Here is a 57,786-nt window from a genome sequence, read left to right on the forward strand (position 1 = left end):
TCACATAGGAACATCCTGTAAATACAGACACTCACACAGGAACATCCTGTAAATACTGACACTCACACAGGAACATCCTGTAAATACTGACACTCACTCAGGAACATCCTGTAAATACTGACACTGAAACAGGGGACATCCTGTAAATACAGACACTCACACAGGAACATCCTGTAAATACTGACACTCACAAAGGAACATCCTGTAAATACAGACACTCACACAGGAACATCCTGTAAATACTGACACTCACACAGAAACATACTGTAAATACTGACACTGAAACAGGGGACATCCTGTAAATACAGACACTCACACAGGAACATCCTGTAAATACAGACACTCACTCAGGAACATCCTGTAAATAGAGACACTCACACAGGAACATCCTGTAAAAACAGACACTCACTCAGGAACATCCTGTAAATACAGACACTCACACAGGAACATCCTGTAAATACAGACACTCACACAGGAACATCCTGTAAACACAGACACTCACACAGGAACATCCTGTAAATACAGACACTCACACAGGAACATCCTGTAAACACAGACACTCACTCAGGAACATCCTGTAAATACAAACACTCACACAGGAACATCCTGTAAATACAGACACTCACACAGGAACATCCTGTAAATGCAGACACTCACTCAGGAACATCCTGTAAATACTGACACTCACTCAGGAACATCCTGTAAATACTGACACTCACAAGGAACATCCTGTAAATACAGACACTCACACAGGAACATCCTGTAAATACTGACACTGAACCAGGGGACATCCTGTAAATACAGACACTCACACAGGAACATCCTGTAAATACAGACACTCACACAGGAACATCCTGTAAATACAGACACTCACACAGGAACATCCTGTAAATACAGACACTCACACAGGAACATCCTGCAAATAAAGACACTCACACAGGAACATCCTGTAAATACAGACACTCACACATGAACATCCTGAAAATACTGACACTCACACAGGAACATCCTGTAGATGCAGAAACTCACACAGGAACATCCTGTAAATACAGACATTCACTCAGGAACATCCTGTAAATAAAGACACTCACACAGGAACATCCTGTAAATAAAGACACTCACATATGAACATCCTGTAAATACTGACACTCACACAGGAACATCCTGTAAATACTGACACTCACACAGGAAAATTCTGTAAATCCTGACACTGAACCAGGGGACATCCTGTAAATACAAACACTCACACAGGAACATCCTGTAAATACAGACACTCACTCAGGAACATCCTGTAAATACAGACATTCACTCAGGAACATCCTGTAAATACAGATACTCACACAGGAACATCCTGTAAATAAAGACACTCACATAGGAACATCCTGTAAATACAGACACTCACACAGGAACATCCTGTAAATACAGACACTCACTCAGGAACATCCTGTAAATACAGTCATTCACTCAGGAACATCCTGTAAATACAGACACTCACACAGGAACATCCTGTAAATAAAGACACTCACATAGGAACATCCTGTAAATACAGACACTCACACAGGAACATCCTGTAAATAAAGACACTCACATCGGAACATCCTGTAAATACTGACACTCACACAGGAACATCCTGTAAATACAGACACTCATACAGGAACATCCTGTAAATACAGACACTCACACAGGAACATCCTGTAAATACAGACACTCACACAGGAACATCCTGTAAATACAGACACTCATACAGGAACATCCTGTAAATACAGACACTCACACAGGAACATCCTGTAAATACAGACACTCACATAGGAACATCCTGTAAATACAGACACTCACACAGGAACATCCTGTAAATAAAGACACTCACATCGGAACATCCTGTAAATACTGACACTCACACAGGAACATCCTGTAAATACAGACACTCATACAGGAACATCCTGTAAATACAGACACTCACACAGGAACATCCTGTAAATACAGACACTCACATAGGAACATCCTGTAAATACAGACACTCACACAGGAACATCCTGTAAATAAAGACACTCACATAGGAACATCCTGTAAATACTAACACTCACACAGGAACATCCTGTAAATACTAACACTCACACAGGAACATCCTGTAAATACTGACACTCACAAAGGAACATCCTGTAAATACAGACACTCACACAGGAACATACTGTAAATACTGACACTGAACCAGGGGACATCCTGTAAATACAGACACTCACACAGGAACATCCTGCAAATAAAGACACTCACACAGGAACATCCTGTAAATACTGACACTGAACCAGGGGACATCCTGTAAATACCGACACTCACAAAGGAACATCCTGTAAATACAGACACTCACACAGGAACATCCTGTAAATACAGACACTCACACAGTAACATCCTGTAAATACTGACACTCACACAGGAACATCCTGTAAATACAGACACTGAACCAGGGGACATCCTGTAAATACAGATACTCACACAGGAACATCCTGTAAATACTGACCCTCACTCAGGAACATCCTGTAAATACAGACACTGAACCAGGGGACATCCTTTAAATAAAGACAATCACACAGGAACATCGTGTAAATACTGACACTCACTCAGGAACACCCTGTAAATACAGACACTGAACCAAGGGGCATCCTGTAAATACTAATACTCACACAGGAACATCCCGTAAATACAGACACTCACACAGGAACATCCTGTAAATACAGACACTCACACAGGAACATCCTGTAAATACAGACACTCAAACAGGAACATCTTGTAAATGCAGACACTGAACCAGGGGACATCCTGTAAATACAGACACTCACACAGGAACATCCTGTAAATACAGACACTCACACAGGAACATCCAGTAAATAAAGACACTCACACAGGAACATCCTGTAAATACAGACACTCACTGAGGAACATCCTGTAAATACAGACACTCAATCAGGAACATCCTGTAAATACAGACACTCACACAGGAACATCCTGTAAATACAGACACTCACTCAGGGACATACTGTAAATACAGACACTCACACAGGAACATCCTGTAAATACAGACATTCACTCAGGAACATCCTGTAAATAAAGACAATCACACAGGAACATCCTGTAAATACAGACACTCACTCAGGAACATCCTGTAAATACAGACACTCACTCAGGAACATCCTGTAAATACAGACACTCACACAGGAACATCCTGTAAATACAGACATTCACTCAGGAACATCCTGTAAATAAAGACACTCACACAGGAACATCCTGTAAATACAGACACTCACACAGGAACATCCTGTAAATACAGACACTCACACAGGAACATCCTGTAAATACAGACACTCACACAGGAACATCCTGTAAATACAGACACTGAACCAGGGGACATCCTGTAAATACAGACACTCACACAGGAACATCCTGTAAATACAGACATTCACTCAGGAACATCCTGTAAATAAAGACACTCACACAGGAACATCCTGTAAATACAGACACTCACACAGGAACATCCTGTAAATACAGACACTCACACAGGAACATCCTGTAAATACAGACACTCACACAGGAACATCCTGTAAATGCAGACACTGAACCAGGGGACATCCTGTAAATACAGACACTCACACAGGAACATCCTGTAAATACAGACACTGAACAAGTGGACATCCTTTAAATCCAGACACTCACTCAGGAACATCCTGTAAATACAGACATTCACTCAGGAACATCCTGTAAATAAAGACACTCACACAGGAACATCCTGTAAATACAGACACTCACTCAGGAACATCCTGTAAATACAGACACTCACTCAGGAACATCCTGTAAATACAGACACTCACACAGGAACATCCTGTAAATACAGACATTCACTCAGGAACATCCTGTAAATAAAGACACTCACACAGGAACATCCTGTAAATACTGACACTCACACAGGAACATTCTGTAAATACAGACACTCACACAGGAACATCCTGTAAATACAGACACTCACTCAGGAACATCCTGTAAATACAGACACTCACACAGGAACATCCTGTAAATACAGACAATCACACAGGAACATCCTGTAAATACAGACACTCACACAGGAACATCCTGTAAATACTGACACTCACACAGGAACATCCTGTAAGTACAGACACTCACACAGGAACATCCTGTAAATACAGACACTCACACAGGAACATCCTGTAAATAAAGACACTCACACAGGAACATCCTGTAAATATAGACATTCACACAGGAACAACCTGTAAATACATACACTCACTCAGGAACATCCTGTAAATACAGACACTCACTCAGGAACATCCTGTAAATACAGACACTCACACAGGAACATCCTGTAAATACAGACATTCACACAGGAACATCCTGTAAATACATACACTCACTCAGGAACATCCTGTAAATACAGACACTCACTCAGGAACATCCTGTAAATACAGACACTCACACAGGAACATCCTGGAAATACAGACATTCACTCAGGAACATCCTGTAAATATAGACACTCACTCAGGAACATCCTGTAAATAAAGACACTCACACAGGAACATCCTGCAAATACAGACACTCATTCAGGAACATCCTGTAAATACAGCCACTCACTCAGGAACATCCTGTAAATACAGACATTCACTCAGGAACATCCTGTAAATAAAGACACTCACACAGGAACATCCTGTAAATACTGACACTCACACAGGAACATCCTGTAAGTACAGACACTCACACAGGAACATCCTGTAAATACAGACACTCACACAGGAACATCCTGTAAATACAGACACTCACACAGGAACATCCTGTAAATACAGACATTCACACAGGAACAACCTGTAAATACATACACTCACTCAGGAACATCCTGTAAATACAGACACTCACTCAGGAACATCCTGTAAATACAGACACTCACACAGGAACATCCTGTAAATACAGACATTCACACAGGAACATCCTGTAAATACATACACTCACTCAGGAACATCCTGTAAATACAGACACTCACTCAGGAACATCCTGTAAATACAGACACTCACACAGGAACATCCTGTAAATACAGACATTCACTCAGGAACATCCTGTAAATATAGACACTCACTCAGGAACATCCTGTAAATAAAGACACTCACACAGGAACGTCCTGTAAATACAGACACTCATTCAGGAACATTCTGTAAATACAGACACTCACTCAGGAACATCCTGTAAATACAGACATTCACTCAGGAACATCCTGTAAATAAAGACACTCACACAGGAACATCCTGTAAATACAGACACTCACAGAGGAACATCCTGTAAATACTGACACTCACACAGGAACATTCTGTAAATACAGACACTCGCACAGGAACATCCTGTAAATACAGACACTCACTCAGGAACATCCTGTAAATACAGACACTCACACAGGAACATCCTGTAAATACAGACAATCACACAGGAACATCCTGTAAATACAGACACTCACACAGGAACATCCTGTAAATACTGACACTCACACAGGAACATCCTGTAAGTACAGACACTCACACAGGAACATCCTGTAAATACAGACACTCACACAGGAACATCCTGTAAATACAGACACTCACACAGGAACATCCTGTAAATACAGACATTCACACAGGAACAACCTGTAAATACATACACTCACTCAGGAACATCCTGTAAATACAGACACTCACTCAGGAACATCCTGTAAATACAGACACTCACACAGGAACATCCTGTAAATACAGACATTCACACAGGAACATGCTGTAAATATAGACACTCACTCAGGAACATCCTGTAAATAAAGACACTCACACAGGAACATCCTGTAAATACAGACACTCATTCAGGACCAGAACTGAATGCAGTATCCAGATGGGGTCGAACCAGATCGAACTGAAGCACAACTTCCACCCTTTTTATTCCATCCCCCTCGCCATTAGCCTTTTTGATTGCTTTTTGTACCTGGGCTCCCAAACCTACAGTTTCTAGCTTCTGACCATTGAGAAAATACGCCGATGTATCTTTCTTGGGTCCAGAGTGGACGATCTCAGACTTGCCCACGTTAAACTCCATTTGCCATAGTTTTCCCCACTCCCTGAATCCGTCAATGTCTTTTGCAAATTACTGCTCCAATCTACTCAGTGCGCCTCCTAAATTAGTGTCATATCTGAATCCATTTTAACTGAAACTGGTTGATTGGAAATATTCCGTTGGCCCAACAACAACAACTTGCGTTTAACAGCGGAACAGGAGGAGACCATTCAGGTCCACGAGCCTATTCCGCCATTCAATGAAATCATGGCTGATATGCATGCTAACTCCATTCTCCCGCCTTGGCTCCATATCGCATAATACCCTTGGCTAGGAAATATCTATCGAACTCAGGTTTAAAATAATTAATTGAGCTAGCATCTATTGCTTTTTGTGTAAGAGAGTTCGAAACTTCAACCACCCTTTAACTGATGAAGTGTTTCGTAACTTCTTTCCTGAATGGCCTGGCTCTGATTTTAAAAGTTAACTCCCCCTGTCCTGGACTCCCTCACCAGTGGAAACAGTTCCTCTCTATCTACCCTATTAATTACTTTCACCATCCTAAAAACCTCAATCAAATCATCCCTTGACCTTCTATATTCCAGGGAATACAAGTCTAGTGCATGTAATCTCTCCTCATCACATAACACTGGTAACATTCTCGTTAATCTGCGTTGCATTCCTTCCAACATTCTATCTAAGGTGCAGTGCCCAGAACTGTACACAGTAATCTGGATGTGGGCTAACCAGGGCTTTGTATATCTGTAGATAAACTTCCTCCCCTTTCTATTCTAGCCCTTTGATATAAAGGCTAAACAATCTCCGAAATCAAAACCAACATACTGAGGATGCTGGAAATCTGAAATAAAAACAGAAAATGCTGGAGAAGCTCAGGAAGTGAGGCAGCGTCTGTGGAGAAAGAAACAGAGTTAACGTTTCATTTCGAAGATCTTTTATCAGAACTGGAAGATGTTAAAGATTTAAAGTTTTTAAGCAAGTACAGTGTCAGGGACAGTGGGGGTGGGGTGGGGGGGGAGCTCTATGGCAGAGTAGAAGGCACGACTGATTAAATGACTAAAGGGATGATGGTGCAAAGCAAGGAAGGCGGTAATGGGACAGGTTAAGAAAAAAAAGATTGGTCAGTCGTAGCTGTAAATAGCGGCAGCAGAACCATTACCAGCACCATCTGAGCGAAAAAAAATGGGAGCAGTGGTTATGATCTGAAGTTATTGAAATCAATGTTGAGTTCTGAAGGTTTTCAAGTGCCTAAACGACAGATGAGGTGCTGTTCCTCGAGCTTCCATTGATTGCAACAGTGTAAGAGGCCGAGGACAGAGAGGACATAGTAGGAGTGGGAGGGGGAATTATAACGGCAAGCGACCGGCCTTGAGGATTGAAAGGAGGTGTTCAGCAAAGTAATCAGCCAATCTGCGTTTGGACTCCCGAATGTAGAGGAGACCACATTGTGAGCAGTTAATACACTATAGTAAATAGAAAGAAGTACAAGTGAATCGCTGTTTCACCTGGAAAGAGTGTTTGGGGCCCTGGACGGTGGGAAGGGACGGGGTGAAGGGGCAGGTGTTGCTTCTCCTGCACTCGCACGGGAAGGTGCCGGGTGAAGAGGGGCTGGTGTTGGGGGTGATGGAAATGTGGACAGCTTGTCGCAGAGGGAATGACCCCTTCGGAATGCTGAAAGGGGAGGGGAGGGGAGGATGTGTTTGGTGGTGGGATCGCGCTGGAGGTGGCGGAAATGGTGGAGGATGACACATTGAATGTGGAGGCTGGTGGGGTGGAAGGTGAGGACAAGGGAAACCCTATCATGGTTCTGAGAGGGAAGGTGGTTGTGAGGGTAGATTTGCGGGAAAAAAGGACGGATACGAGGGCCCTGTCAACGACAGTGGAGGGGAATCCTCGGTTGAGGAAAAAGGTTCGTCAGAGATGTCCTCCCCTTTACAGATCCATGTGGGCTCTCTCTGATCAGCTCAAATTTATCTCAGTGCTCAGTCACTCTGTCCTTAATTATAGATTCCAATAACATCCCCACAACAGATGTTAGACTAACTGGTCTATAATTCCCTGGTTTCTCTCTCTCATCTTTCTTACCATAGTAAACCACCCCAAGTCCCGTCACAGGAACGATTATCAAACAAAATTTGACACCGAGCCACATGAAGATATACTGGGACAGGTGAGCGAAAGCTTAGTCAAGGAGGTAAATTTTAAGGAGAGTGTTAAGGGGCGGAGGGATACAAAGTGGCGGAGAGGTTTAAGGAGGGAATTCCAGAGCTTAGGTCCTAGGCAGCTGAAAACACGGATGAGAATTTTAAAATTGAGGTGTTGCCGGACCGGGAGCCAATGTAGTTCAGCGAGCACAGGGGAAATGGGTGAATGAGACTTAGTACGAGTTAGGGTACGGCCAGAAGAGTTTTGGGTGAGCTCAAGTTTATGGGGGGTGGAAGAAGGGAGGCCGGCCAGGAAAGCATTGGAATAGTCCAGTCTGCAGGTAGCAAAGGCGTGGATGAGGGTTTCAGCCGCAGATGGGCTGAGGCAGGGGCGGAGAAGGGCGATGTGATGGAGGTAGAGGACCCAGATCGAAGAAAGAGTTAAAAATATGGAAAACAAGGGTCGTGGAAACCCTACAGCCACACACAGTGATTTCCATTTGTTCAGTGCTGCACCCATCATTCTTTGTCATTGTACATGGTCTAAGTGTAGCGCACGGAACGTGAGCCTGACAATGCGCGGCAAGCGATAGCCTGGTAGATCTAAGTTCACCAGCTGGGATCATGCCATGCAAACGGGACTAAATTGAAACCTAGGTTAACACGACCAGGCCACAAGGATTATCAAAGTTGTTGGTTGGCCGCTTGATATTGATACAGATGTCACCTCGTTACCTTCTGTCCAATCACAGATGCAGATGTTGCAAATCAGTTAAATGCAGCACTTTGGAATGGAAAATAAGTGGGAATCTGTTGGAGGAGGCTGGGAATGGGAACACGTTGGAGAGAGACGTTGGTTTGAACAATGGGAGAGGGGGATTTCTGAGGTGAGAGAAAGTTGATAAAAGGGAATGCTTCCTTCATTAGGACTCCATTTTGGTGATTGGCACCCCATTCACCACCCTATACATTCACTCCCTTCACCATTGGCGCACCATGGCTGCAGTGTGTACCATCCACAGGATACACTGCAGCAACTCACCAACGCTTCTTCGACAGCACCTCCCAAACCCGCGACCTCTACCACCTAGAAGGACAAGGGCAACAGGCACATGCGCACAACATCACCTGCAAGTTCCCCTCCAAGTCACACACCAGCCCGACTTGGAAATTTATCGCCGTTCCTGGGTCAAAATCGTGGAACTGCGTCCCTCACAGCACTGGGGCATAACCTTCACCACACGGACTGCAGCGGTTCAAGAAGGCGGCTCACCACCACCTTCTCAAAGGCATTTAGGGATGGTCAATAAATGCCAGCCTCGCCAGCGACGCCCACATCCCATGAACAAATAAATCATAAAAAATGCCCATTGCTCAAGGCCTTGAGGAAGGAAGGGAAGGAGGAAAGGTCCGGGGGGTCGGAGGAAAAAAGAAAGATATACGACCATTCACGACCCCAGGACGTCACAAAGCAACTTACAGCCTATGAAGTATTTATCAAGTGTTGTCACAGTGGTAATGTAGAAAACGCGGCAGCAATTTCGCACAGCAAGCTCCCATAAACAGCGATGTGATAAATGATCAGATAATTTGTTTTTGAGTGATTTTGGTTTCGGGTTAAATACAGGCCCCAGCTTACCAGGAGAGAACTCCCCTACTGTTTTTTGAAATAATGTCCATGGGAACGTTGACGTCCACCTGAGAGGGTAGACGGGCCGTCGTTTTAACGTCCCATCCGAAAGACCGCACTTCCGACAGTGCAGCACATCCTCAGACTTGCCCCTCAGAAAAGGAAGCACTCCCTCAGTACTGCCCTGCGACAGTGCAGCTCTCCCATAGTACTGTCCCTCCGACAGTGCCGCGCTCCCTCAGTACTGACCCTCCGACAGTGCAGTACTCCCTCAGTACTGACTCTCCGACAGTGCAGTGATTCCTCAATACTGACCCGCCGACAGTGCAGCACTCCTTCAGTATTGCCCCTTTGACAGTGCAGCACTCCCTCTGTACTGCCCCTCTGACACGACAGCGCTGTGTCAATTCTGCCCCTCGGACAGTGCTGCGATCCCTCAATACTGGCACCAGATGTGTCAGCCTGGATTTTCTGCTCAAGTCTCTGGAGTGGGACACAACCTTTTGACTCAGAGGCGAGTTCTTTATAAATGCAACGTGATTCAGAATATTTTGACAGTTCATTCAACAGATAGATTGAATTTGAGATCACATGACAAGAATTATCATAATATCATGGTATCATGTTAGGTAAGGGAGGAGAACATTCGGCCCATCTTGCCTGCGGCACTTGGAAAGAGCTATCCAAAAAGTGCCATTCCGCTGTTCTTTCACCGTAGCCCTGTAAATGTTATCCCTTCAAGTATTTATCCAATTCCCTTTTTAAATTTACGTTTGAATCTGCTTCCAACGCCGATTCAGGCAGCTCATTTCAGATCATAATAACTCGCTGCGGAAAAAAATGTTTCCTCATTTCGCCTAAGGTTCATTTGCCAATCACCATAAATCTGTGTCCTCTGGTTAACGACTCTGCCATTGGAAACAGTTTCTCCTTATTTACTCGGCCAAAACCGTTCATGATTTTCAATACCTTTATCAAATCTCCTCTTAAATTTCTCTGCTCCATGGAGAACAATCCCAGCTTCTCCAGTCTCTCCACACAACCGAAGTCCCTCATCCTTGGCACCATTCCAATAAATATCCTCTGCACCCTCTCTAAGGCGTTGACATCCTGCCTAAAATGTGGTGCCCAGAATTGGACACAATTCTCCAGCTGAGGCCTAACCAGTGTTTTTTTAAAGGTTTAGCATAACTTCCTTGCTTTTGTAATCTATGCCGCTGTTAATAAAGCCCAGGATCCCGTATGATTTTTTAACAGCCTTCTCAACTTGTCCTGCCACATTTAAAGATTCGTGTACATGCACCCCCAAGTCTATCTCTTCCTGCACCCCCTTTAAAATTGTTCCATTTAGTTTATATTGCCTCTCCTCGTCCTTCCTACTAAACGCATCACCTCACAGTTTTCTGCGTTAAATTTCATCTGCCATGTGTCTGCACATTTCACCAGTCTGTCTACGTCCTGCTGAAGTCTGTTACTATCCTCCACATTGTTTACTACATTTCCGAGTTTAGTGTCACCTGTAAACTTTAAAATTATACCCTCTATACCCAAGCCCATGTAATTATTTTATATCGAATAGTCTAATACTGACCTCTGGGGAAAACAACTGCATCCTTCCCTCCAGTCTGAAAAACAACCGTTCACCACTACTCTGCTTTCTATCCCTTAGCCTATTTTGTATCCATACTGCCACTGTTCCTTTAACCTCATCAGCTTTAATTTTGACAACAAGTCTATTATGTGGCACTTTTCAAACGCCTTTTGAAAGTCAATATACACAGCATCAACCGCACTGCCCTCATCCACCTTCTCCGTTACTTCATCAAATAACTCAATGAAGTTAATCAAACACGATTGTCCTTTAACAAATCCGTGCTGACTTTCATTCATTGGTCCATACTTTTCCGAATGCCAATTTAATTTGGCTCGTATTATTGTCACTAAAAGTTTCCCCACCACCGACGTCAGGCTGTATGCATCAACTCAAAGTATAATTTTCTTTGTGTCGGATGATGCATAATAGGAACAATGGCTTCGTTGTAAAGATATTGGGATTAATATCATTATATTATGAGAATGTATCCGTGAGATAAAGGCTAATGCATGATTTAGATTAGGTGGTTATGGTACGGCAGGAGAATGCTGAGTAGAATCATAGAATCAATGCCAGAGTAGCACGGAGGTTTCAGGTTGATGCAATTTAAGGAGCATCAGAGGGATAGTGTAATGAATTATAGCCTCGTCTGGTGCCAAAATATTTCAACCGTTTTTGTTTTGTGCGATGTTTATAACCGTGCACAATTACCTTATCTTCGACACAAACGCCACCCACATTCCAGTGAGAATGGAATGTGTGTAATTGTGACATGCAAATAATTGCTCGGTTCAGCGTAAGTCACGTGGCGGTGTCCATCTCGATGTATAAAGAGGCTCACTTTTAGTAATTCTTGGGTAGCCCGTGTTTAGAACTCGCCTGGATTTTTTAGCATTTGGCATACCCCGATGGATATCCAACTTGTAACTATATGGATGCATAAAGTTGTTTGCACTTTGTGTCGATTTTAATACAAACAACCAGTTGATTCATCTCTGGGGCAAGAAAATATCTAATTTTCGTTAACCTACCCCGTTGATCTAATTCACTACTGAAAAGTTTCAGTGAAAATTACCCGGAACCAAAAATGAGATTTGAAACCTGTGTTATTAATATTGTGGATTTATTACACTGGATAATTGCAACTGTTACACCCTTGTTCAAAAAAGGGTGTAAAGATAAACACAGCAACTGCAACTACAGGCCAGTCCGTTTAACCTTGGTGGTGGGGAAACTTTTGGAAACGATAATCGGGGACATAATTAACAGTCATTTGGACGAGGATTGATTAGGGAAATCCAGCACCGATTTGTTCAAGGCAAATCGTGTTTAACTAACCTAATAGAGTTTTTTGATGAGGTAACAGAGAGGGTGGATGAGGGCAATGCAGTTGATGTGGTGTATATGGACTTTCAAAAACCGTTTGATAAAGTGCCACATGGTAGGCTTGTTATGAAGATTGCGAACCACGGAATAAAGGGGGCAGTAGCAACATGAATACAGTATTGGCTAAATGACACGCAACAGAGAGGAGTGGTGAGCGGTTGTTTTTCGGAGTGGAAGGAGGTGTACAGTGGTGTTCCCCAGGGGTCATTGCTGGAACCACTGCTTTTATTGATATATATTAATGATATGGGAGTACAGAACACGATTTCAAAATTTGCAGATGACACGAAACTTGGAAAGGTAGTGAACAGTGAGGAGGATGGTGATAGACTTCAAGAGGATATAGATAAATTGGTGGTATGGGTGGACAAGTGGCAGATGAAGTTTAACGTGGCAAAATGCGACGTGATGCATTTTGGTAGGAAAATTGAGGAAAGGCAATATAAACCACAGGGTACAATTATACAAGGGGTTGAGGAACAGAATTATCTGGGGGTATAAGTGCACAAATCGTTGAAGTTGGCAGGGCAGGTTGAGAAAGCGGTTAACAAAGCATGCGGGGTCCTGGGCTTTATCAATAGAGGCAAAGAGAACAATTGCAAGGAAGTTATGATAAAGCATTGGTTCAGCAACAACTGGAGTACTGTGTCCAGTTCTGGGCAACGCACTTCAGGAAAGATGCAAAGGCCTTAGAGAGGGTGCAGGAGAGATTTACTAGAATGATTCCAGGGATGAGATACTTTACTGACGTGGATAGAGTGGAGAAGCTGGGATTGTTCTCCTTGGAGCGGAGACAGTTGCGAGGAGATTTGATGGAGGTATTCAAAATCATGAAGGGTCTAGACAGAGAAGATAGAGAGAAACTGTTCCCATTGGTGGAAGGGTCAAGCACCAATGGGCATAGATTTAAGGTGATTGGCAATAGGACCATTGGTGATATGAGGATAAACTTTTTTCAAACAGCGAGTTGTTAGGATCTGGAATGCCACTCCCGAGGGGGTGGTGGAGGCAGATTCAATCATGGCCTTCAAAAGGGAACTGAATATATACTTGAAACGAAAGAAAATGTGCAGAGCTGCGGGGTTAGAGCGGGTCATTGAGTCCAGCTGGATTGCCCAAGCAGAGAGCCGGCATATACTCGATGGTCCGAATGGCTTACTTATGTGCTGTAACCTTCTATGATTATATGGTTCTATGATTAAATCGAGTTAATGGGATCTTGTAAACTTAACTTAGAGTTGAGTTCAGTCACTTTATCTCTGCAATAAAATTAACAATTAGATTGTTGCCATATCTCACTGCCCTCTTCAGCTCTCCCCTGAACTTGGACTGTGTTAGAGCGTACATACAGGTGCTCGGACAGCAGTTCAGAACCCTCAGCATGCGGGCAGTTTCATTAACGATAGCGAACGTGTGATTGAAGCCCCGGTAAAAGTACGAGTTTGTGATCCGTGAGAACAGGAAGAGCCCGATTGTCGCCATCCACAGCGATATGATACTACCCGAGACGGCGAAGAGCAAGACCATGGCTCTTCTCCGACTCTGCATCTCGGGATCCCCCTCTGTCCCGCCATCTCACCGGAATCCCCGGCGGATCGGACTGGCTGCCAGGATGTGTCTGACGATCAAAACGTTAAGCAGAGCCACGGAGATATAGGGAACCAAAGGCGTTAAAATGGTGTGCAGACAGTTAAAAGCTCTCCAGGCTGGTGCTGAGTAGATGTTGGGATTGGTCTTGCAACCTATCTGCAGGTTGTTATGTACAAAGCAGGGTCGGATTGCGAAATAGTAGGAGAGGTTCCTGGAGTAAGTCAGCAGGTAAACCCAACCAAATACCAGGGCAGCCGTTCTTGGGTACAGTACCTCCTTCTGAACCCCTGGAAACAGATGGCCACGAGACGGTCGAAGGTGAAAGAACCCGTTGACCAGACAGAGCAGTCGATCACGGTGGCGCTGATGATGGATTTGAGTCGACACACTAAGGTGTAAACGGCGAACACCTGAGGGAAACGAGGGGCAACAATGCGGTTGACCAAGACGTAGAAGAGGAGGACCAGGAGGTCGGGTGTGGCCATGGCAACCAGGTAGATGGAGGTGCTCTTGGATAGACCGCAGTCCCTGCAGTGGAGGGTCAGGAGTGTGACTAAGTTGGCTGCAACAAAGGGAAGGCAAGAGAGATTAGAAATAAGAGTCACAGGAATGAAACCTGAGCTCAGACCAGGTAAGATTCCCGCTCCACCAACACCTCGATTTTAAAATTAAAAACTTGTTCTCAAACCCCTCCATGGCCCTCGCCCCCCTCCATATCTCTAACCTCCTCCAGCTCTACAACCCTCCGGGATCTTTGCATGGCCCTCTCCCCACCCCCATCTCGAAACTCCTCCAGCCCTACAACCCTCCGGGATCTCTGAATGGCCCTCTCCCCACCCCCCATCTCGAACCTCCTCCAGCCCTACAACCCTCCTGGATCTTTGCATGGCCCTCTCTCCACCCCCCATCTCGAACCTCCTCCAGCCCTACAACCCTCCGGGATCTCTGAATGGCCCTCTCCCCACCCCCCATCTCGAACCTCCTCCAGCCCTACAACCCTCCGGGATCTCTGAATGGCCCTCTCCCCACCCCCCATCTCGAACCTCCTCCAGCCCTACAACCCTCCGGGATCTCTGAATGGCCCTCTCCCCACCCCCCATCTCGAAGCTCCTCCAGCCCTACAACCCTCCGGGATCTCTGAATGGCTCTCGCCCCACCGCATATCTCTAACCTCCTCCAGACCTACAACCTTTCGAGATCTCGGTATGGTCCTCGTCCTCGCCCCCTCCCTATCTCTGGAACCTCCTCCAGCCTCTACAACCCTTCGAGATCTCTGCACTCATCCAATTCTGGCCTCTTGCACATTCCCAATTTCCTTCGCTCCACCATTGGCGGCCGTGCCTTCGGCTGCCGAGGCCCCAAGCTCTGGAATTCCCTCCCTCGATCTCTCCGCCTGTCTCTCCTGCTTTAAGACGCTGCTTAAAACGGACCACTTTGTCCGAGCTTTTGTTCACCCATCTTAATTGCTCGTTATTTGGCTCGGCGTCGATTTTATGGTTGATTTACGCTCCTGTGAAGCGCCTTAGGGAGTTTTACTACGTTAATGGCGCGATATGAATGCAACTTCTTCTTCTTCTTCTTCTTCTTCTTCTTGTTGTTGTGGCTGAGGTTTTCCCTGTTGGAAGAACAGTCAGGGGCAGAGGGACCTTCTGCGTGATGTAAAGTTTCTCTCTCTCTCAAGTTCTGGGCAGTGGAACTTGGTGCAGTAACATTTGAGGAGCCTTTCAGTTTCACACGAGAAACAGCATCATTTTCTGGGACAAGCGCCAGTTGTATTGGGTGGAACCAGAAGCAGGTTCCTGAGGGAGTCCCCTGTTCCCAGTCATGTCAGATATTTAATCTGGTCTCTGAAGGGAACTTTGAAATGACTTTCATTCTTGTAGGAACAAGCTCGATAGTTCCATTTCGGACAATGGGCCTTCTGAGCATTTGTTTTATTCATTGCCGGGATGTGGGCATCGCTGGCAAGGCAGACATTTATTGCCCCTCTTTAGGTGCCCGCGCAGAAGCAGCTGGTTTGACTTCTTCTTGAGACGTTGTAGATCGTGGTTTTGAAACAACGGAATGGCTTGCTCGGCCGCTTCAGAAGGCGAGTTAAGGAATCAGCCAAGCCGGTGTGGGACTGGAGACATTTTTAGGCCCAGACCGGGTAAACACGGCAGGTTTACTTTCCTGAAGTGACATCAGTGAACCAGTGGACTTTATATCACATGGTCACATTTACTGATTTCCTTCAACTGAATTCTAATTTTCAAACTGCTCTGGTAGGATTTGATTTCACGTTCTCTGGGTTACTCGTCCAGTAACAGAACCACTGAACTACCGTATCCACCAGCTGAAGTCTGTTTGAAATAGCTCGGGAGCGAATCTTTGGGCTAGCTGTCACCTTACCTCCCTACCCCCAATCCCTGCTAGCATTTCTTCCTTTCGGGATCTTCAGTTCGACTTGTCAGTGGCAGGGGGTGACAGGGAGTGAGGGGAGGTTGAGAAGGCGAGGTTAGATGAGATAGAAAGAGAGGGGAGATGTGGGTGAGAGGGGGTAGAGAGGGAGGCGGTTATTTGGAGAGAAGGGATGGGAAGGAGGAGGAGAGGAGGGAAGGAGCGAGTCGAGGGAGAGCGCACGTAAGAATGGAAGAGAGGGAGGAGGGAAGGAGAGAGAAGCAGAGGAGAGACAGCCAGCGGGATAGCGAGAGAAGGAGAGGAGGGAGGGAAACGAGTGGGAGGAAAAGGAGGGTGGAAAGGAGGAGGGGAAGAAGAGGGACATAGGAGGTGAGAGAGGAAGTGGTTGGAGAGGGCGTAACAGATACAGATTAATGGATATTGAGTAAAGCTCACCATCAATACCATAACCGAGTTTAAAGATAGTCTCACCATCAGCATCATGACCCTGTTTGGAGATAGAGTCTCACCATCAGCATCATGACCCTGTTTACAGAGAGAGTCTCACCATCAGCATCATGACCCTGTTTACAGAGAGAGTCTCACCATCAGCATCATGGCCCTGTTTACAGAGAGAGTCTCACCATCAGCATAATGACCCTGTTTACAGAGAGAGTCTCACCATCAGCATCATGGCCCTGTTTACAGAGAGAGTCTCACCATCAGCATCATGACCCTGTTTACAGAGAGAGTCTCACCATCAGCATCATGACCCTGTTTACAGAGAGAGTTTCACCATCAGCATCATGACCCTGTTTAGAGAGAGAGTCTCACCATCAACATCTTGACCCTGTTTAGAGAGAGAGTCTCACCATCAGCATCATGACTCTGTTTAGAGAGAGAGTCTCACCATCAACATCATGACTCTGTTTAGAGCGAGAGTCTCACCATCAGCATCATGACCCTGTTTAGAGCGAGAGTCTCACCATAAGCATGATGACAATGTTTAAAGAGAGTCTCATCATCGGCATCATGACCCAGTTTCAAGAGAGTATCACCATCAGTATAATGATCATGTTTATAGAGAGTCTCACCATCAGTATCATGATCCTGTTTATAGAGAGTCTCACCATCAGCATCATGACCCTGTTTACAGAGAGAGTCTCACCATCAGCATCATGGCCCTGTTTACAGAGAGAGTCTCACCATCAGCATCATGACCCTGTTCAGAGAGAGAGTCTCACCATCAGCATCATGACCCTGTTTACAGAGAGAGTCTCACCATCAGCATCATGATCCTGTTTATAGAGAAAGTCTCACCATCAGTACCATGGCCCTATTTAAAGCGATTATCAAGAACATCATCATAGCTCTGTTCGCAGAGAGAGTCTCACCATCAGCTTCGTTGCACTGATAACAGAGAGAGTCTCACCATTAGCATCATTGCCCTTTTTGAAGAGAGTCTCACCAGCAACGTGATGACGCTGTTTCCAGAGCTTGTCTCACCATCAGCATCATGACCCTGTTTAAAGAAATTCTCACCATCAGCATCATGGCCCTGTTTATAGAGAGTCTCACTATCAGCTTCATGACCCTGTTTACAGATAGTGTCTCACCATCAGCATCATGACCCTGTTAACAGATATTGTCTCACCATCTACATCATGACCCTGTTTACAGCTAGTGTCTCACCATCAGCATCATGACCCTGTTTATAGTGAGAGTCTCACCATCAGTATCATGGCACTGTTTAAAGCGATTGTCAAGAACATCATCATGGCTCTGTTCGCAGAGAGAGTCTTACCGTCAGCATCGTTGCCCCGATTACAGAGAGAGTCTCACCATCAGCTTCATGACCCTGTTTATAGAGAGAGTCTCACCATTAGCATCATTGCTCTTTTTAAAGAGAGTCTCACCAGCAACGTCGTGACGCTGTGTAAAGAGCGAATCTAACCATCAGCATCACGACCATGTTTAAAGAGATTCTCACCAACAGCATCATGGCCCTGTTGAAAGAGAGAGTCTCTCCATCAATATTATGACCCTGTTCATATAAAGTCTCAGCATCAGCATCATAGCCCTGTTCATATAGAGAGGCTCTCCATGAACATCATTACCCTGTTTATAGAGAGTCTCACCATTTCCATCATGACCCTGTTTATAGAGAATCTCATCATCAGCATCATGACCCTATTTTTAAAAAAAAGTCTCACCATTAGCATCATTGCCCACTTTAAAAAGCGTGTCTCACCATCAGCATCATGACGCTGTTTAAAGAGAGATTCTCAACATCTTCATTATGACACTGTTTAAATGGTGCCTCACCATCAACATCATGACACGTTTTATAGAGTATCTCACCATCAACAGCATGGCAATGTTTATAGAGAGTCTCACTGTCAGCCTCATCGCCCTGTTCATATTGAGTCTCACTATTAGCATCATGGACTGTTTAAAGAGCGTGTTTCACCATCAACATCATGACCCTGCTTAATGAGCGTATCTCTCCAACAACATCACGGACAGCTATAAAGAGAACGTGGTACATATCGGTACCTACGACATAGGTCAAAAGAGGAACGATGTCCTGCAAGCACAATATAAGGAGATAGGAAATAAGTTAAAAAGCAGGACCTCACGGGTAATTATCTCAGAATTACTCCCAGTGACACGTGCTCGTGTGTATAGGAGTGGGAGAATAGACCAGATGAATGCGTGGCTGGAGGGTTGGTGCAGGAGGGAGGATTTTAAATTCCTGAGGAATTGGGATCGATTGTTTGGAAGGTGGGACCTGTACAAGCCGGATGGATTGCTTTTCAACAGATCCGGGGCTCAAATCCTCGCAGGGTTTTGCGACTGCTTTTGGCGAGGGTTTAAACTAGAGTGGCAGGGAGATGGGAACTTGAGCGGGGAGTCATATAGAGTAAAGTTGAAAGCAACGCGGTCGAGGAGGACCAAGAGAAATTTACAACACAAACAGCACAAATAGTTGTTCAAGAACAAGCGAAAGGGAAAAGCGTAGAGCAGCAGAAAGAAAGTGTACTTCTGGCACTACAGATAAAGTGAAAACTAGAAGGTGTAAAGCGATTAATCCAGCATCAAAGCTGAAGGTCAGGCAAGGGTGTGTGGCCCAACTAAGAGTTCAATACACAAATACACGGAGTAGAAGGAATAAATTAAATGATTAAATGAACTACAGGTACAAATTCAAATTGGAGGTATGTTATGACATGATAGCTATTACGGAGACATGGCTGCAGGAGATGACGAAAGTAGTGGTCAGGGGAATGTCAGTGGATGTTAATTATATGGACTTCCAGAAGGCATTTGATAAGGTCCCACATAAGAGACTGTTAGCTAAGATAGAAGCCCATGGAATCGAGAGAAAAGTACGGACTTGGTTAGGAAGTTGGCTGAGCGAAAGGCGACAGAGAGTGGGGATAATGGGTAGGTACTCACATTGGCAGGATGTGACTATTGGAGTCCCGCAGGGATCGGTCTTGGGGCTCAATTATTCACAATATTTATTAACGACTTAGATGAAGGCATAGAAAGTCTCATATCTAAGTTTGGCGATGAGAGAAAGATTGGTGGCTTTGCAAGCAGTGCAGAAGAAAACACAGAAATTACTAAGCGATATTGATAGATTAGATGAATGGGCAAAATTGTGGCAAATGGAATTCAATGTAAACAAATGTGAGGTCATCAAGTTTGGATCAAAAAAGGATAGAACAGGGTAATTTGTAATTGGTAAAAGGTTAAAAACAGTGGATGTCGAAAGGGACTTAGGGGTTCAGGTACATTGTTCATTGAAGTGTCATGAACAGGTGCAGAAAATAATCAATAAGGCAAATGGAATGTTGGCCTTTATATCTAGAGGACTAGAGTACAAGGCGGCAGAAGTTACGCTGCAGCTATACAAAACCCTGGTTAGACCGCACCTGGAGTACTGTGAGCAGTGCTGGGCACCGCACCTTCGGAAGGACATATTGGCCTTGGAGGGAGTGCAGCGTAGGTTTACTAGAATGATACTCGGACTTCAAGGGTTAAGTTACGAGGAGAGATTACACAAATTGGGGTTGTATTCTCTGGAGTTTTGAAGGTTAAGGGGTGATCTGAGAGAAGTTTATAAGATATTAAGGGGACCAGATAGGGTGGATAGAGAGAAACTATTTCCGATGGTTGGGGATTTTAGGAGTAAGGGGCACAGTCTAAAAAATAGAGCCAGACCTTTCAGGAGCGAGATTAGAAAACATTTCTACACACAAAGGGTTGTAGAAGGTTGGAACTCTCTTCCGCAAACGGCAATTGATAGGAGCTCAATTGCTAAAATTAAATCTGAGATAGATAGATTTTTGGCAACCAAAGATATTAAGGGATATGGGCAGGCATATAGAGTTAGATCGCAGATCAGCCATGATCTTATCAAATGGTGAAGCAGGCCCGAGGGTCTGAATGGCCTACTCCTGTTCCAATGTTCCGATGTTCCTATGGATGTTCAGGATTGTTAACTAAATATACCGGGTTATAAGTTTTACAGGAGAGACAGGGAAAATGGAAGAGAGGGAGGAATATCCTTGTTAATTAGAGATGAAATCACTTCAATGATAAAGGATGATGTAACGAGAGGTAAGCACCAATAGAGACCTTATGGGTTGAATTGAGAAATAGGAAAGGATCTGAGGCTGTGGTGGGAGTTGTGTATACGACTCCTGGCATCAGCTCTGAAGTTCGAGATTGTATAAATACAGAGATCAGAAAAGCGTGCAACAAAGGCATAGCGGTCTTAATGGTAAAAGCAGACAAGCAACTGACAGAAAGGCAGTGAATTTTTTGATTGTGCCCAGGATAATTTTCTACAGCAGTTTGTCCGAGAGGCAACAAGGGGGCAAACCATACTGGAATTAGTAATGAGGAATGAATCAGATATGGTTAACAGCTTAACAGTACGTGGACATCTATCCAATAGCGATCATAACGTGATCGAGTTCAAGGTAGTGTTTGAAAGAGAAAAAAGTGAATCAGCTGCTAAGATTCTTGTCTGGGTCAGGCGGACTTCAATGGGATGAGACAGAGACTGTCCACAGTAAACTAAATCTTTTAATGGGTAAAACGACTGACGATCAGTGGGAAATATTTAAAGAAACATTTAACGTGATACAGAACCGGTTTATACCTCTGAGGGGCAAGAACTGTACATGCCAAAAAAAACAGCCATGGATATCTGATGAGGAAAGGGACAGTATAAGACATAAGGGAAGGACATAAAAAAGGCAAAAAATCGCACAGATCCTGCGAATGGGAAAGATACAAAGATCAACAAAGAGTCACAAAACAGATAGTAACAGCTACAAAACGAGAGTATGAAAAGAAACTCGCAAGGGATATCAAAACCAATACGAAGAACGTTTATAGTTACATTAGGAAAAAGAGCGTGGTCAGGAACAGTTTTGGCCCCTTAAAAACTGAACGTGGGGATATTATCATTGACAATGGGGAAACGGCGGAAATGTTGAATAATTACTTTGCGTCAGTATTTACAGTTGAAAAAGAGGATAGAATGCCAAAAATCCCAAGAAAACTAATATTGAATCAATAAAATTAACTACAGTAATGTAGAAAATAATAACACTAAAGAGTGACTAATCCCGAGGACCAGATGAATTTCATCCCAGGCCTTTAAAGTGAGCAAATTGCAGATGCCCTAAATAAAATCTTTCAAAGTTCACCATATTCAGGAAACGTCCCTGTAGATTGGAAAATTGCATATGCTACTCCGCTTTTTAAGAAAGGAGAGAGAGGAAAACCAGGGAATTATAGACCAGTTAGCCTAACAACTGTTGTGGGGAAATTGCTGGTGTCTATAATTAAGGATAGGGTGACAGAACACCTCGAGAATTTTCAGTTAAACAGGGAGAGCCAGCATGCATTTGTGAAAGGTAGGTCGTACCTGACATACCTGATTGTTTTTTTTTTGAAGAGGTGGCTGAAGTTGTGGATAGTGGAATGTCAATAGATGTTATTTATATGGACTTCCAGACTTCATTTGATAAAGTCCCACGTAAGAGACTCTTTGCCCATGGAATCGAGGGAAGAGTACGGACTTTCTTAGGAAGTTGGCCGAGCGAAAGGCGACAGAGAGGAGGGATAATGGGAAGGTACTCACATTGGCAGGATTTGAAGAGTGGAGTCCCGCAGGGATCAGTCTTGGGGCCTCAATTATTCACAATATTTATTCACGACTTAGATGAAGGCATAGACAGTCTCATATCTAAGCTTTCTGATGACACAAAGATTGGTGGCATTGTAAGCAGTGCAGATGAAAACTCACAATTACAAAGGGTATTGATCGATTAGGTGAATGGGCAAATCTCTGGCGAATGGAATTGAATGTAAGCAAATGTGAGGTCATCCACTTTGGACCAAACTAGGATAGAACAGGATACTTTATGAATGGTAAAAAGTTAAAAACGGTGGCTGTCCAAACGAACTTTAGGGTTCAGGTACATAGCTCATTGAAGTTTCATGAACAGGTGCAGAAAATAATCGATAAGGCGAATGGAATGCTGGCCTTCATATCCAGAGGACTAAAATACAAGGGAGCAGAAGTTATGCTGCAGCAATCAAAAACCCTGGTTAGACCGCACCTGGAGTACTGTGAGCAGTTCTGGTCACCGCACCTTCGGAAGGACATATTGGACTTGGAGGGAGTGCAGCGTAGGTTTACTGGAATGATCCCCTGACTTCAATGTTTAAGTTACGCGGAAATATTACACAAATTGGGGTTGTATTCTCTAGAGTTTGAAAGGTAACGGGGCGATCTGATCGAAGTTTATAAGATATTAAGGGGAACAGGAAGGGTGGAGAGATACAAATTATTTCCGGTGTTTGGCGATTCTCGGAGTGGGGGCACAGTCTAAAAATTAGAGCCAGACCTTTCAGGAGTGAGATTAGGAAACACTTCTACACAAAAATGGTGGTAGAAGTTTGGAATTCTCTTATGCTAACGGCAATTGGTGCTAGCTCAATTGCTAATTTTAAATCTGAGATAGATAGTTTTTTGCCAACCAAAGGCATTATTGGATATGGGCCAATGACAGGTATATGGAGTTAGGTCACAGATCATCCATGATTTTATCAAATGGCGGAGCGGGCTCGAGGGGCTGAATGGCTGACTCCTGTTCCTATGTTCCTTTGTTCAAAATAAGCATCATGACCCTGTTTAAAAAGACAATCTCACAACCAGAATCATGACCGTGTTTAAAGAGAGTCCAACCATCAACATCGTGACCCTGTATAAAGAGCGAGACTCACCATCAATATTATGGCTAGGTATAAAGAGAGAGTCAAACCATTATCACCGTGATTCGTTTTTAAGGAGCGAGTCTGACTATCAGCATCATGAACATATTTAGAGAGAGAGTATCACCACCAGAATCATGATCCTGTTTAAATAACGTATCTCACCATCAACATCATGACCCTGTTTAAAGAGAGTCTCACAATCAGCATCATGACCCTCTTATTAGACAGTTTCACCATCAGCATCATGATCCTGTTTAAGGAGAGTCACACCATTAGCATCATGACCGTGTTTAAAGAGAGTCTCTCCATCAACATCCTGAACCTGTTTATAGAGAGTCTCACCATTAGCATCATGACCCTGTTTAAAGACAGTCTCACCATCAGCACATGAACCTCTTTGTAGAAAGTATCACCATGAGCATCAAGACTCTGTTCAAAGTGAGAATCTCACCACCAGAATCATGACCATGTTTAAAGAGAGAGTCTCACCACCAGAAACATGACCATAATTAAGGAGAGAGTCTCACCATCAGCATCACGACCCTTTTTAAGGAGAGAGTATCAGCAGCAACAGCGTGGCCTTGATTAAAGAGAGAGTCTCACCATGAGCATCATGGCTCCCTTTGAAGAGCGAATCACACCATCAACATCATGACCACATTTAAAGAGATAATCTCACCACCAGAATCATGACACTTTTTAAAGAGAGAATCTCATCAGCAACATCATTACCCTGTTTAAAGAGAGGCTCACCGTCAACATTATGACCCTGTTTAAAGAGCGTCTCACCATCAGCATCATTGCCCTGTTTGAAGAGCGAGTCTCACCATCAGCATCATGACCCTATTAAATAGCGTGTGTCATGATCAACATCGTGGCCAGGCATAAAGAGAGAGTCTCACCATTAGCACCGTGACCCATTTTAAAGAGTGAGTCTCACCATTAACATCATGGCCAGCTATAAAGAGAGAGAGTCTCACCATGAAAGTCATGACCCTGTTTAAAGAACGTGTCACACCATCAGCACATGACACTGTTTATAGAGAGCCTTACCATCTATATCATGACCTTGATTGAAGAGAATCTCACCATCAGCATCATGACACTTTTAATAGAGAGTCTCACCATCAGCATCATGGCCAGCTGTAATGAGAGAGAGTCTCACCACCAGAGTCATGACCCTGTTTAAAGAACGTGTCTCACCATCAGCACATGAAACTGTTTATAGAGAGCCTTACCATCTACATCATGACCTGATGGAAGAGAATCGCACATCAGCATCATGACACTTTTTATAGAGTCTCACCATCAGCATAATGTCCCTGTTTAAAGAACGTTTCTCACCATCAACATCATGGCCAGCCTTAAGGAGAGAGTCTCACCAGCAGTATCATGACCCTGTTTAGAGAGAGAGTCTCACCATCAGCATCATGACCCTATTAAAGTGCGTGTGTCATGATCAACATCGTGGCCAGGCATAAAGAGAGAGTCTCACCATTAGCACCGTGAACCCCTTTAATGATCGAGTCTCACCATTCGCATCATGACCTTGTTTAAAGAGAGTCTCACCATCAATATCGTGAACCTGTTTATAGACAGTCTCACCATCAGCAATCTGACGCTGTTTATAGAGATTATCACCATCAGCATTACGACCCTGTTTAAAAAGAGGCTCAAAATCAACAACATAACCCTGTTTAAAGAGAGTATCACCATCAACATCATAACCCTGGTTAAAGAAAGTATCACCATCAGCATCATGGCCCTGTTTATAGAGAGTCTCACCATTGGCATCATGAACCTGTTTATAGAGAGTCTCAACATCAGCATCATGACCCTGTTTATAGAGAGTCTCAACATCAGCATCATGACCCTGTTTATAGAGAGTCTCAACATCAGCATCGTGACCCTGTTTAAAGAGAAAATCTCACCACCAGAATGATGACCGTGTTTAAGGAGAGAGTCTCAGCAGCAGCATCATGACCCTGTTTAAAGGTAGACTCACCGTCAACATCGTGACCCTTTTTAAAGAGAGTGTCTCACCATCAGCATCATGGCCAGGTATAGAGAGAGAGTCTCACCATTGCCACCGTGAACCATTTTAAAGAGCAAATCTCACCATTCGCATCATCACCCTGTTTAAAGAGAGTCTCACCATCAAAATCATGACCCTTTTAATAGAGAGTCTCACCATCAATATCATGACCCTGTTTAAAGAGAGAATCTCAGCAGCAACATCATGACCCTGTTTAAAGAGAGTCTCACCATCAATATCATGACCCTTTTAATAGAGAGTCTCACCATCAATATCATGAACCTGTTTAAAGAGAGAGTCTCACCATCATCATCATGAGCCTGTTGAAAGATAGTCTCAAAAGCAACATCATAAAGAACGATTCTCACCATTAGCATCATGGCCCTGTTTAAAGAGTGAGTCTCAGCAGCAACGTCATAATCATATTTGAAGAGAGAGTCTCACCACCAGAATCATGACCATCTTTAAAGAACGTGTCTCACCATCAACACCATTACCCTATTTATAGAGAATCACACCATCAACACCATGATCCTGTTTATAGAGAGTCTCACAATCAGCATCATGAACCTGTTTGATGAGATTCTCACCATAAGAACCGTGACCCTGTTTAAAGAGCTAATCACAACGCCAGATCCCATTTACCAAGGGCCTTATAATTGAGGGTCCACTGCAAGTGTTAGCCTTTAACTATTCAAAACATCTTTTAAAATATAACCGCATCATCAGAACATATTTATAAAAAGGGAGTTTCATGGCTGTTTAAAAACATTACAAACAAAGTAATGTTTGAAAATTCCCTTTCACCATTGGCCCTGTGTTCAGTGCAGCCAGAGAGCGACTAGATGTAAGAGTCATAGAGTTATACAGCACGGATAGAGGCCCTTCGGCCCATCGTGTCCGCACCGGCCATCAAGCCCAGTCTAATCTAATCCCATGTTCCAGCATTTGGTCCGTAGCCTTGTATGCTATGGCATTTCAAGTGCTCATCCAAATGCTTCTTGAATGTTGTGAGGGTTCCTGCCTCCACAACCCTTTCAGGCATTGAGTTCCAGACTCCAACCACCCTCTGGGTGAAAAAGTTCTTTCTCAAATCCCCTCTAAACCTCCCGCCTTTTACCTTGAATCTATGCCCCCTTGTTATAGAACCCTCAACGAAGGGAAAAAGCTCCTGAGTATCCATCCTATCTTTGCCCCTCATAATTTTGTACACCTCAATCTTGTCCCCCCTCAGCCTCCTCTGCTCCAAGGAAAACAAACCCAATCTTCCCAGTCTCTCTTCATAGCTGAAGCGCTCCATCCCTGGTAACATCCTGGTGAATCTCCTCTGCACCCTCTCCAAAGCGATCACATCCTTCCTGTAGTGCGGCGACCAGAACTGCACACAGTACTCCAGCTGTGGCCTAACCAGTGTTTTATACAGCTCCATCATAAACTCCTTGCTCTTATATTCTATGCCTCGGCTAATAAAGGCAACTATCCCATATGCCTTCTTTACCACCTTATCTACCTGTTCCGCCGCCTTCAGGGATCTGTGAACTTGCACACCAAGATCCATCTCACCCTCTGTCTTGCCTATGGTCCTCCCATTCATTGTGTAGTCCCTTGCCTTGTTAGTCCCTCCAAAGTGCATCACCTCGCACTTTTCCGGGTTAAATTCCATTTGCCACTGTTCCGCCCATCTGACCAACCCATCTATATCGTCCTGCAGACTGAGGCTATCATCCTCGCTATTTACCACCCCACCAATTTTTGTATCATCAGCGAACTTACTGATCATACCTTTTACATTCATATCCAAGTCGTTAATGTAGACCACAAACAGCAAGGGCCGCAGCTCAGATCCCTGTGGTACTCCACTGGCCACAGGCTTCCAGTCACAAAAACAACCTTCGACCATCACCATCACCAGCCTTCTGCCACTAAGCCAGTTTTGTATCCAAAGTGCCAAGGCACCCTGGACTCCATGGGCTCGTACCTTCTTGACCAGTCTTCTGTGCGGGACTTTTTCGAAGGCCTTACTGTTAAAGTGTGTTAGATTCTGGGCTTTGTACCCTGAAAGCCAGATTGAAATTTAATCAAGGATATGGGCAGGTCTTCCCGTGTATTGGGCTTGACTTTTCACCTTTTCACGTCTGTTCTTCGTGTTCAAATCTTGGCGCAAGGCGGGCAAATTGCTCTGAATAATGTCAGCAATCACCTAAAGGAGGATAAATGGAGAATTTAACACAACCCAGCTCCCACCACCATCACCAACTCAACCTATCAAGAACCCGAACACCCATCACTCCAAACAACTCTTAACACCATCACCTCCAACCACCCCTCACACCATCACCTCCAACCACCCCTCACACCATCACCTCCAACCACCCCTCACACCATCACCTCCAACCACCCCTCACACCATCACCTCCAACCACCCCTCACACCATCACCTCCAACCACCCCTCACACCATCACCTCCAACCACCCCTCACACCATCACCTCCAACCACCCCTCACACCATCACCTCCAACCACCCCTCACACCATCACCTCCAACCACCCCTCACACCATCACCTCCAACCACCCCTCACACCATCACCTCCAACCACCCCTCACACCATCACCTCCAACCACCCCTCACACCATCACCTCCAACCACCCCTCACACCATCACCTCCAACCACCCCTCACACCATCACCTCCAACCACCCCTCACACCATCACCTCCAACCACCCCTCACACCATCACCTCCAACCACCCCTCCCACCATCACCTCCAACCACCCCTCACACCATCACCTCCAACCACCCCTCACACCATCACCTCCAACCACCCCTCACACCATCACCTCCAACCACCCCTCACACCATCACCTCCAACCACCCCTCACACCATCACCTCCAACCACCCCTCACACCATCACCTCCAACCACCCCTCACACCATCACCTCCAACCACCCCTCACACCATCACCTCCAACCACCCCTCACACCATCACCTCCAACCACCCCTCACACCATCACCTCCAACCACCCCTCACACCATCACCTCCAACCACCCCTCACACCATCACCTCCAACCACCCATCACACCATCACCTCCAACCACCCCTCACATCATCACCTCCAACCACCCCTCACACCATCACCTCCAACCACCCCTCACACCATCACCTCCAATCACCCCTCACACCATCACCTCCAACCACCCCTCACACCATCAGCTCCAACCACCCCTCACACCATCACCTCCAACCACCCCTCACACCATCACCTCCAACCACCCCTCACACCATCACCTCCAACCACCCCCCACACTATCACCTCCAACCACCCCTCACACCATCACCTCCAACCACCCCTCACACCATCACCTCCAACCACCCCTCACACCATCACCTCCAACCACCCCTCACACCATCACCTCCAACCACCCCTCACACCATCACCTCCAACCACCCCTCACACCATCACCTCCAACCAACCCTCACACCAACACCTCCAACCACCACTCACACCATCACCTCCAACCACCCCTCAAACCATCACCTCCAACCACCCCTCACACCATCACCTCCAACCACCCCTCACACCATCACCTCCAACCACCCCTCACACCATCACCTCCAACCACCCCTCACACCATCACCTCCAACCACCACTCACACCATCACCTCCAATCACCCCTCAAACCATCACCTCCAACCACCCCTCACACCATCACCTCCAACCACCCCTCACACCATCACCTCCAACCACCCCTCACACCATCACCTCCAACCACCCCTCACACCATCAACTCCAACCACCCCTCACACCAACACCACCAACCACCCCTCACACCATCACCTCCAACCACCCCTCACACCATCACCTCAAACCACCCCTCACACCATCACCTCCAACCACCCCTCACACCATCACCTCCAACCACCCCTCACACCATCACCTCCAACCACCCCTCACACCAACACCTCCAACCACCCCTCACACCATCACCTCCAACCACCCCTCACACCATCACCTCCAACCACCCCTCACACCATCACCTCCAACCACCCCTCACACCATCACCTCCAACCACACCTCACACCATCACCTCCAACCACCCCTCACACCATCACCTCCAACCACCCCTCACACCATCACCTCCAACCACCCCTCACACCATCACCTCCAACCACACCTCACACCATCACCTCCAACCACCCCTCACACCATCACCTCCAACCACCCCTCACACCATCACCTCCAACCACCCCTCACACCATCACCTCCAAACACACCTCACACCATCACCTCCAACCACCCCTCACACCATCAACTCCAACCACCCCTCCCACCATCACCTCCAACCACCCCTCACACCATCAACTCCAACCACCCCTCACACCATCACCTCCAACCACCCCTCACACCATCAACTCCAACCACCCCTCACACCTTCACCTCCAATCACCCCTCACACCATCACCTCCAACCACCCCTCACACCATCACCTCCAACCACCCCTCACACCATCACCTCCAACCACCCCTCACACCATCAACTCCAACCACCCCTCACACCATCACCTCCAACCACCCCTCACACCATCAACTCCAACCAACCCCTCACACCATCACCTCCAACCAACCCTCCCACCATCACCTCCAACCACCCCTCACACCATCAACTCCAACCACCCCTCACACCATCACCTCCAACCACCCCTCACATCATCACCTCCAACCACCCCTCACACCATCACCTCCAACCACCCCTCACATCATCACCTCCAACCACCCCTCACACCATCACATCCAACCACCCCTCCCACCATCACCTCCAACCACCCCTCACACCATCACCTCCAAACACACCTCACACCATCACCTCCAACCACACCTCACACCATCACCTCCAACCACCCCTCCCACCATCACCTCCAACCACCCCTCACACCATCACCTCCAACCACCCCTCACACCATCACCTCCAACCACCCCTCACACCATCACCTCGAACCACCCCTCACACCATCACCTCCAACCACCCCTCACACCATCACCTCCAACCACCCCTCACACCATCACCTGCAACCACCCCTCACACCATCACCTCCAACCACCCCTCACAACATCACCTCCAACCACCCCTCACACCATCACCTCCAAACAGCCCCCACACCATCACCTCCAACCACCCCTCACACCATCACCTCCAACCAACCCTCAAACCATCACCTCCAACCACCCCTCACACCATCACCTCCGACCACCCCTCACACCATCACCTCCAACCACCCCTCACACCATCACCTCCAACCACCCCTCTCACCATCACCTCCAACCACCCCTCACACCATCACCTCCAACCACCCCTCACACCATCACCTCCAACCACCCCTCACACCATCACCTCCAACCACCCCTCACACCATCACCTCCAACCACCCCTCACACCATCACCTCCAACCACCCCTCACACCATCACCTCCAACCACCCCTCACACCATCACCTCCAACCACCCCTCACACCATCACCTCCAACCACCCCTCACACCATCACCTCCAACCACCCCTCACACCATCACCTCCAACCACCCCTCACACCATCACCTCCAACCATCCCTCACACCATCACCTCCAACCACCCCTCACACCATCACCTCCAACCACCCCTCAAACCATCACCTCCAACCACCCCTCACACCATCACCTCCAACCACCCCTCACACCATCACCTCCAACCACCCCTCAAACCATCACCTCCAACCATCCCTCACACCATCACCTCCGACCACCCCTCACACCATCACCTCCAACCACCCCTCACACCATCACCTCCGACCACCCCACCCACCATCACTCCCACCCACCAACACCCCAAACCACCCCTCCAACCATCACCACCCCATCACCATCAGCCCCAGCCACCGCACTGACCATCACTCCCTCCCACCAACACCTCCACCCCCACCAACATCCCCACTCACCACCATTCCCACCACAACCCAACCCACGTCCCCTCTCACCACGACACCCTCCACCCCCACACCCCCCAACACACATACAACAGACATGCACCCTGAAAGCCCTGCCTGTAATATTAACACCTGATCGGCCATGAACAGGGCTCGTGAGGCCAGCAGACTGTCCCACAGAATTTCCAGTGATCCTCGTACCCAAACATATTGGGAAGTTTCCAGCGCCTCATACTTTCAAAAGGGCGCTTTATTTCGCACTCAATGTCTTCTGTCCCTGACCTGGGTGCACAGAATGGGACAGTATCGAGCGAGTCTTATACTCTAGTTGAGTTAACATATGCCTGACTTACAACTGCTTAACATGAGAGTGTGGAGCTTTGCTCTGCATGTGAAGTGTGTGGTGCAAGCATTTATTAATACAATTTGTTATACCCAGAATTATAATAGTGACTAAGGTGTGTGTGACGAACTGGTTATATGTTCATACTGCTATATCCGAAGAGTGATTTCTACTTTATTAACAGACGCATCGTGAGTGAATAAGGAGGAGATATAAACGGGAGAGATCTCTGTGAAAAAACTACGCCCTTGGTAACTTAAATCAATAAATTCCCTTGTTTGTGCGTACACTTCATCACGAGAACGTGGATTGAAACCTCTTTGAAATGGTAAGATGATATCAGACTTCACGTCACATTATTGCTGGAAAGCTGCCGATTTCACGTTATGTCGCCATCCCAATAGTTCCTAAAAATGAGATTTGGAGTTATTGGTGGTTTCAGTTTTTTTGGTCAGCAGAAAGAAAAGCAGAAAAAAAAGGTTGGGCTGAAATGAGCAAACAGAACCTGTTTGTTCAAGGAGTGTAATTAATGGAGCTCTCCATAGCCCCAGCTTGTCTCTGCGGAGGGATTCCCTCCCTTATGAATCAGGGTTGCCTTCAATATGTAACCTCACAGTATAAATTGGAGCACTGTTTCTATCACAAACAAGAATCATTGAATAACAACAAAATTAGGTGTCGCGATTGAGGAGCAGATATGGAGGTTCTATTGACACTTTGGGATATAGAGATGATTTACTATCCCATTCTCGCTGCTATTGGTGTTCCTGGTAAATCATTCCACCTAACAATTTATTCTGTAAACTTCTTAACTGTATTATTCTCGTGATTCCTATTGTGTGTTTGAGAATCCACCGTGATCCCTTGATGCGATTGGTGCACAGTCACCCATTCACAGGTCTCTGTTGAATTAATAATAGATTCACAGTCCTCCCAATCAGCTCTGTATGATCCGGTTTTAGTAATTGTCCGTTTAGTCCCCGCCACGAGCAATGTTACTGATGAATCTTTGAACAGGACAGCGTGCAATCTGCTGGCTGCACTGAACACGGGTGGAACACTGGTCACGTGGTCTATGTGTTCACCTGACTTATTTTCGTTTCCACAGGAGGGTAAACTCTGTCGAATTGCAGAGGCCAGGCCTGACAGACAGACCATAGTTTACTCAGAAAGTTTTGACATTTTTCACTTTAATTAGGTTTCCAGACAGCTGTTTCCCTCTCTGATACCCCCGCTCTGTGTAACTCTCTGCTTATCGATGGTGGGGCGATGATTGCCAGTGTAATTTATGTTCTAATGAAATGTATATTCAGTTATCTTTCAAAGGATTTATTTTTAATCACAGTTTTGAGATAACAACACGAGCCCCCTTCGTTCAGGCTAATGGTTCTGTCAGCAAGCCCAAGCCCGACTTTCTACAATCTACAGGTGTCCCTCGTTGGACATTATCCAGTTGACGAGCTGCAATAATTCTTGTGTCCAGTGGAAACATTTATGATTTCCAGTAAGATGTGAAAGGCGCCACATTAGCAGTTTAAGAATCGTCTGAAACTCCTTATGATACCATCATCTTTCCGCCCTGAAGTTCTCAGCTCGGTTCCTGACCCCTGGGTACCCTCCAGTACATTCTGGGGAATCACAGCCAAGGATTTTACAGTCCACAATGGAACATCTGACATCGGTGTAGCTGTGGAGGACTCTGCTCACATTCTGCTGCTCATGTCCCTCTCCTTCCCCATTGTGCACTTCCAGTGGCCTGTTGGGAAGAAGAGCACAATTCAGCTGTTCAAATAATTGTTACGATTGTTCTGAATATTAATTTTATTGTTCTATTAGTTTGTTTATTATTATTATTATTGTTATTATTATTATTATTGTTATGATGTTTCAGTATCTTTCCTCTCCTGAAAGCGCTGCCTCTTCCCACGGTCACATTCTAAAGCCATGACTGACCTCTGGTAACTTTGGCAAAACCTCTTTCTCGTTTGAGCCTGGCAGTGTAAGTTTGAAGACCATCGGACTGTGGAGAATGACAGTCGCGTCCAATCCTGTCCGTATCTCGCCTCCAGGTACTGGAGCCTTTCAGCTGGTACCTCTGTACAGTGATCACAAGAACAAACAGACACACCTCTTCCCCAAATCTGTGGGCTGGGGAAGTGGATATTTAGGCCAAACCTGCTGCCATAGCCGCACTATCTGAGTTAGACTAACTCACCAAACGTTTCTGGTCTTTATAGATCGATGAAACAGTGATCAGTCAGTCCAGTCAGAGTGGTGGAGGGAAGCTCCCGTTCATTATCCTTCATTCCATTATTTACTGTTACCATCTATTTATTTCTTTGCGAATTAATCAATGAATATTTCTATTTTAATCGCTGACTCTGACCAAAACAAAGCGGCCCCGGTCCAGTGACAGAAGAAGAAAAACCCCCATTACCTGTAGAGTGACCCAATGATCAGAGGAAAACCCCCATCACCTGCAGAGTGAGGAGAAGGAGCTTCTCACTGACCCAATAATCAGAGGAAAAACCTCCATCACCTGTAGAGTGACCCAATGATCAGAGGAGAACCCCCATCACCTGTAGAGTGATGAGAAGGAGCTTCTCACTGACCCAATGATCAGAGGAAACCCCCATCACCTGTCGAGTGAGGAGAATGAGCTTCTCACTGACCCAATGATCATAGGAAACCCCCCATCACCTGTAGAGTGAGGAGAATGAGCTTCTCACTGAATCAATGATCAGATTCTATCACTGAATGGAGGAACACAGCTGGACATTTAACTGCCAACCCAATCACACTGTTCCTCACACTTAATGTTTCCTTCTTGCGTTTATTTCTTCTTTTTCATTTCGTTAACTTAGTGACGATTGTGATCCTGTCTCGGGGAAAGTGCGGTCTCTCCAAATGTGTCACTCGCTACCTGGTGGCCATGGCAGCGGCGGATCTACTGGTCATTATCACCGATCTTATATTAAGGCAGATTCCAATTGCTTATTGGTCCCAGTTTCGATTCGTGCGGTCCATCCCCGTGTGTAATATCCACGCCGTCCTGCTTTATGCAGCTACAGACTGTTCGGTCTGGTTCACAGTAGCTTTCACCTTTGATCGATTTGTGGCCATTTGTTGCCAGAAGCTGAAAATGAAGGACTGCACCAATAAAACGGCGGCTGTGGTTCTAGGAACTGTGACTGTGCTGAACTGTTTAAAGGACACGTTCTGGTACTTTATGTATTCGAGTGGCTACGCGCTTGGCAATGAACCCCAGTGTTATGGCTTCACGGATTTGGGCTATTGTTGAAACCCTTCATTATATTCCAACCACGGGGGTCCCATTTGTTCTTATTCTGCTGCTCAATGCTTTAACCGTCCGACACATTTTAGTGGTCAGCAAAGCTCGCAGGAGACTTCGTGTTCACAGCGTTTGGGAGAGTCCAAGTGACCCAGAGATGACGAGCAGAAGGAAATCCATTATTTTACTGTTTGTTATCTCGGGGAATTTCATACTGTTATGGGGATTTTTCATGGTGCATTCTATATGGAACCGAATGCATTTTTTGGGCTTTTATTCAGTAAATTTACATGAATATATACAAGAATTGGGATTCATGTTCCAGCTCCTGAGATGCTGCACGAACACCTGTATTTATGCTGTGACCCAGACTAAATTCAGAGAGCAGTTGAAGAATGCGGTGAAGTTTCCCTTTGTTTTAATTGTTAAATTCATTAAATGATATGAAGATCTGAAATCTTTCCAACAGTCCTGTTCGCAAAAGGTTTTCAATAAGGTTCTTCAACATTAAGGGTTCCACATATTTCAAACATTAAACTTGTGAACATTATCACATTCAATGTGACATTAAAGGATTCACTGATTTATTACACATACAATGGATGGAGTATATTTGGATTTTCAAAACGCATTCGGTAAAGAGCCACAGGAGAGGTTGTTACACAAGATAAAGGCTCATGTGTTTGAGGTAATCGATCAGCATGGATAGAGATTTGGTGAACGGACAGAGAACAGAGAGTAGGAATAAATGGGTCATTTTCAGGTTGGCAGACTGTAACTATTATCGGTGCTTGGGCTTCTGCTGTTTACAATATATATCAATGAATTAGATGATGGGATCGAGTGTATCGTATCCATGTTTGCTGACGATTCAAAGCTAGGTGGTTAAGTAAGCTGTGAGGCGGATGCAAAAAGGCTGGGAAGAGATATGGACAGGTTAAGATGGGGCAAGAAGGTGGCAGATGAAGTAAAATGTGGTGAAATGTGAAATTATCCACTTTGGTACGAAGAATAGAAAAACAGAATATTGTTTTTAAAGGTGAGAGACTGAGAAATGTTGGTGGTCAGAGGGATTTGAGTGTCCTTGTATACGCATCACAGAAAGTTAACATGCAGGTACAGCAAGCAATTAGGAAGGCAAATGATATGTTAGCCTGTATTGCAACGTGGTTGGAGTATAAGAGTAATGAGGTCTTGCTTCAATTTTATCGGGTTCTGGTGAGACCTCACCTGGACTACTGTGTACAGTTTAGGTCTGCTAACCTAAGGACGGATACATTTGCTTGGAGGGGGTGCAACGAAGGTTCACCAGATTGATTCCTGGGAAGAGAGGGTTGTCCTTTCAGGACAGATTGAATAGAATGGGCCTATACTCTCTGGAATTTGGAAGATTGAGAGGTGATCTCATTGAAATGTATAAAATTCTTAGAGGGCTTGCCAGGGTAAATGCTGAGAGGCCGTTTCCCCTGGCTGAAGAGTCTAGACACAGGGGACATAGTCTCAAGATAACGGTCGGCCATTTAGGGACAAGATGAAGAATCATTTCTTCACTCAGAGGGTTGTGAATCTTTGGAATTATCGACTTCCATAGGGCTGCGGGTGTTCAGTCGCTGTCTATATTCGAGGCTGAGATCGATAGATTTTGGACACTAAGGCAATCAAGGGATATGGGGATCCGGCGGGAAAGTGGAGTTGAGTTCGAAGATCAGCCAGGATCTAATTGAATGGCGGAGCAGGCTTGGGAGAGGCCATATGACCGACTCCTGCTCCTACTTCTGATGTTCTTATGTTCTTATGTCACAGTACTTAAACATACACTTAAAATGCAATACGTACAACAACACCTGATGATGGTTGTTTGGGGATCCGAACGTGTTACAGTTCTGGGCTCAGTATCTTGGGACTTTACGAATGAATACAATCATTACAAACTGGCAACTTTAATATATTTCTCTCTATATATGAATATGAAATCCACACCATTCTGCATTATAAAATTATATAAAAGTTAAAATACAATTGCATGTAAGGAAAGTTTAATTCACTTATTCGTTATCAGTAACTTCAGATTTCCTTAATTAATGAGCTCCATTTCCGTTGAGCGAACAAGTACAACTCCGCCACGTTGATATCCTATCGACAGTTTCACTCTTGTTCAATCTAACTTCTATATTTCAACTGAAAGCTTTAATTATAACTCTGTCTTTGTATCTGTATCATTCGAACCAGTTGGAAGTGTGATGTATGCCGCGTGATGTATGATATTTCCGTTTGCAGATATAACTGTTCACCGCTGTTTCATTGTTTATCAAGTGATTCCGCATGGAATGGCACCTCTATTACTGAACCTCTTATTACTTTATCCTGAAAGTGAACACTGCTGCAGGATGAGCCCTGGCCCAATAGCCGATGTTATTTCAAAAATGAATCAAACTTCCCCGTTTGAAGGGCAAAGGCTAAAGGTTAAAATTACTAAAGTATAAAGAGAAATCAATAGCAGAATAACACGAATGGGCTTCAGGACAGTTTGATTAACCCTTCCCTTAAAATCACCCCATTGTTGTCTTTGGAATGTTTAAGGCCAACACTGAACTGAACTCCACCAATTAGGTTTGCATAACATATCATTAAAATTGTTATGAATATCATGATACATTTAATGGTAAACAAGGTTCAAAACCTATTGCTCCCCGTGCACTTCTGAGAATCCCTACGTGGTCAGTTTTCAGTAAAATATTAAGATGCCTACGTGGCAAAGAAGCAGAATGCAAAATGGTTAGAAAGGGTAAATTAGTTAGTAACTGAGATTGGTACAGGTGGCCTGGCCTCCTGCTGGGCCATATGTTTGCGTAGTCAGCAGGCCTGCATTGTCTTATCAATGATAGGTCTTTCATGTGATTCAAGGACTGGTCTGAATGTCTCCATGTTTATGGAAGATCAATATAGGTAACGAGCTTAGCCAAAGTTGAAAGACATTCCAAGTTGGGAGATAAGGGACAGAAGGAACAGGAAAGAACATTCCAGGTTGGAAGTTAAGGAAGTATCCCCTTTGATGTCTAACAGCAGCATGATCAGCACATGGACGATTTATGATTGGCCGGCAATAATGTAACCTCGCATGGCAATCTATGCCCGGCTTATGATTGGTGTTGACCCTCGTTAAGTATGTTTCAACCCCTATTCATCTGTATAAAAACGTGTGGATTTCTGTATGTTTTTTGTTCTTGCTCTGCCAGCATAGAGGGACTCTATCAGGAGTCCTAATCAATGCTGCCGACTAAGAACCCTGCTATTAAAGCTGTGATGAACTTTAAAATGTATTCGACTTCAGTTTTTACTGAACCAGATTGAGGGGAAAGAATCCGGATCGTCATTTGGTGGCCCGTACGGGGATCTTAACGGTCGTTCACCGAGAGTTCGCGGAGTAAGAGGCGGATTGTCTCAGACACGGAGGAAGGAAATGGCGCCCCGATGTAAGTAGTCTTAATTTACTACGTCGGTTTTCCTCCAATCCGTCAGTCTGACGACGAATCGTCCAATCGCTAACACTCGTGTGGCGTCCTTACAAGATTCAGGACAGACTGGCGAATACACAGAAATAGCAGGAAGAGGTCAGTCGTCGAATATCACTGAGTGTCAGCTCCGGCTGAGGGTCAGCGTACGTACTGAGGGAATAACTTGTAAGCGGTAGGTCAGTGGTTAACATCACTGAGGTAGTCAGGGTTTACGTTCCTGGTGATTGGATATAAACAGGAACTAGTGATAAAACTTAGATGCCGCCAAAAAGGCTCAGGAATTAATTTGGAAAAATAACAGAGGTACCACAGCCAAAGAACTAATTGCTTTATGGAGACAGTACTGTAAAAAAAATATAGATAGAATTAAGTGACTAGACAAATGTTTAAAAGACAGAGACCCGAAAAAAAAAGGTTCTGTTGTTTATGTGTACTGTCACTTTAAAAAGCCTGTCTTGATCAGTGTTTTTTTTGTCAGTGTTGTGGGCCACGCCCCCTTCTTACTGTGTCTTACATGTTTTCTTCCTTTGTGTAATGTATCTGTCTTGTCGTATGTTTAATTCTGATACTACTGAATTAAAATTGGAGTTATTGAGGTTAAGTGACCTAATAAATTGTGGTTCTTATAAAGTGTGGGCATGTTAAATTCCAGACATAGGATCTTCAAAAAATTGGCATTTTTAATGTTTATTTTGTGATTGGCTGTGGTTTAAAAAGAGTTTAAAATTAACGGGATAGATTAAAAAACTATCTGGTATCACTGTGATTGGAAAAGTCGGAAAGCTGGAACAGCTCGGAGCGTTCATTATAATCACATCCACTAAAAGTATGTGAAAAAATAGTGAGCAAAAATATAGTATAAAGCAATATGAGAAGTAAAAAATCAGCCAAACCTGTGTGAAGAGAAATTTTGAAGGTGGAAACTTAATCTCAAAGGGAGAAGGATCAAGTTACTCCGACCACAAGAGCAAGTTAATATTAACCCCTTCCATTCCAAGAAGCCAGACTGTCATGCCAAGAGCAGTTCAAACAGATAGAAATGACCCAGTCGGTTGAGAACTGTCTGAGGCTTGCCCCGAACACAGGTGAACATGAGGTAACAATTGGTATAGGTTATATTAATACAATTGTCCCAATCACTCGGAAATGCCAAAGGCTACAATTGACTGAGATATAAGTTTTCACGCTACAGTGAAAAATTGATAAGAAAGGAATGTAAAACAAATCATATGAAAAGGAAGCATAGGTTAGACAATTGGAAGTCCATTACTTGAGCTATGTACTGACACAGGGTACTAAACGCCTATCAGTTTTACCCTGCCACAGTATGATAAGGAAGTTTTGACAAGTTCTGGGGCTATTCAATTTTATTTGAAATTAATAGTAGAATACAAGATCTGACCAAAGAGGGGAGACCTTCCCTGACAAATTATATAACTCGCATTGAGAATGCTAAGAAAACTCAACAATTAGATCAACACCTCCTAACTCAAGTGTTAAAACAAAGAGCGGCATGGAATGGAGGTGGACATCGTAAAAAGAGATAGGCAAATATGGAGACGTAAAGATCTGTGATAAGTGATATAACAACTGCCTTTGCCTCAGTTGTTAACACCATTGATTTGACAACATTAGATCAAAAGGTCAGAGATTTAAGGTCTCGCATTAAAGATATATTAAAAGATAAATGAAAATACAGATAAGGAATTGTCTTAGGATCAAATGCTGACCATATATTTGCAAAGGATAGCTACAGTGCTAGAAACACATGCCAAAACCATTAATAAATTAATAAAAGTGGAATATAACGTATCTTTGCAGGCGGCTGCTAATGATATCTGCTTAATGTGGTTACATCTTGAAAACACAGAGATTAGGACTTGGCGTTAGAAATTCCAGTCTGCAGCCCTACTTACATCTGTATGTGGGAGAGACAGTGTTTATTTCAGACAGGCTCCGTGCTTCAGAGAGAGAGCGAGAGAGGCAATTTCACTCTCCTGTTTTGTTTTCTGAATTTGTTTCGGGTAAAGGGATTATTCCTTTGGATAAATAAATAATAAATGAAGATTTGACAAATTAATCACGTGGGCTCTCAAAAAGAGCCGCAATGGATTTTCTGTGTTTCTTTTAAAACAGGTGACCCTGTTTTTTTTTGGGACCACGTGAGTGTTGATGGTGCAGGATTACCCAGAGTAGTTACAAAGTTACGGTGCAACCTTTGCTGGAGGAATTTGGTGCAGGCAACAATCCAGTGGTGTTAAAGATTCAAGACTTTAGCTGCAGACATCAGCGGATACCAAATGTCACAGCATGGTGATATCAACCTGATTCTCTACTTTTGAAAACATTTTGATTTGTTTTGTTTTAACCTATTTGTTGTCTTCCGAGACAGAGTGCTCGAGGTGGGGAGATATGGGAATTTCTCTAAAGTCATTTAATTGGACATGATAAAAAATCAATCTGGCATAAATATACAATCTAGTGGAAGTCAGGAAAGTGTCGTTGAGAATAGTAAATTGATAGCTTTCTCGTGGAGATATTTGTGTCCTTGCCTATAATGAATAATGAGAAAACTACACTCAATAGCCTGGCCACTACTCTGACATCGGGACCATGCAGGGGGAGATAAGCACTGTCGACACCCCTGATCTTTTTGATAAGATAACCTGAAAACCTAATAATGGCTACAGTGGACATAAAAGATACAAATGTATGTTGCCATCATCTGAAACGGAGACCAGGATGAAGAACATGATTACAAAGGACTATGGCCTGGTGAGCTATTGCAACCAGTCTTTCAACAAACCAGTTGCTTTTACAGGACTGAATCCTACAGGATATATGATGTGTGCCATGGAAAATGTTCGGAAATACCATGAGGAAGAAGAGACTGGGCAGCAGAAAGTTCATATCCAAGAACACTAAGCTCATTCCTATGAGATGCTGCTAGTATGTGGAGATACAGGAAGAAGATACAGTGAAGAATGAGTCTCAGACAGGCTCAGTTACTTGACAACAGCACAACAGGGAAATGGTTATTGTGGTCCAGCCAAGTGAGAAATCCTTTTAAATAAGGCACTGACACATGGCCCATAGAGAAACCAACTAATTAATGAAACAGTCAGGAAACACTGGTAACAATCAAAAGGACTGAAATTAAAGTAAAGAGGGACATAGTAATTTGGATTTCCAAAATTCAGGGTTCGGTTCCCATCAGTTAACAATAAAATTGGGAGAAACAATATTTAGAAGATATCCGCACGATGGATACAAAATTACAAGATTATGAGGGGCCCAGATAAAGTAGTCAGGAAGTACTTGTTTCCCCTAGCAGAGGGTTCAAGAACTAGAGGACGTAGATTTAAGCTGATTGGCTGGAATAAAATTAAAGGGATGTGTTGCTAGACATGCTGTCACTGTGTGTCCACATAGTGTTGTACACAGCCCAGAAGCACAGTGTGGGTTAAATAATAGGGGTACCAATCCGGATATTAACTGTACCATGGAGGCCCTAGAGGCGGATCTCAAACCCACTTAAGTGGCATATGCGGGAGAGGGCGAATATTGTGTTACAACTAATTTGAAAACGTTTAAATATGCCAATCTAACTTGTGATATTTTTAAGTCCAGAATTCTACTCCATTTCTGAAGTCCTGGTTCGGATTGGATCCAAGGAACTGGTAGAGATACACCGGCATAACCTCACCACCTTACAAGTTTCTGAGAATGTCAAAAAGGACTTAAAAGCATATCAGGACACATTTGGGTATCTGACACCCCTGTTGCCTAAATACTTGAAAGCATTGCGAATGGAGATACGCCTCTCCCAGAAGGTTTATTATAACCTACAACAGGACAATAACAACATTAAGCATGACATTGACCACATTAAAGTCACCACCTGGTGAAATGAACTCTGGAATTTGGGACTGAATATACAGATCCATCTTTGGATTAGATTAATTTCATATGCATTAGTCGTAGTGCAGTTTGTTGTAATGTGCTTCTTGATTTTCATTGCATGTAATAAATGTAAGCAGAGGATGAAGGGTTTGGCAAAGACAGTAAAACAGAGCCTGGGTGAGAATGTCCCCAATGTCTCTGTGGTTTCAACTAAGAACACATCTTAATGGTACAGGGAGTAGCACCCGCTGGGGTAAGGTGCATGTAAAACGGAAGACAATTATAGTTTGATAGGATTATCAGATTCTCTGCCTCTCTTCCACCCGGACTTGTGGCCAACACGAAGGGAACCTGGTTAAGATGAGGTACAGCATCTAACGGGATATTGTAGGGAGAATTTGGATTAAGGGATATAATGGGGAGGGCACCAATTCACAGGTGAAAAATGGTCTAAAAGGTACCATTCAGTCTAGTTAGGCTGGAAACAAAATATAAAGCACCATAGGATATTTGACTATGTTAGGCTTTTCAAACTAACATGAATAGATTTAGCTGACCAAGGACACTCGCAGCTTACTTGAGAGATGTTGAGAAGGAGTCTGTTCCTGAGAACAGATAAGAGTACAAAGGCGTATTGATGAAACATGTCTGTGTTCTATTGGGACTTCTCTAGTTCAAGGGCTGGTCATATTCATTGTTATAATTCTTATAGTTTATTGCTAACTTAAATGTTGCAGCGCTGCAGAACCTGCAGATCCAGTGAGCACCGTAATAATTGGTTATCATGAAATGATAAAAGGGGGGAATGAGAATCCCTACGTGGTCAGTTTTCAGTAAAATATTAAGATGCCTACGTGGCAAAGAAGCAGAATGCAAAATGGTTAGAAAGGGTAAATTAGTTAGTAACTGAGATTGGTGCAGGTGGCCTGGCCTCCTGCTGGGCCATATGTTTGCGTAGTCAGCAGGCCTGCATTGTGTTATCAATGATAGGTCTTTGATGTGATTCAAGGACTGGTCTGAATGTCTCCATGTTTATGGAAGATCAATATAGGTAACGAGCTTAGCCAAAGTTGAAAGACATTCCAAGTTGGGAGATAAGGAACAGAAGGAACAGGAAAGAACATTCCAGGTTGGAAGGTGAGGAAGCATCCCCTTTGATGTCTAACAGCAGCATGATCAGCACATGGACGATTTATGATTGGCCGGCAATAATGTAACCTCGCATGGCAACCTATGCCCGGCTTATGATTGGTGTTGACCCTCGTTAAGTATGTTCCAACCCCTATTCATCTGTATAAAAAAGTGTGGATTTCTGTATGTTTCTTCTTCTTGCTCTGCCAGCATGGAGGGACTCTATCAGGAGTCCAAATCAATGCTGCAGACTAAGAACCCTGCTATTAAAGTTGTGATGAACTTTAAAATGTATTCGACTTCAGTTTTTACTGAACCAGACTGAGGGGAAAGAATCCGGATCGTCACTTCCATATATAAAAACGTCATCACCACGACTTAAAATATCCTCCTGTTCACTTTTACTGTAAACCCTATTACGTGTCATTTTAATTCATGTTTCGAGGATTCATTCTGAATTTCCAATGTGATGCCCTTCTCTATTTTAACTTCAATAGCTCTGATCGGTACCAATGTGTTTAACACTTTCCTGATTGTATCATTAAGCTTGATGCAGAAGGTCGTTTTTTCTATGACGCATGTGTCAGATCCTTGAGTACAAGTTTCAAATCAGTAGTGTTCCAATAGATGTTCTCACTTTCATGATCCACATTAACCATTTCATGTAATTGTATTGTCAGCGTGATTGACATGTCTAAGATCCGTTTTTCAATGAATTTTCCTCATGCATATCGCTTACTGGTTGCTTCCCGCGTACGACTTCACTCCTGCACACTCAGCGGGCTCCCCAGATCAAGCAGCACGAGACATCCGGTATAAGTCATTCGTGCCCTTCCAGGACCAACATATAGTGAGAAAAAAAAGAGCATTTCAATATTCTAAACATTCACATCAGTGCAGTTATCCTACAAGAAAACTGTACAATAATCCTGCAATTAAAAATTACAACTTCAAGAAACAATCACAGAAAGTCAAACACAAAATGATTACGCAACTCCAAGGCACCACTGTTTTTAACTGAATACGAAACTTGTTAAACCTTCAGAAAAAACTCGATGTTCTCTGGATTCTTACCATTTCCTGCACCACATCACCACTCTCATGCTGTGTACAGCAGGAAAGAGAGCACCATCACCTTATTTTGAAACATTATGGTTTGGCATTTGTCTCAAGACCCAGCTCTCTACAGCACCAGTGGACTGCAGAAGTGTCCTGATTTCCTTTTTTTTCAATGCTTCAGTCCGTTCAGTCTAAAAAATATCATCGGAATATTTATAATATTGCTGAACTTTCCTTGTCATGAACTATTACAGTAGCTGTGGGAGGAATTACAATATATGGACTAAAAATGGTTAAAGTTGAAATCATAGATGAAATCTTTGTTTCTGCCAAGAAAAAAAAAAATTAGCTGAGAAATCTGTTCCCTGGCTTATGCATTTTGTTAATGGGGGTATCATATATTCATTTTAAACAGTCCACAAACTATAATTGAGTGATGGTCAAAAGTTATTTGTTACCATTTAACCATGGTTTACTTGCTTCAATATGCAACATGATGTCGTCAATTCATGCTAATATAATGGATCTAGCATTCTAACTATAGTAATAAATTACACATCAACATTCAACCAAAAGCCTCAGTATGTAATCAACCTTCACTACTTTGTTATAGAGACAACGATTAAATGAGTCTGAAATCTCGATTTTGATAATATCATCAACAATGTGAATGCTGAAGCCAATCTTTTGAATACAATCCAATTTAGTATCTATCAGTCGTTGTTTTACTTTTTGGCTTCACCAGCTCATCCACCTGAAATGGCTTTTCCCCCTCTATTCTGCCTCTTTCCAAAATCGTACCGATTCCACAGGATAGATTGCAAGATAGTTACGTTTAACACAAAAGTTCGCCCACCCCAACCCCGCCCCTCCTCCCCTTGATACAAGAATAAGGTTCAGACTGGACTGCTATTTTTGGACTGACGGAACGTATCAACTTTTAATAATCTCTGTGGGGAGAGGGGAGAGTTTGAGGGAGAAATGTAGGGAGGGAGGAATGAAGGAGGCAAGGAAGGAAGGAAGGAAGGAAAGAAGGAAAGAAAAAAGGAAGGGAGGAAGGAAGGAAGGGTGAGAGAGGGGGAATGTGCGATGGGGGGAGAAAGGATTAGAAGGACAGAACCTAACAATGGCGAAGGAGGCCATTCTGCCCATCGTGCCTCTGCTTGTTCTCTGATTGACTTATCGAATTTGTCCGACGACCCTCGTCTTTGCCCATAATCCTGCAACATTTTTCCCTTGAGATGGGAGCCAGAATTCAGTGTGAGCAGTCAATCTTGCAAACGGCCTGTGCGGAATTCAACAATGCTAACTGTGGTCAGGTGACATTTCATCACGTGACACAAAGTGGTCACGTATCTGAATAATGTCACAGCCTCCACCCGGGCTGAAACGGTTGCATGCGTTAATTGCAGGAATGGAAAAAAAGCCCGAAAACGCAACTCAGGCCGACAATCGAGCCCAGCCGTCTTAAAGAAAGATTCGTCCCATCCTGTCCTTCTGATTGGTAAAATGATACAGAATGTCAAGGAATATTTGAATTCTGCCAGGGTTGATCGAAGCTGCAGCACCAGCAGAAAAAGGCAAAGAATGAAATACTGAGACAATGGACCAATCTCCAGGACCTGACGGTTTCCAGCCCAGGTTATTGAAAGAAGTAGGTGAGGAAATTGTTGATGCTCCAATCATGTTCCGCCAAAGGTCTCGATTGAGGAATTGTTTCCATGGTTTCGAAAATTTCCAATGTCACTCTAATACTTCCGGAGGGTAAGAGAGATACACTGGAAGAATATGGGCCTATTGGTCTAACGTCTGTGGAGGAAGATACTAGAATCTGTTATTAGAGACAGAGTGACTGAGCAATTGAACACATATCAACTGATCAGAGAGAACCAGCGTGGACTTTGAAAGGTAACTCATGTCTAACGAACTTCGTTGGATTCCTGGATTAGGTAACTAACCTGGTAGATAAAGGGAGTTATTTATGTGGACTTCAATAAGGTGTCACATAAGAGGTGGTTAACAAAAATGAGAGCGCATAGAATCGGAGGCAACCTATTGACATGGGTAGGGAATTGGTTAGGAGGTCGGAGACAGAAAGTAGAGATAATGGGTATGTACTCAAACTGACAGGATATGACGAGTGGTGTCCCTCTATTTCAGCTCTTTTACTCAAAAAACACCAGGTTACCACTCGTGAATATATCAAGGAACAAGTTTTAATGGAAAGAAACAAAAGAAACAATAACGTTCTATTACCCTGCCCGATTTCGCTGTTCATGGAAGATTTTAGGTTTTAGATTATATGAATAAATTTTAGCGGGAACTTGGTCTGACCTAACCAGCGCAGTTTCAAGGGCATTGTGGGCGTACTTTTCGACTGAACTCAAAGAGGAAACTGTCCAGAGGGAAATAACCACTGATTCGGGGCTAGCGGTCCCCAGGTGATCTTATCTGTGACGCTTTTCCATCACTATTCCCGTCCTCTGATTCTTCTCAGGGTATTCGACTCAGTTTAATCACACCGCCTTGTTCTTATCAAATGTATCCCTTTTCTCTGCCTCCTCTGTCTGTATCTAATGCGGTTTCCACACATGTTCCAACCCCGCCCACAGTCCATGCACCTCCATGTTCAGGCAAACAAACTGGGTGAGGTGTCACATAACTACCTTGCGGAATTCAGCGTGTCACTGAGACGTACACCGAAACTTGATCCCGTTCAAAGATTTCCATCAAGAGGTGTTTAAATATAGTGAAGTGATCATTACTTCCTGCACATTATCATGTCCAGGTTGGCAGTGAGACTGAATGGGGATAGAGTGTGGAGATTGGAATGGGAGCCCAGCAGGATGACTTTGGTCAGGTGATGTTCTTTATTTCTTCCCTATTAATTCCCTGAGCGGGCGATGAGCCTCCTTCTTCAGAACGGTTCGTCAATCCAGTTCAGAGTGAATTTAGGATCAAGATAGTGGAGTGAGACTGGAAACACTTGTACAACAGGAAGTGTAGGAGTAGTAGTTTCCTTCCGAGAAGAACACCAGTGAACTGTTTGGGTTTTTGTTACACATTTTCACCGCGCAGCTTTAATATTGTGGAACCTTTATCTAAAATACGACTCTGGTGGCTCTCGAACCAACAACTGTCGAATGTATTTACAATTTTCAGCTAGAAGACCAGTGCGCCTCATGCCGGATACAGGGCAATTGCATTCACAGTGAAAATGTGAAACTGGACGATATCTGATGTGGGACAAATGGTTTCAAATGTGAGTGGCAGTTGTGGAGTCGAGGAGCTCGAGATCACAATGAGACAAGTACAGTTTATATTATTCCAATACAGTGTGCTCGCTCGCCCTCTCTTTCTCATTCTCCCCCTTTCTCTCACCGCCCACCCCCTCTCTCTCTCCCAGCGGGGATTTGACCCATTCAACTTCGTCCAGAGATACGTGATGCCTGTTGGAAGACCCAAGGCTTGGGGACCCCGCGTGCCTGCAGGGTAGAACTGCAGTTCAACCAACGAAAGCTCCGCAGCAACCAGCCAATATCACAGGTAAACTTCCCCATTCTTTTTCAGCACTGGATCACCACTTCCCCATTGGGTGCTGTACTTGCAGTGTCAGCGGAACTGCAGTGGGAAATAGACGGCATTTGAAGCTCACGGCAAAACCGATTGGATGCAAAGAGCGTCGAAGGAAAAGGAGGGGCAGATAATGAAAGTCGGTTCAGGGGAGAGAAAACAAACCAACGATTGAACCAATGATTGCAGTACAGAAACCGCAATGTATCAGGATGTGGGAGGGACGCATGTTTTCTGTTTAAATTACTGATTTCTTAATTGAATGTCCTTAGTGTCCCAGATCAGTGCAGTCCTGAGGGATAACTGGCGGAAGGTTTCAGAAGAGACGATTAAATGAGGCGCTGTCGGTGGATGTTAAATATTCCCCAACGCTGTTGAAAGAAGCGCAGGGAATTCTCCTGCTGTCTTGTCCAACATTCCTGACTCAGTAACACGACCAAAAACAGCTGAACACAAAGAGCGAACTGAAGGGTCCAAGTTTAAGGAAGGAAACCAAAGCCCTCACTGCGTTCCACAGACACCCATCGACCATCGGAACTCACACTTCGATGGGCTCCAATGTCCGATCATTGACAAACACGTCCCTCCTCCGCTTGGCTCCGTCCATTGTGGGGATTGGAATTCGAACGTTTCAGCGACTCACTAAGTGCCCCTGGAACAGAATGAAAAGCATTCCCTGTGTCTCGGGGTTTCAGTGACGGATCCATGTCTGTCTGTCACAGGGCTGATCAGAACTCGATTCCTGATCCAAACAGTGCACCATCTTTTAGAGAGACCGAGAGAGAACAGGAACAGAAAAGGAAACGAAAAGACCGACTGGATTCCAATTCCGTTCCCTCGGTTATTGTTAACAGACAATGACATGGACTGGGATGAACAGATTGTTCGTGATTGAAATGTTGGGATTTAAACCAAGTGTTTCTCGCATGTTCCAAAATACCGATCGAATAATCGAGAGCTGGTAAAATGCAAGAGATACAGGAGGGATAGGAGCACTTCAATCTTTGCTGCAGTTACTGGTAATTGGGCCAAGGTGGGATTCTAGTTCAGAACCAGAGACTGTAAACAATGAGAGAGATCGTGCGTTCCAAACAGGGCGGGACCTATTTTCGTTTCCCACCAGATTCAGATTGTCTTTTCGAAGAGGGGTGGGTCCAGGATTGGCAAAATTTTTGAAAATAAATTCCTTCCAAAAATATAAAGTTATATTTATGCTCCCTCGCCATTCGCTTTTCCCATGAATCTTTCATGCGGTGTAAATGACAGAGGGTTGGACGGAAGGAGGGAGGGGAAGAGTTATCTCCCATGCCTGATCTCTAGTCAATCGTCATTCCAATTCAATGAAGAATTCCATCTTCATTTTAATAAAGCATAAACAATACAAGGACATAGAGCAAAAACCCAAGTGTGGCATTGATAAAAATGCGATTCAAGGTCTATTTTATGTAAAAATTGTTCAAATGATATGCAGCCCTGCATCATAGGTTTAATATAATAGTGACGGGGATGGGGTTTGTCCTTGCAGAGCATTGTATATTAGCAGTCAATCCCGCTTTAACCTCTCGTCCACCTCATTGCAGAGAGAATGGCAAAAAAAGCCGTTTAATTTCCTTGATTTTACACCCAAACAGAAGAACGCTGCTGAAAATCACCGTTAAAGCAAATCCTGCCCGTGCACCAGGTCGACAATTTTGAAAATGCGCAGCCACTTTCTGCAAATAATAGAAATGTATTTATTTCCATCATATCCGGTCAGGGACTGTTAGCAACGGCCAGGTGTGAAACAGTTAATGCCCATGTAGGACCCGCTTTCACCCAGTGAGAGAAACAGTTGCGGTCGGACTAGAAACGGAAATCTTCTGATAACATCACGATTACCACTGAAATCAGACGCCTTATCAATTCCGGGCTGTCCACGTTCAAATGACCTCAAACCAGGCGAAGAAGTGAGGGAAGATTCTACTTGTATCTGTCTCTTGCATCCACTTTGTTGATGTCGTTAACTTCATCCTTTGGGAAGAAATTTAAGTTCGAAACTTTTCAACAATGTTAGACCAGCCTAGAAAAAAAGAAAGAAAGACGGTAAGAAAGTTGAAAGCGATACCCGTCATTGTTCTCCGATTTCTCCATCCCAACCCATCAGGTCAGGGTAAAATAAATCACTATCAATAATAAGGACAATGAAAAAAACGCTTTTTAAAACTCATAACGATTCAAGCCGTTACGACTTGGTTCAACGCTGCCGGTTTGCTCACTGTGACCGAGCAGAGCCAAAAACAAGTCTCGCTGCTCTTCGCTTCGGGCACTGCTGCTCCCCGTCTGAAGTCACCTTTCCGGTTCCAGCGGCCACGGAGTGTCCGTAGATCGGCAAAGGGAGAAATACCATAATGTTGGCAGAAGACAACACAACTGTGGGCGCCGAGGTTCAGTGGATCTGGATTCAAAGCCCAGTAGTGCCTTCAGATCATGTCGGTCGGCTCCAGGTTTAGTTGCTCAGCAGTTTCTCCATCCGTTGTGGTTCAGAGAACAGCGAGAGCAATGTTTACTCCTCCTCATTTGCTGCTTGCAGAAGCCCTTGGTTTACTCTCCAGCCCCTCCAGGTCGACTGCCGCGTTAAATTAATTCTAATGATTCCCATCCACGGATTTACCATTACAAAGAATCATCTTCGTGAGTTTAAACAGTTCCCTGCTCCTTTATATTTCCATTAAATAATATCATTCAATAACTTCTCGATAAGACTCTTCCATCGCTCTTCCCATCCTCCCATCCATCTCAGGATTTTAATCTCTGTTTAATTACATCGACTTGTTATTTTAGAATGTTTCCCTCTCTGTCTGTATCGAAGGCGGTTTCCTCGCACATTCCATCGCCTCCCCGCCCCGTCCCGTCTCTGTGTTCAGACAAACAAACTGAAGTTTCACATAATCACGGGGGATTTCAGCGTGTGACTGAGACTTGCTCGGACACTGGGTCCCGTTCAAAGAGTTTCATCAAGAAGTGTTTAAATATGGTGAGGTGATAGTTACTTCCTGGAGATTATAAAGTCCAGTCGGGCAGTGAGACTGAATGGGGACAGATTGGAATGGGAGCCAGGCAGGTTCACATTGGACTGGCCATATTTTTAATTACTTCTCCTTGAATCTCCTTTTCGGGCGATCAGCCTCCTTCTTAAGAGTGGTTCGTCAATCCAGATCAAAGGGAATTCTGCATTAAGAAAATCATGGTGGACCGGCGCAACTCGCACAACAGGAGGTGTCGTGGCCTTAGTTGCTATTCACGGACATAAGCTTGGATTTTTGTTTCACACAAAGCATCATTATTATGGAGCCCTGATCTGAAATATAAATCTCGGGGAACACAGCGTCATTATTATGAAGCCCTGATCTGAAATATAACTCTGGGTGAACACGGCATCATTATTATGGAGCCCTGATCTGAAATATAACTCTAGGGGAACACAGCATCATTATTTCGGAGCCCTGATCTGAAATATAACTCTGGGGGAACACAGCGTCATTATTATGGAGCCCTGATCTGAAATATAACTCTGGGGGAACACAGCATCATTATTATGAAGCCCTGATCTGAAAGATAACTCTCCCGAACGCAGCAACATTATTATGAAGCCCTGATCTGAAATGTAACTCTGGCGAACGCAGTAACATTATTATGAAGCCCTGATCTGAAATATAACTCTGGTGTAACTCCAGCCCAGAACCTTTCTAGCCTTCAACTAGATTTCCAATGCGCTGGCCGTCGCGCCACAGAGCCAAATGCATTTTCCCTTCTGTTTCACTCTTTTCTTGTGAATCTGGGGAGTATCTGATGATGGGCAAACGGTTGTAAATCTCTAAATTCTCTATACTCCATTTGATTAAACACTTTCGTTTGTATTTTCACACCAAGCTTATTGATGTAGTTAGGGGCAGGAATAATATTTCAGAACAAATCAATTTTTTCTGGCAGTAAATCATTTTCGAAATCACCACTGAGCAGGAAATGCACATTTTAAAAATATCACACACAAATCATGCTTAAAAATGGAGCACAATGTGGATACAAATTCGGCAAATAATTATCATCGCGAAAATAATATACAAGCTACACTCGCCCTATGTTAAATAGCAGATGTATTATTTGCGGAGAATATTTGTGCGATGAGTTACTTCACCAGACGGCTACTTTTATTAATTGTGGATAAACTCCAACATTTATGAGGAGATGCACAGACTGAATATCAGGGGCTCAATTCCATTGGTTCATCAGCAGACTGTAAAATAATTTGCAATTATTGTTAAAGAAACCCGCAATATTATCCTTCAGCAGTGAGAATACAGATATTAAGACCGAGTGAACCGACTCCTTCGGACTCATTACCCAGAAATGACCGGACCAGAGGGGTTTATAATTTCCCAAAACCGAGACCGGACATCGCAGAGTGTCTCAGACTCTGACCTGTGAATTGGACCTTCACCTTGTGTAAAATGGGTTCCTCACTGATAGAAATGAACCAGTATCAGCTTCGAAAACTCAGCGGGTTTACATACTGAGTGACGTTCCCGATAACCATTCAAATTCTCAGTCAGAGGCTGTTTTGGGTTTGACAAACTGTGGAACAGAAAAATTTGGGATGATATCAAATATTATAAATTATCTCTTTTAGTTTTAGATTTACAGTTTCTCTTTGTTTGTTACTGACAGGAGCGGCTGTAACGGAGCCGACTGACTGAGTAACAAGCTGCGCTCAGTCACTGGCCTGTGCTCCTAACCAGCTCGTTGGACCTGCTCATTTCAGCTCATCTCATTCTCAGCTACCGGGAAAGTTACTGAAAGAGAAGATGTGAATAACAGTTGGAAAAAAAAAACAATGCTCTCTACTTTGGGAGTCTGAGCTCTCCAACATACAGCAGTTTAGGAATACGGTGAGTTTGATGTTCAGAGATAACATAGCACAGTATCAGTCGTGCAAGCTCCATCCACTTAGAATCATAGAATCCCAGATATGTAACAGCACGGAAGGAGGCCATTCGGTTCATCGAGGTCTGCGCCAGTTCTATTCAAGAGCAATCAAGCCAGTCCCACTCCCCCGCCCTATCCCCGTCACCCTGTAAATTATTTCCCTTCAACTACTTGTCCATTTCCCTTTTGAAGGCCATGATTAAATCTGTCTCCACCACTCCCGCGGGCAGTGCCTTCCAGATCCAAACCACTCGCTGTGTCAGAAAAGTTTTTTTTTTTCTCATGGCGCCTTTGGTTCTTTTGCCAATCACCTTGAATCTCTGTCCTCTGGTCCTTGACCCTTCCGCCAATGGGAACAGCTTCTCTCAATCTACTCTGTCTGGATCCGTTATGATTTTGAAGAAGGTAGACGATTTTGAAGAATGACTTGGTAGAAGGATTATAGGGGAGATGAGGAGAATGTGTTTCAGTGGGTGGTGGGGATGTGGAATCACTGCCTGGAAGGTTGGTAGAGACAGAAACCCTCATCGCTTTTAAAAATTACGTGGATATACACTTGTAGTGCCTTAACTTATAAGGCGAAGAACCAAATGCTGGAAAGCGCGATGAGGCTGGATAGCGCTTTTTAGGCCGGCACAGACACGATGGGCCGAATGGGCTCCTTCTGTGTCGTAAATTTCTATCATTTCTATGATTCTATTTTGCTTCTTTTTTCATGTGTTCTCGACACCAACTGTGTTTACTGATCGTTTACTTGACCGACGGAGTTGTCTGTCGCACTCACAGTTGAGCGGAGGACGGTTTTCAAAATTAAAGCCGCAACTATAATGTTAACTATAATGCTATGAAATCAGATGTATTTCTGTCCTTTCCCAGATAAATGTGTACTTTAGCGAGCGATCACAAGCCCGTTGATTTGTCTTTCTCACACACTGCAATCTTGTGTTTGTGCAGAGGGTGATATCTGAAGTCTATTCTTCCCACTATATTGTAGGCAGAGTTTGTTATTCAGACTCAGTGGGTGATATTTGAAGTCTCCTCTTCCCATTATATTGTGAGCAGAGTTTGTTATTCCGACTCAGAGGGTGATATTTGAAGTCTCCTCTTCCCATTATATTGTGGACAGAGTTTGTTATTCAGACTCTGGGTCCAGAACAGCACCACGTTTCAAATATTTTAGTAAAACCCGAGTGCGGTGAGATGAAGCAGAGGAGATGAAATTTGTTGAAATTAAAAGTGTCGATATTAGTTTCATCAGGGGGACCAGAGAGGTTTTCCCAGTTAAGGGCCTGGCACCTTAAGATTCTTTCCAGCATAGTGAGATAGTTGATCACAGTGACTCGACTGTACATGTTTCCTCATGGCGCAACAGGTCAATCTGCAACCAATATATGACAGTCGAGTGCTGGAATTTTAACAAGGTTGTGAATTCGAGTCTCTGCTAGCATACATACTGCTTCTGTTTGTGAACATTTCGAACGAAGTTAAAGCTATATCTTTATTGTTCACAAATCCATCTACTTATTAGCATTGCCAGGTGCCATTCAGATTCGTCTGACCTACCGTGTTACGACAGTCGATGAGAGTTTTAAATACAAGTTTAGAATTACTTGCTTATAGGAGTAAGACTCGTTGACAATGCATTTGGGGCAAACGAGATTATTTGTAAACTCATGGGTTACTTGTCGGTGTTTCTACATCATGTTCGACACAAACACGGATTCTCCTCGATATCTTGCTGAGAATTTTGAAACAGGGACTCTCACACGTGTTCGGAGTCCGCGAGAGAAAATTCAGAGGAACTTCAAATGCGCTCTGAAAAATGTTGGAAATTGGAAGCGTCAGACTGAGAATCTCACTGATAAATAAATGAACTCAAAGCTCCCGCACCTGAATGGGCTTGAAATCATCAACCGTTTCGGTTCATAACCGAACGCTCCACAGTATAATGTTCAATTCACTAAATTACAGCGACCAGCGACCAGATTGTATTTTTATGGGATTTAGATCACTATTTTGGTTAAGTGGGTGTATTACATACAATTCACAGCACAGAAACAGGTCATCCGGCCAAACTTGTCCATGCCGGTGATATGCTGCACATGAGTCAGACTGCAAGTTTGTCGAAATTGAGAAACTCTAGGCTTTCGGAGGTTCAAGATTTGTTATCATTTTATTTAAAGGTCAGAATTTCCTCAAGCAGACGTTGGAATAGAAGTAAATAGATCAATTTTAAAAAGCAACAACACAGGAACAGAGTTGGGATCAGATTAGCTGTGGTTCACTGTTGGAACTCCCGTCTCTGATTCAGAAGCCCGCTGGTGGAATCATGCACACTCAAGAGGTAGCCATAATCAAACTATTCTTTATCAATTCTTCATCAGCAGGGATCGAGACAGCTGTGACTTTCTCTTCTCTACCCGCCTTCTAAAGCAGTTAATGAGCTGTCAGTACGGTAATCTATCAGGGCAACAGGCAGCAGAAGAGTTTCTGCATTAGTTCTGCGTGAGGCCCGAGATTTGGTCAATGGTTCAGCAAAGTCAGCGAGAAGACATGGAGGCAGCCCGTAATGTAACAACCGCCAGCAAAGCTCGCATCGGGATGCAAGGTCCCTCTCGCCCTCTCCTACATTTTCACAATACGGTGGGGTATAAGCTTCGCACCCAAGAGCTTGTTAAAGGTCACTGCGGATATTTAACAAAGCGCACCTGGTTTAATCACTCGTGTGTGGGAAAGATCATTGAGAATTATTTCGTCATTGGAACAACAGCACTTGGATTTTACAGACTGATGGCATAATGCGGTTGTCAATGCCGGGGTTTAGGTTTTCAGTCTGTATTCAATGTGACAGTGGAGCCGCTGATGATCAGGAGAGCGCTCTCTGACTCTACTGTGTTAAAAGGAACAGTGGATCAGTGACATTTTGTTATTCATTCTTGGGATGTGGCTTCGCTGGCACGGTACTTTTTCAATGAAACAAGAAAACATACAATAAAAATATAGACACGAAAAAGGATAAAGCCATGTGTGGCCTAACGCATAAAACATCTGATTTCGATATTAACCTTGATGTATTGCACGTTCGAGCCAGGTATGGTTGTTTCACACAGTGGGTGAGAACGGGTAGTTACATGGTCCAGGACAGTTTGACAGCTGATCGTTTGGAACAGTCCCTGACCTGATGTACCGGAAATGCTCAAATTCCATTTGTTCACAACAGCTGACTGTACATTTCCATCATTGAGTATCTGGGTGCACGGGCAGGAAAACTGCAAAAGTGGTTTCCGTGCAGATTGCTTCTGCGTGTATGCGCATGAGTATAGAAAATTAAGGGATGATCTAATTGAGGTGTTTTTGATGATTGAAGGAGTTGATACGTTGATAGAGAGAAACTATTTCCTCTGGTGGGGAAGTCTAGAACAAGATGGAACAACCGAAAATTAGAGCTGGGCCGTTAAGTGGTGATTGAGATTTTCTCGCTGCTCCATTCAACAACATCACTTCTGTTGGACACAATCCTCCTCCTCCATTTGTCTTTGGAGTGTGACACTTCCGACAATGCAGCACACCCGCAGGGCTGCACTGAAGTGTCAGCTTAGATTATCTGCTGGAATCTCTGGATTGCGGTTGGACAAAATAACCGTCTGGCTCAGAATCGAGAATTCAACCGCTGAGCCAAGGCTGACAGTTTAAAGGTATAAATGTTAAAAGGAGCGAACGGGAGAACAGGACTAAAATAGATAGCGGATTGGGAGAAACACACCGGCGGAGATTTGTTGACCAAAGTGACCTGTAATACCCAATGATCCCACCTGTCTTTATAAAGAAAGGGGGCTTTGAAGATCATAATACTGAACAGGACATGACCCGCCTGAAAGTGGAACTGGCCCAATTTAATCGGCTGGAATGA

The 57,786-nt window shown here is 44.3% G+C and overlaps 1 pseudogene; it reads right to left on the minus strand.

The window, feature by feature from the left end:
- Positions 1 to 14,083: 14,083 nt before the first annotated feature.
- On the minus strand, positions 14,084 to 26,123 carry LOC137312884 (probable G-protein coupled receptor 139; annotated as a pseudogene).
- Positions 26,124 to 57,786: the final 31,663 nt, after the last annotated feature.

The sequence above is a fragment of the Heptranchias perlo genome, unplaced genomic scaffold, assembly GCF_035084215.1.
Source record: "Heptranchias perlo isolate sHepPer1 unplaced genomic scaffold, sHepPer1.hap1 HAP1_SCAFFOLD_44, whole genome shotgun sequence".
NCBI classification, from domain to species: domain Eukaryota; kingdom Metazoa; phylum Chordata; class Chondrichthyes; order Hexanchiformes; family Hexanchidae; genus Heptranchias; species Heptranchias perlo.